At 35.3% G+C, this 72089-nt stretch overlaps 2 protein-coding genes and 2 long non-coding RNA genes across 5 annotated transcripts; 1 reads left to right on the top strand and 3 right to left on the bottom strand.

Annotated features, from left to right (window-relative positions):
• Positions 1–3086: 3086 nt before the first annotated feature.
• Positions 3087–4623, bottom strand: PGK2 (phosphoglycerate kinase 2). Its single transcript, XM_003254176.4, has one exon. It carries the CDS (start codon positions 4621–4623, stop codon positions 3370–3372), a length of 1254 nt encoding a protein of 417 aa, XP_003254224.2. The 3' UTR covers positions 3087–3369.
• A 10358-nt stretch (positions 4624–14981) lies between these two features.
• On the bottom strand, positions 14982–24905 carry LOC105738186. The gene is made up of 5 exons (XR_001113949.2): positions 24749–24905; positions 24060–24165; positions 23836–23954; positions 18567–18606; positions 14982–16293 (listed from the first exon to the last, which is right to left on the bottom strand). It is a non-coding gene; the product is annotated as an uncharacterized LOC105738186 (long non-coding RNA).
• Positions 16870–20665, top strand: LOC105738184. The gene is made up of 3 exons (XR_001113948.2): positions 16870–16976; positions 19315–19485; positions 20490–20665. It is a non-coding gene; the product is annotated as an uncharacterized LOC105738184 (long non-coding RNA).
• A 9588-nt stretch (positions 24906–34493) lies between the features above and the next one.
• Positions 34494–69940, bottom strand: CRISP1 (cysteine rich secretory protein 1). Of its 2 annotated transcripts, XM_003254174.3 has the most exons (8): positions 69834–69940; positions 57767–57834; positions 52157–52285; positions 48640–48730; positions 46940–47088; positions 41364–41461; positions 38926–39014; positions 34494–35659 (listed from the first exon to the last, which is right to left on the bottom strand). In XM_003254174.3, exons 2-8 carry the CDS (start codon positions 57830–57832, stop codon positions 35532–35534), a joined length of 750 nt encoding a protein of 249 aa, XP_003254222.2. In that variant the 5' UTR covers positions 57833–57834; positions 69834–69940; the 3' UTR covers positions 34494–35531. The 2 variants fall into 2 exon arrangements, with proteins under 2 accessions (XP_003254222.2, XP_003254223.2); XM_003254175.3 differs by lacking the exon at positions 38926–39014.
• Positions 69941–72089: the final 2149 nt, after the last annotated feature.

The raw sequence follows: 72089 nt of genomic DNA, 5'->3' as shown, positions 1-72089 counted from the left end.
TGGAGATTAAAGCAGCTAGAGAAGTGCTTAGAAAGGCAGAATGTCAGTATATTTTGATTGCTACATGTAGTTTTTAGTAAAATATTATAACAAAAAATGAGCACAGCTAGGAAAAAATGAACAGTTGAAATTAGAAATAGAGGTGACAGAACTTTTTAGGGAGATAACCTAAAATTGGCTAATAAGCTAGAAAAGTGAGATCTCTCAGAGTTGAAAACACTAACTGCCTCAATACTTCAAACATCAGGAGAAAGAGTGTCACTCATGGCTTTTTTTAGCGACCCCCCCCATTTGGACTTTTCAACCAAAAGTATGAAAAAGCCACACGCAAAGATTAGATTATAAATATTGCCTTCATACCACTACCAACTTTTTCATATGACCATATTAGTCATCTTTAAAATAAAGAAGAGTGGGCCCAGGGCCAGGCTTAAGCCTGTAATCCCAGCACTTTGGGAGGCCGAGGGGGGTGGATAACCTGAGGTCAGGAGTTGGAAACCAGCCTGGCCAACATAGTGAAACCCTGTCTCTACTCAAAGTACAAAATTTAGCCAAGTGTGGTGGCATGTGCCTATAGTTCCAGCTACTTGTGAGGCTGAGACAGGGGAATCGCTTGAACTCGGGAGGTGGAGCTTGCAGTGAGTTGAGATGCACCACTGCACTCCAGCCTGGGTGGCAGAGCGAGACTCTGTCTCAAAAAAACAAAAAAAAAAAGGGCCCAGCAAATAAGTCAATTAATGAAAAACAAAAACCAGAGGGTTAAGAAGTGTAACTAGAAGACATTTTTTGTGAAGTTCTTCCAAATGAAACTAAATACACCAGAAACTTTAATTCTTGAGAAGGTTGAAAAACCACTAACTCAGCATTGAAAGGCTTTTAATTGTGTGATACAAAAAGACATCCTTGGTTTATTAAACCAGAACCAGCAGCTGGGCATGGTGGCTCACACCTGTAATCCCAGTACTTCGGGAGGCTAAGGTGGGAAGATCATTTGAGGCCAGGAGTTTAAGACCAGCCTGGTCAACATAGTGAAACCTGACCTCTACCAAAAATACAAAAATTGGCCAGATGTGGTGGTGCATGCCTGTGATCCCAGCTACCTGGGAGACTGAGTCATGACAGTCACTTGAACCTGGGAGGTAGAGGCTGCAGTGAGCCAAGATCGTGCCACCTCACCCCAGCCTGAGTGACAGAGAAAGATTCGGTCTTGGAAAAAAACAAACAAAACTGTACCAGCAAAAAGAGGCTAGGAGATCTGTGCAGTGGCCTGATATGGCCTGCAGAAGCATACCCTCTGCTTGAGGATATGCCATGGAAGTTAAGGAAACAAACTTTCCCAATTGGTCAAATGATCGGCCAGAAAAGCACAATGGGTGAGTTCCTTCCAGAGACAGAACGAGTCTAACCAAGGAAATCCTGCTGCTGCCAGGTCAGGGAGTCCTGGAAATTCTGATCCAGAGTGATTTATTTCATAATTGTAATCAATCAGTGGCTTTTTCTAGGTGAGTATTTTTGTTGCAGTTGTCCTATTTCTTTTTCACTATTGTATATTGGCTATGTATGGAGTGGGGGGCTGGGAGGTATGAGAAAAATGACTGTGTTTTTGAGTTCATCGCTGTTGCGCCCCCACTGGATCACACAGAAAGAATTGTGCGTAATTCAGAGATACCCAGTTTTTAGTAGGATGCAGTAAATGGACCAGTCATTTGATTGTATCGTATCTCTTGGAGAACAGATATTTTCTTTTTGGAAAGCAAAACAGAACAAAACAAAACATGAATACTTGTACATGGATACTTGGGAGGCCAGCATGGCAGTCTGTCAGAAACCATTAATTTTCTTCAGTGCTTTTCCCCTCCTTACTTCCTTTCAACAATAGAATCTATTGACTTTTAGCTGGGCACAAGGTATGCAGCTGGAGAGAATATATCCCCAATCTTCCCTTGCAAAATAGGCCTTATCTCACAACTAATGCCAATAGGATACATGAAAACAATCTCTAAACTTTTTGAATCGTGCACTGAAAAGAAAACTAATTGCCTTTCAAGAACTTCCCCCTTCAGGTTGGCAATCAAGCAGCAAAAACTTGAACAGTGGCCTCATACCATACAGTGAGACTGAACCCCCTCACTGGGAGTAACAGATCTGTTTCACCAGTTTGGTTCCCTAGATGACCTCATAAAGGAAAGCCCATGTTATTTGCCCTGGATTCTCATGTGAGAGAGTGATATGTTTTAATCTTGTTTCAACTACTCAAGTTTTGGTTCCATTAATCCTAACTCCTACATCTTTCCTGGGATTATTATGATATTAACATTCTGCTTAAAATATGTTGAAGTTTCAGGTGTATTAAGATTCATATTTGAAGCTCAATTATTTAGGATATTGAATATCACAATTGATCTGGGGTTATGGGACATAAGACATTATAGCTGGGAAAGGTTAATCTGCATTTTTACTCTTAATTACTATTCTTGTTAATAGCGTTGCCCTAAACTACCTCTTTGTCTACAGAATAAAGCAAAATATTTTCCAATTAGTGTTTTTGGTTTTTCTACATTTCTTATCATTTTATCTTCTGTTTTCTAATAATTTTTATCTCTATTTTCCCATTATTAAACTAGCTATGTATATATATTTTATTTATCTCAAAAACCAAGTTTTAGAACTTACCAGTTATATTATCTATTTATTAAATAATGCCTGCCTTAAAAATAAAACAATTACTTATTTACAACTTGGGTTTAACTTGTTCTTTTTCTAGCTGGCATTTGTGTGTACTTTTGTGCATGGATATGCACACAAACATAATTCTTACCTTGAGTTTAATTTCTTTTCTTTTCAAAAATTCTTTGGGCTTAATAAATATCTTTCATTTCTCTTTTTTTTTCCTATTTAGTATAACATTTCCTCTTAGCAGAACTTTAATGGTATCCATGAGTTCTTATGTGTAATTATTTTTCTCAGTTTATTTGGGCATATTTATTGTTTGTCAACTTTCATTCCACCCTTTCCCAACAACTTAAGTTTTGTCTTTTGGGTTTCAAATTATGAAACAATAGCAAAGTTGGACTAAAATAAAAAGATTCAGCTTCTTCAGCTCACTTTCTTTAATAGGCAACTTAAGAATATGTCCTCCCTGGAAAGCACAATGGTGAAGTTCAAATGAGAACTTGAATAGGCAAATGCATGACCAAATTAAATGAATTGCTGTGCTGATATTAAGAGTTCCTGATGGCCCATTGCTTGTCCATTACATAGGTCTTGATCTAGGAGTAGATTTTAACAAAAGTCACATCGAGATGTAAAAGCACTAAGCTGACTTAAAGGCTGTGGACAGAAAAGCAGAAGGAAGTAACACTATGTTAACTACATGTTGCTGAGGGCCTCTACTCCAGGAAGGATTTTACCTTCCAGAAGCTCTAGACTGGCACCGCCTCCAGTGCTGACATGGCTGACTTTATCTTCAGTGTTCCATTTGGCACAGCAAGTAGCAGTGTCTCCACCCCCTATAATAGTGATGCAGCCCTTGGAAGTGGCTTTCACAATTTCATCCATGAGGGCTTTGGTTCCCTTAGAAAAGGCATCCCATTCAAATACTCCTAACGGCCCATTCCAAACAATTAGCCTGGCTTGAGCCACAACTTGAGCATGATTCTTGTTGCTCTCAGGACCACAGTCCAAACCCATCCAGCCAGGAGATATGCCAGATGCTACAGTGGCTTTTCCAACCTGAGCATTCTCATCAAACTTGTCACCAGTAACAAAGTCAACAGGAAAAGTGATCCTTACACCATTCTTTTGTGCTTTGGCCATGATATCTTTGACGATCTTGGCTCCCTCTTCATCAAACAGGGAAGCACCAATCTCCATGTTGTTGAGTACCTTAAGGAAGGTATAAGCCATTCCACCACCAATAATCATCTCATTGACTTTGTCCAGCATATTTTTAATAAGTTGGATCTTGTCTGCCACTTTGGCTCCACCAAGTATAGCCAGAAAGGGTCTCAATGGGTTTTCCAAGGCTTTAGCAAAGTAATCTAGTTCCTTCTTCATCAAGAATCCGGATGCTTTATGGGGCAGATTCACTCCCACCATGGAACTATGAGCCCGGTGCGCAGTGCCAAAAGCATCATTGACATAGACGTCCCCTAGCTTGGAAAGCGATGCTCGGAAGGCTTCTATTTTATCTGGCTCAGCTTTAATCTTCTTTCCAGAGGGATCTTGGCCCTTCCCTTCTTCCTCCACATGAAAGCGCAGGTTCTCCAGCAGGATGACTGAACCAGGAGCTGGGTTGGCACAGGCTTTCTCCACTTCTGCGCCTACACAGTCCTTGAGGAACAGAACATCCTTGCCCAGCAAGGATTTGAGCTCAACAGCAACAGGCCCTAAGGAATATTTGTCAGGCATGGGAACACCATCAGGCCGACCTAGATGACTCATAAGAACTACTGCCTTGGCTCCATTGTCCAGGCAGTACTTGATGCTTGGGATGGAAGCCTTGATCCTCTGGTTGTTTGTAATCTGGTTCTTCTTCATGGGAACATTGAAGTCTACTCTCATGATGACTCGCTTCCCTCTAACATCGAGTTTGTCTAAAGTCAACTTCTTAGAAAGAGACATTTTGACCATATAAAGACATAGGCTGACACCTGGATCTTAATGCTGAAGAACCAACTTGCTGTTGGGAGGCTGGGTAGGTGGTGATTTCTAACGCCCTTGCCCTTGCCCCGCCCCTTTCTTCTCCACACTGTCTCCAGGACAACAGCCACTGTGAGACTGGAAAGGAAATCTAGCTTTGTGATTGGCTCAAGGTCCTGTCAATCTCGATCTGAAATGTGTTGCTAGGTGAAGATTCCAACTTCCTGGGCATAGGGCCATGTTGTGGAGTAGAGGTACCTGCCTTCGGATGAGACTTGGGTAGGTGGAGAAACCCCAGAATAAGAATGGTTCTAAAAACCAACAAGAATGGTCCTGAGGTCTGCGCTGCCTTCTGGCTCTTTTTGCCCCCACCCCACAGCTTGGTTAACAGTTGCTCTTATTATTAAAAAAAAACAAAAAGAACTCCACCCCCACCCCCACAAACCTACATACACCTCATTCATGTTAAATCTTAACCATTTTGATATGTAAAAACCTCTGCAGTGCCAAATAAAAGGAATATTTGAAATAATGATTTTCATATGAAACCTTGCTTATTCAAGTCAGGGTAGTATAGTTCTGTTTTTTCCTTGTCTTGATAAATATTTCTGTTGAGGATGTGGCTTGTTGTTAGTCTTCATCTTTAGATATATTCTAGGACAGGGTGGGAATGCTGTCATATTTTCATTACTTTGCTTCTTCCATTTTCAGACTACCATGAAAGAATGTTTGGTCACTTCTGCAGGAGAATCCCATAAGATCATAGCAAAGAGAATATCAGTAACAAGTGCTGAAAGTAATGGTGACATTTATTTCAGACTACAATGTTATGATGAGGCTCCTTATTTTTTCTCTCTTCTCTATTTGCTTTCCTATCTGTACAACTTAGAAATTGAGCTGAAAAAAAATGCATGGTTTTCATGAGGATGAAAACATACATTAGAATTGAAAGTGAGTAAGATATTCTATTTTTGGAGAAAGCAAATGTATGTGGCTAGTTGGTTTAGTAATGAAAATTGGCTTTACATTTTTTTTTTTCATTCGACTCCATAAGTTGAGTGAACTGAATATGTAAGATGAAGGCTTTGACAGAAATATATTTGAGGCATCACCTATTAAGATGGCTAAAATAAAAAATAAAAACAAGTGTTGAGAAAGACGTGGACAAATTGGAATCCTCATTTATTGCTGATAGGAATGTCTAATGGTACAGCCACTTTAGAAAACAAGTTATCGGTTCCTCAATGTTGAACATCGAGTCAACAGCATTTAAAAGCAAACTTAAATGGTGTTAAAATATGTAGTAACAGAAACTCTCATTTATTGCTCCCAGGAGTGAAATATGCTACAGCCATTTCGGGAAACAGCTTGGCAGTTTCTTAGAAATATGCATAGACTTACCATACAAGTCATCAATCCTATTTCTAGATGTTCATCCAAGGACATCAAAAGCCTGTATTCTCTCAAAATTCTGTAAACAAATGTTTAGAGCAGTTTTATTAATAATTACCAAAATTATATATTCTTCAAGTAATACATAAATAAACTGTGATATATCCATGCAATGGAATATTATTTTTTTTAAAAAAGAAAAGAAACAAGCTATTCACTTACACAAAAGCCCTGGATAAAATTTAAATGTGTCTTACTAACTGAAAGAAGCCAGGCAAAAAAATTATGTAGCTATTGTGTAATTCCATATGTATGACATTTGAAAAAAAGCAATAGTTTTGGGATGGAAAACATATCAGTGGTGGCTACGTATTAGGAGAAGAGAGGGTAGTCAACTATAATGGGGATACACATGAGGATTTTTAGTGTGGTAAACTTTTCTATGAGGTACTGATGTGGTGGATAGAACATTCTATGCACTTGTCAAAATTCATAGCATTGTACATTGTAGAGAGTGAACTTTAATGAATGCAAATGAAAAAATATGATCCAGAGTGTTAGGGAATCTTATTATGTAATGTAGCCTCTGACAAATAAGCCTAACTGTATTGTAATATACAGGAAATTTTACTACAGGTGATGTGGAAATTTTACTACAGGTGATGTGGTCAAAAAAAGGAGATGACTTAAGTAACTTTGCAAAAGAGGTTTTCAGTTTGTAAAACTAAAGACGAAAACAACTGTCCATAAATATAATACTCTAGTTGGTAAGTTTGAATATCACAAGCTTATAGATGAATAATTCTTAAACTATATGTGTTATTAGAGATAAGCAAATAATGGAAGACAATTAAAAGTTTCTCACTGTCAGGAAAATAAGTTACAAATATGCAAGAGCACAATGAACTCTGTGGTGCTGGATTAAGAGTCTGAGATATCAGTATGAACTCATATTAAGTTCAATATACACATAGGTTGATATGGAAAATAATTACAGATATGTGTATAAATATGTGTTAATTTTCTATTGCTACTGTAGCAACTTGTCACAAATTTAGCTACTTGAAATAACACAATTTTGTGTTCAAAAACAATTCTGTAGGTCAGAAATTCAGGTTGGCTCTGCTGGTTTCTTGCTCTGGATTTCATAAAGTTTTGCTGGCCGGGTTTTCATTTCAAGGCTCTAGGAAGAATTTACCTCTAAGCTCATTTAGGCTTTTGGCAGGATTCAGTTCCTCACAATTATAGGACTGAGCTACCTGCTTTTGGCTGGCTGTTAATAAACCCCTAAAGGCCCTCTCAAGTTTGTAGGTTCCTATATCTGAGAGCCAGCAATGATGCATTGCATTCTTCTTACAATTGGAATCTCTCTGATTTTCATTTCTACTCCATCTGTTTTCCACTTTCAGCCAGAGAAAATTCTCTGCTGTTAAGGACTCATTTGCTTAAGTTGGGCCAAACTAGATAATACAGGATAAACTCCCTAATTAAATACTGTGATATAATTATATCTGCAAAGTCTCTTTTGTCATGTAGCATCAGTATTTAAAAGTTCTGGGGAATAGGACATGGATGTCTTTGGTGGGCCATGATTCTGCCTACTCAAACAGGATTTTGATAAACACAAATATTTTCAAGCTCTGTTCATAAGAGGGCAGAGAAGCAGTGACTTATAAGTAAATAAGTGGGGGTGGGGGAAAGGACAAAACTTCTCTATAGAGGAATTCCAAATAATGTGTGTAGATACATATCTCTACTAGAGGTGGAGCTTAATGGACTGCTTGAATGTAGTGATAAATAGATTCTGAGTATTTAAATTATTATTCACCATGATTTACAAATACTAGATTTGAAAGACCCAAAAGGAAAATATACTCTTCTCTTTTGGCACCTTTCTGTAAAGAAGATTTGCAGTGTGCTCTGCACTGAGCTAAACCACAAGGGCGTTTTTTCACCACTTCCCCAAGATCTGTCTTCATGTAACAGCATCAAGCTCTGAGGACCTTGTCTTTCAAAATTAAAATCCTGTTACCAGGTATCATCCCACATAGAGGCTGAAATGTCTTCTTGACTAAATCCAGTTTTCATCTATGTTCACAGTATCAATGTCTCTATGTTCTGCTGTTCTTGGACAGGTTTTCTTTAGGCAAATATCCTCTGTTTCTCTCCAGGTCTTTTAAGGGCTGCTCACTTAGCTACTAGTATTTGCTCATGGTGGTGACTGATTAAAGTCTATGGTGGAAAGATTTCATTATAGGTTATCAATTTTCTTTGAAAATTGAAACATGTTATGGATATAATCTATTGTTCTTTCTATTAGGAAGCCTTTGAAATATTTGGGGCAGTTTAGCTTCAATTCACCTTTCCATTGGCAATGATCGTAAAATATGCCAATATATATTCCATACGTTATGCAGAGTTCTGGGTGCTGAAATGACTAGTAATCTATAGTTATGTATATTCTCATGTACATATTGTGTCATTTTAGTCACTAATTTTTAATATTTCAAAATACACCAATCCTTTTCTTTTAACAATTTAAAAACAATTTTTAAATTGCTTATGAATTTGTAAATGTCCCTGTTAATAATAGCAGCAAACGTCAATTTATGCATTTGAAAATGTTTCCATGAGTTTTGGGGATCATTGTAAAAGATACACTAAGGTGGCCGTATGGTGCTATCTCTCCCTTTCAATGGCGAAAACCGCTACTCTTGCATCAACCTAATATATAACTTTTTACACGGTGCAGAATTAGTTTGAAAACAACATTATAATTCACACGATAACATTATGTATGAATTAGCCAATGCATTTGTTTTAAAGTATACTTTTTTGCATTTGTTCCTTCATCTACTTATCCTAACGTAGTTCTGTTGCATAAATTTTAAGCAAATTTTACTCCCTTTATATTTTGTTTTTATAATCTAATTTTTTAGAAGATAAAAAGGCACATGGAAATATGGCTAAAATTAAATAGCTAAGTTACCCAATCACAAATAGGTAAGTTTTAGAACTTTTGTGTATTGAATTCCTACAGATCTCTGTTATTGATTATTAACTGATGTAGGCACTGATTAGGACAAACTCAATGTGAAGTCTAAAATAAGAATTTTAATGATATTACAATAAAGTTAATGAGACATAAGTTCTAAAAATATATGCAATAATGTATATAATAATACAAATCATTACCAGTTCAAACTAATCCTAGGGGAGGATTGATGTATTGCTAAGATTAGGTTTTATTTTCCTTAAGGAGTCCAAATTAGATCAGTAGATGCAGTCATCCTGAACAAGAAAATTGTGTTATAAAAGTTATAATTTAAAAGGGTGTTTCAAGAGGGAACATTTTAATAAAATTTTAATAAAAGAGATTGGAAGCTAGAGAGTTTAATTCACACTGATAAGTTACAGTTATTTTTAACTAATGAATAACCTGTGATTATTTTTCTAAAGACCTTCCAAAAACTTTTTTTTCAATTTAGCTTTAAATATATTTTATTATTCTAAAATAAAATAATGAATTACTTCGTTAAAACCAAAACAATTTTAAGTATCAGCTTGTCTTCTAATACTGAAACTCAGGACATTCACATTACTATATGTTTTTTCTATTACCGCTAGCTCAAAAATTTCTATAGAAAATGGAAGCATGGGATACCTCTTGAGAAACGAATGGTCCACTGAATTTTAATAAAATATATCTTTTTATTTATTAAGGCTACTACTTAATCACAGTTATGACCTATATAATTGTGGCTTGCATTATGCAAAGCATATTTATAATTTAAATAATTATATTAGTTGGTTAACTTTTGATACAGTCAAAATATTTGCCTGATACTATTTATTGGAGTTTCATCTATTATAACATATTGAGGATAACACTGTGATCGAGAAAGGGTATAGGTGGGAAAGGAGACAGCTGTAGTTTGCATAAGCTCTAAGCTAAAAGAAAGACAAATGATAAAAATGTGTCTTTGTATCTCCAACATTAACTAGGGGAATTGGGACAGTTACTGGATAAATTCAGTACAGGCGACAAGAATAATTGACAAACTAGCTTAATGGAAATATTTGGAAGAATATATACATTCTAAAAATATGGCCAGACATCACTGACTTCTATATAAGATGAAGACCTGTAAAATAGATTCTAGTTCTCAGTCTCTTATACCTAGTTTTGGAGATTCCAATGTGAGACAGAGAATTATATGGAAATCCTTTTATCAACCACCAAAACCTATGGGAGGCCCATGGGAGCCTAAGGTTTTTGAATTCTTGCATTTCCTGGGAGGCAGAAAGTGGCCTTCAGTGGAAGTACACAAACCAAGAAGAGAGATTGAGTTGCTGTAGAGGATATTTGTTGCACTGTTTCTCCCTCCATTGTATGCACTTGAATCAAGCCTATCCATGAGTGTGATCAGGATGGACTTAATTGGAGCAGCAGTTGGAAAGGGTATGTCTTGTGAACTCTGATGGGCTAAGTCCTGGGAAGTCTTGAAATGTCGATGTTATAATTCAGTAAAATAAAGTGTCAAGAAAAAAGAAAAAAAGAAAAAAGTGAAAAGACAAATAAAAGAGAAGAAAGAGAAAGAAACTAAAAAAGTGAAAAGACAAAAGAGAGGAAAGAGAAAGAATCTTGGATAAAAAGCATGAAACCAGTGCTTTGGGGACCAGTTTGAAATCTCTTTCTTTTATTGTTCCAATTGTAGAGTTCTATAGAGCGATACTGGAGCCAGGCTGGGGTGAAGCCCCAAGAACAATAATTATCTCAGGTCTGGCAGGCTCTAGCTCTCAGCTGATAATCTAGGAAAGAAGCTGTTGAAGTAGATATACTGTAATATTTCCTGGAGGACAGACAATATCTATGCTGGAAGTGGGAATAGGGAGCAGGAAATCATGCACTGTATTGTAACAGCCTCTTTCAATGTCTATTTTCCTCCAATTTCAATACACACACATAAATTTAGTTAGTACTTGAGGCTTGGCTTACCCTGCAGATTGGTAATAAAGACAATAAAGGTATTTATAAGGAGAAAAATTCAACAAGTCTGAGGAGCTTCAGCATTATGAGTGAAAGCTAACAGATAACAAAATATATCTAAGGAAGCAAAATTTATAGCTTAATACAAGATTGAAATAAAAGAAAAAAGTCTTAGATAGATAATTACAATGGAAATATGAAGGACAATGAAGCTGAGAGAGAGGAGGAAGTTGCAGAAGAAAAGTTTGAAGCTAGCAGAAGTTGCTCCAGAAGGTTTAAGGAAAGAAGCCATCTTCATAAAACAAAAGTACAAAGTGAAAGAGCAAATGTTGATGGAGAAGCTGCAGCAAGTTATCCAGATCTAACTAAGATAATTAATGCTGGCAGGCTGTGGTGGCTCACGGGTTAGGGCCATGCTCTGGATTAGGCTTTGCTTAAGGAAATGGAAATGTGACTGGTTTGATCTATCCAGACTACTAAAACTTTTTCCATATTAGCTATAGGCTGTTTTGCTTTTTTATTATTCATGTGTTCATTAGAGTAGCACTTTTAATTTCCTTCAAGAACTTTTCGTTTGCATTCACAACTTACTAACTGGCACAAGAGGCCTAACTTTTGACCTATCTCACCTGTCAACCTGCCTTCCTCACTAAGCTTACTCATTTTAGCCTTTTGATATAAAGTGAGAGACTTGTAACTCTTCCTTGTATTTGAATACTTAGAGAATATTGTAATGTTATGACTTGGCCTAATTTCAATATTGTTCTGTGGAAATAGGGAGGCCCAAGGAGAGGAAGATATATGGGAACTGCCTATTGTTGGAGCAGTCAGAACACACACAACATATATTAATTAAGTTTGCCATCTTATATGGGTGTGGTCCATGGCACCCCAAAACTATTACAATAGTGACATCAGGGATCACTGGTTACTGTAACAAGTATAATAATAATGAAAAAATTGAAAATATTTTGAGAATTACAGCATTGTGAGAATGTGGCACAGAGACGTGAAGGGAGCACATACTGTTTGGAAATGGTCCTAAGAGACTTATTTGATGCAGGGCTACCAAAATCTTTAATTTGTTAAAAAAAAAAAAGCAGTATCTGTATAACACAATAAAGTGAAGTGCAGTAAAACAAGGCATGCTTGTATTTGTACACTTATGTTCATAGCAGCATAATTTGCAATAGCCAAAGGTGAAAACAACCCAAATGTTCATTGACAGCTGAATGTATAAACAAAACGTGCTATATACACACAATGGAATATTATTCAGCCTTCAGAATAAATGACGTTCCAACGCATTAAAAAATGGATGAACACGGATTGAAGATATTATGCTGAGGGAAATAAGTCAGTTACAAAAGGACAAGCACTATATCAGTACACTTATATGAGGTACGTAGAGTAGTCAAATTGTTAAAAACAAAAAGTGAAATAGAACAAAAAACAAATTGATAGAAACAAAAAGGTCTCCAGGAGCTGAGGAAAGGGAAAATGAGCAGTTATTGTTTAATGTGCACAGTTCCAGTTTAGGAAGATGAAAAAGCTCTGTAGATAGTGAGATGGTTGCAAAGTAATATCAATGTACTTTGTGTTCCTGATCTCTAATGCTACATAACTAAAAAATGATAAAATGGTAAATTTTATATGAATTCCTCTATTGGAAAAGAGGCAGAAGCTGTTGTTTTTATTATTTACATACATTACAAATGTAACTTAAAAATGAGATTGATTTTGTGGCTTCTTGAGAAACCAAATGAATAAAAATGGAACTAAGGGGTGTCAGTGATAAACACAGCCAAACATTAGTTAAATTGTTGAGAAAAATACTTTAGTTGGTAATGACTATTGCAGTAGGGAAAAGAATCCAGTGTGAACTTAAGTCAACTTAGATTCATACAGAATGACTGGGCACTTTAAACAGAGGATGAGGAAATAGGGAGAGGGTGAGTGGAAGCTCAATAGTGCCAAGAAAAGAAAAAAAATTTAAAAGTGAGGAGTTTGTCCATGGAAAACACACCTGGGTTTGCTAACTGGCACTAACTGGCACTTGTGGGAATTAGGCTACTCTTTTCCCACAGACACTGTGAGACAGGGGCCCTAATCGTCAGGTGTTGGCTGAAACAAACTTTTGATAATCTTGAGTTCTTTCAGGAAGGCACTTTAAGAAAGGCTAGTGTCATCCTCCAGATGCAGCCTTGAACTGTTTGAAATGATCGAAGTGTTTGTTCAAGTCTTTATAGGCCAAAATTAGCAGGTATATTCAAGAAATAGGCTCCTCTGAGACAGGCTAGAGTTTGGTAAAAGAGAATCATTTTTAGAGGTTAAGCATCTTCTATAAGTCTCATATATTAAGGAAATTACACTTCCTTGGGATCTGAATTATAAGAGGAACTCAGTAGGTCAAGTGTAAGTTTGTAATAAGCCAGTAGAATGATTACAGTTTTTCTCATTTTTCTGGTCCCACATGCTTACAGTCACTTAAAAATACAAGTATTTGCCAACACACGGGCTTACCTTTTATAACGCTTAGCTGCTATATCTTTATCCGAGAATGTCCATTCCCTACTCTGAAAATTTTTAGACTCATTGTACCAGCCTTCAATTATATTTGATCATGAGACAGGATAAGATGACAATTGTATATTTCCTTGACATTTACTATCTGAAAAAAGGAAATAGGGCTGCGCCATACCCTACAAGAATATTTTTCTCATTTTTGTTTTACAAACACTTCACTGATCATCTAGGCAATATCTAGAGGGGGTAAACTCAGTTATATCCCTGTTGGCAATCTTCTTTCTTTCTTATTGATAAATAAGTATGTGGTGCCCAGGTTCAGTGATAAGTTGATAGCAGGAGATGATAAACAAGCTTTGAAATCAGATCAACCAACCTTTCAGTCTCTGTCTCTTTCAAACTAAGGCAGATGAGTGAATTCAAATCAGAGAAGCTTAAGAATTGTAACAGGGTCCATGGCTACTCTGAAGCCATTCTATTCATTATGTAAGGACCATGTAATAAGCATCTGTTCTATTTAACCATCCACCTATGGTGTGGGCTTTTCATCCAGCGTGGTATTTAGGAATGATGTTCCTTTCTCTGGGCCAGGGAAGATGCAAATTGTCAACTTATTGAACCCAGTCCCACATTGTTTCCCAGGGCCACAGTTTTTCAGTCAAGTACTCACCCACCACTCCACCTCCACCTCCTCCCACATCTCAAGTACTTTTTGGTAGAGTGGCCGTGTCTTCCAGTTCAGAGTGTCCCAAGGTATGTGAAAACTAAATCCAGGAAGTCTACCTAATGATGGACTTGCCTTTCTCTACACAGTATCTGAGTTCCTTCTCTGAAAAACACCCTGCTACCTACACAAGGAAATTAATATGGCTAAGGAAAACACCTGACAGTGTATTCATCTCTTGCCTTTACAACAACCACCAACAGTAGCCAACTCAGCTTATAGTGTTGCTTCTCTGTGATAGGCAATATAAGTCTTCAAAAGGCCATTCAGATTTCTGCCCCATTTTAAGAGAATATGAATTTAAGTAATTCAAAAGCCAGACATTCTGTCACAAGGGATTGTGAGAAGACAAGAAAGAGAAAGAAAGTTAAAAAAAAGAACTATTATTTCCTGCCCTACCTGTTCATCCCCATCTCTGGTAGTTTCCATCCTCAATGGGGTAGTGAGCTTTAGAAATATCTAGATAGATATGGGAGCAGCTAGAAAATTGGGAGTATTTGTATACTTTCCTCAGAGAATAAGAAAGAGTAAGCAAACTTTGAGGGAAGACTTGAGTTAATGTTTTACAATGTGTCCTTGGTAAAGAAATAAATCAAACTGCTAGATTGTCTTTTAATATGGCTTGGGTTAATAACTTTTCAGATACCATAGAAATGGCACACAAAATTGCTAAGGGTGCTCAAGAGTAAACAAGAGGTAGAGAAAATCCAAGATAACAGTATTTTATTTTAATTTGCAAAGACAAATTTTAAAAAGTATTGTACTGCATTAGGCTGAATTTGCTACATTGAATTCAAATTTATTTTATTTCTTTTCAAATTTTTTTCTCCACTATTTAACAATAAGACTAATGAGGAAAGTTAGCTCAATTCATAGAAAATAAACAAATCAATATTTTCCCTACACTTTTCAGTATAATGTTAGCCATTTGGTGGTCTGCAGAGTCAGGTTGGTAGGGCTGTGTTGGGCTGTGCCCACAGTGGAAACCTTAGCCACCACCACCTACTGATGAAATGCACCAGCCAGTCCTCTTAGTTCCTGCACCCGATGTTGCTTTCTAAAGAGGTACTTTTAAGAGCTACTTTCTTTAAGAGCTACTTTTAATTGCTATGTATTTTTAAGGTGGATGTGTGATAAAATAAGGTCATATATTTTTCTATATACAAGTAGTACACTTGAAAAATAAAAAAAAATTCTGACGAGTTACAAATGCTAAAACGTACAATATGGTGGAATCCTTTTGTTATAAGAGTTTTGGAGAATAGCTAAAAGAGCTTAGTTTTATTCAGTTTTGCTACTGAAAATTAATTTGTCAATGATATTGCTCAAAAATTACCAATAATTTGTAGATACAGAAGTTCCATTAGTACTTTTTATTATTTTATAATAAAATATTATTGTAGACATTTTTAATATCCACTTGTGTAGAAAGTACTAATGGCTTTTCTGAAAACTAGCAGTGAACCTAATTTACATGGTTATCGTATTGCCATGAGATGGGCTCACCTTTGATCCCTTAAAAATATTCTTATGGGCAGATCAGAAGAATTGCATATCGACAATTCCTAAAGCTAAAGAAATCCTAGTGGTAATATATTGTGGGTAGCTGAGATAACTGCATTGAGTGGGAATCTTCTAAGCATCTAGCTGCCTGTCCAGTTGTTATTGCATTGCTCAAATATTCTATAACTTTTAGAGCTTTGATTCCCTTATCCTTGGTGACCTGAATTTGGAACCTATAAATGTGAATATTCAAATTAAATAATAATAATAATAAAACCTGTGTATTAGACCATATTTCACTGTCAAGTATGGGTACAAAGGCAAATACAGACTGTATGATGTAACTTTGTCTTGCCAGGAAATTAACAACCTCTGGAGAGTTTTGAGCACAAAGATGGGCCGTATAGAGCCACTGCATATCCCTGCTTGCAATTTTCCACTCCTGTTCTTTGATCTGTATCAGTTTACACTGCTTTGACATCATTTTGGCCTTTTGTGCAGCATCTTTACTCCAGTTCTATAGAGGAAGAGTAAATATCAAACACATGATCTTATTAAAATTTCTATGATGAGTCTAGATTATTTTTTAAAATCACATCTAGCAATATCTTCAACTTATAAGCTAAAAATTTGAATAATGAAATTACTCTTTAATATTATGGCAGAAAAATAAAACATAGTTCCTTAAATTCACAAATTCAAAATCTTATAATAACAATCAGATTAGCCTGTCTCTCTGATGTAGTAAAGACTTAAGGAACTGCTTTCAGTAGATCTACCAAGATAGAAATCCATTACGTCACTTATATTAGTTTTACCTCTGACACATTATTTTATCTCGGTATCTCAGTTTCTTTGACTCATAATTCATATTAAAACATTTGTTCCAAAGGCTTAATGTGATAATCATTTCCATATAATTATTATATGACAAATCCTGTACTATGTGCTGAATTAATAAATGATAACTATGATTGGAAAGAAGCATAGTATTGGGCATCTATATTTAAAATTGTGAGTAATAAAATTAATAGGTAACAGAACACACTAGAATCCGTTTTTAAGTCTGCAAATATTTTTTCTTCCTTTTTCCTCACAGCAACTCCAAAATGGAGGTACTATTGTTATCTCCGTTTACAAATTAGGAAACTGAGGCACAGATATGCTCTTGGGTACTTGTCAGCAGTAGTTGTTCTACAAGTAAGGTGAAAAGTAGGACCTCTTTATCACTAGGTATTGGATAAATAATCTCCCTAAGATTGTTTCATCCTCTCATTCTCTACATCGATTTAAAGGACTGCCACTATATTCACATGCAAAACATTACCAAAAAAAAGTGTGAACATTGTTTTTTCAATACGCTTTTATGTAAGTTATTTAGCTACACATTAGAATAATTTTAGAATGACAACCTAACTTAGAATTTCAGTATTTTCTCTTTTAGTGGAAGAAGTCTTTACTATGATATGTGTGTGCTGCCATCTGATGATAACTTTCTAGGACTACATTTCATGTTAATGAAGTTACTAAACTACAAGATGAATGAAATAATTCATTAGCCTGACACTGTGTAAAGACATGCTTGTCAGCTTTTAATTTTTTCATGCAAGAAAAGACACATTTGTTACAGCCTCTGTCTAAGGAACAGAGATACAAGACCATATTCAGTTCTCCCAGGAGAGGGAATATTGTCGTACTTGTGAATAAAGATAACTTGCCTGTTATGACCAGGTTACCATATACTTACAACAGGAACTTACCCAGTTAAATCCCAACTGACTACTTGTTATGGATGCAGTGCATCATCATTCTGAAGGGCATATTCGCCCAGCAGCTGGGACTTCTGCCCAGAAGCAGCTCTACTGTCTGCCCTTTCTGAAAATTGCCATAATCCGCTTGCTGGGCAAGCCCACTTCGAGAGCTGGTAGATGTACATTTCAGGCTACCTTTCTCCAGTTCAGGACAACTCAGAAGAGCTTTCCTAGTTTTATAGCTTCCCGTGGGATTAGCTAAGGCTTGTGTTGTGACTATATCACAAACCAGTTTCTTCTTGTGCTTAATCTTGCTCCTTGACAGGTAAATTATAAAAATAAATCTGTAGATTGTTCCCTAATAAACATTCTGCATGTTAATTTCCATCTCAGAGTATGCTTATTATATCCAAGGAAACCTTCCTGTAACATTAATTATATCCAGTTTGTACTTCAGACCACTTTGAGAAAACTATCTAGGATATTACTTCTGATTACTGCTGGTAAAATACTTCTGTTTTATGATACTTCCAGGAATAAAGTCACAAATGGGTATTCATCATTGCTGCACGAAAGCTATGAATTCTAGCTTTAACAAGTGATTTTATTTAATCGAGTTATCACTTTAGGTAATGACTTCTTTTTCTGTTTTTGAAAATCTCTGCAGGCAGTTATGTTTGGCCCTTCACTCCAACTGTAATTATATCAGATTCGCCCCACACATCCCATGCATTGCTCATAAAACAGCTTATTCTATATTCTCATATTTCCTTTGAAATGTCACTCAGTTCTGGTGATAAACTTAATTTATAATCTTGTTACTATTTCATAATTTTGTACCTTGGTACTTGAACACATGCATTCTTATAATATTTTCTAATGTCTCCTTTGTACTCATCTTAACTTCCCAGTAATAAGGTTTCTAAAACCTTATTTTTAAATAAAAAAAAATGAGAAAACTTATTTTTAAATGAGCTCATATAAGGCTACATTTTTTATTTATTCTTCAATCTTTTTAGTACTAACTAGGCACACTTACTTGCTCATCTGGCAACCAAGGAATTTGGACCCCATTTGTCCTAAGGAAGAAAAGTGGTTAAGAGCAGAATACCTGGAGTTGGCCCACTTCCATTGGAATATGGGCTCCAGTGCTTATAACTTTGGATAGGGTGCTTAATTTTTCTGAATGTCAGTGTCATTATCTGTAAAATGGAGATGGTAGTATCATCTACCTCACAGGATTATTGGAAGAATTAAATGAGTCAATGTAAGAAGGTACTAGAAAATTGCCTGTCAATAATAAGCACCATATGCATGTTAGCTAAAACCTTTCCAACAGGGGAATGCTTATGATAGCTATTGATTTGTATTGTTTTGTTCAAATGACATTTTGAATTCTAAGATGACCGAGATTAAAACTTTGAAATTCTTGTTTATTCTTTTGTTTCCTTCTTTATATGATTTGTGTGAAGAAGTTGTTCATTAGAATCACCCTCCAGGGCCTGCGCTATTTCTAGCTCTTGTTCTTTAGGCCAGTCCAGGGTTCAAGAAGCAGGCTGAGGGTGCTCATAAACCTGAGTGATACTGCTGGCCAATGACTGTGAGGCTAATTACCTCATGCGCCTGCGACTTTCCTAAATTGGTCTTGTGGACGAACATAGGTTTAGAGTGGAAAGACAGTTTCTCTAAGCGCTTATGAAATGCAGTGAAACTAGAGAGTAGATTCACCTACACTTGTTTATCTGACAACATCAACAGGCTAAATATCTGGATATCTTAAATCTCAGATGAGTGTCTCAGCCTCTGAATTACTGCTCAGTGAGGAAAGCTATGAAATGCATGGATAACTTGTTAATCAATATTTTCCATATGTGCTTGCAGCATCAGCATCACTTGGGAGATTATGGTGGCCTCCACGTCAGACCTCCTGAATCAGAATATCAGAGAAGGGGACCCAGGTAAGTGTGCTTTACTAAGTTCTTCAGAAGATTCTTAAAGACGATGAAGTTTGAGAAGCACTGTCTTAGGGTACATAAGCATGAAGATAGACTGGCGGAGCTCTGTCATTGACTAACTCTATGATGGTGAGAAAGTTGCTTACCTCCTCTGAGCTTCTATTTCTTCTTCTGTGTCATACGTTTGTTGTGAAGATCAAACTTTTAGTATACTGCAAGTGCATGGAACTTAACAAAAACTCAGTAGACATTATTACTATTATTGCCAATATTGATGTTGCTGTTTTTTAGGTCTTACCATCTGCAGCATGTTGCTGGCTGGTGAAATGACTCCTGTCCTAAGGGTGTTATATGCGTTAACAATTTCTTCTTGTAAAGCTGGTGATTCAATGTTTGTTATTTAAGTGGCAAAATTATTCACTACATTTATTAAACATTTAAATGGTAAATAATATAAATGCAAATAAACAATGGATAAAACCTAAAAATGCTACATAACAAGGCACCAGTTGGGATTGCTTTTAACAATTTTAGAATCCATAGTAGTAAATATACAGTAAATGTATGTGCAGGTATATAGTTTTCCATATCTATACCTTATCTAAGTTATAAACATGTATATTTTGCATAAATTCCTTATATATGGTTTTTAAAAACAAATTGATGAGAGGGCACAGAGTTGGTGCTCATTATATCTGACCTCAGAAGCAGGAGACAGATTAGTTTACTTAGTTTGTTCCATTTTTAGAAGCAATGATTTTTTTTGAAAAGGTTTAAATCATCAAGCTTCAGCTAAATTTTTAGTGATTCAGATAAAGGGAGACAAAGGAGGATGAAGACTCATGCAAGCAGCTGACATTTTTCTTAGGCTGATTTATTTAACATGTAGTTCAGCCTCCACAGTATTCTATTTCTTTCAAGGTGATTTACAGAAAAATTGTGTGTTTTACAATTAATGGCATCTTCTATTAGATGAAATACTTCAATATATTGGTATTCATTCCTAGGTTACCATGCTTCATCTGCCAATACATTGAAAACTTGAGCTGTAAATTAATTCAACCATTGTGGAAGATGGTGTAGTGATTCCTTAAAGAGCTAGAAGCAGAAGTACCTTTTGATCCAGAAATCCCATTACTGTGTATGCACCCAAAGGAATATAAACCATTCTATTACAAAGATACATGTGTATGTAGGTTCATTGCAGCATTATCCACAATAGTAAAGACATAGAGTCAACCCAAATGCCAATCAATGACAAAGAATATGTGGTACATATACACCATGGAATACCATGCACCCATAAAAAGGAACAAGATCACGTTTTTTGCAGGGACATGGATGGAGCTGGAAGGCATTGTCCTCAGCAAAATAACATAGGAACAGAAAACCAAACACCCCATGTCTTCACTTATAAGTGGGAGCTAAACAATAAGAACACATGGACACAGGGAGAGGAACAACACACATTGGGGCCTGTTGCGGGGTTGGGTAGGGGAAGAGAGAGCATTAGGAAAAGTAGCTAATGCATGCTGGGCTCAATGCATAGATGATGGGTTGATAGGTGCAGCAAACCACCATGGCACATGGTTACCTATGTAACAAGCCTGCACATCCTGCACATGTACCCCAGAACTTAAAATAAAAATAAAAATTTAAAAAAACTCAAGAAAAAGAAAATTTGATTTCTCATTGTAATATTGGAAATATAAGTTAATAGGTGGTAAATTGCAGGATGTTTACATCATTAGAAGCAAGTTCCATGACCAGTAAATGTTTGTATGGGACAAAATTCTAACCAGCCTATGGAGGTTGAGGAGACTTGCCTGCTATTTTCACAAATTTTACCCAGCTTGTCTTTCACAAGTATGAATTTTGATGACACCATATAACCCCACATCTAGGTCAACCTGAAATGTGTGTTTTATTGAAGCAAGTTTTTGCCTATGTTTACTGTAGAGATAATTTTATAGCCTCCTGTATCCTGCTGTTGCTCTTGGGCAGGTTTCCCAGGTTTTGTGGGTGAAGACGTCCTCTGACTGACTCTCTAGCAATCCTCTGATGGCTGCTAGCTTAGGCCAACTTTCCTAGAGTGATGATTAAACTAAAGGTAAGAAGATATCAATACAGACTGTTAAATTCAAGAGAGTGCATTTTGAAATCAACTTTGAAATATGACACAACCAATAATCTATTATTTATTCTATTAATAAGATGTTGAGAATTTAATGAAATTCAATTCGCCTTTCTCTTGAAAATATACGTAAAATATACATTTTACTAGGCTTGCGCAGAGACAAGATGCAAAGATACGCAATCATTTATATTTCTATAAGCAAATTTAATCACCTGTTTCGTGAACAAAATGATGAATTATTCACTCATTTGATATTAACGTATACATTTTATGAAGCAATGTTCTTCATTTTGAAACTACCCATGAACTACAAAGTTTGTATTGTGAAAAATTTCCATGAACTTTTAGGATTGTTCTTAAAGGTAAAAAAGTGTCAGTGCAATTCTATTTACTCATTATTCAATGCAGAACAACTTTTTTTAAAATTAAGAGATTCTTATTCTATCACATTGTGGAAAGATAAGTAATGCATACATTTTAACATACCTTCTTTATCTATTATTATATTGGTTTCTACATCTATTTAGCTATTCTTTTCTCTAACATATTACTATTACATAAATATTAAGATAATTTAGTTTTGTTGAATTTTCATTTCTCCAATATGGACATTTGTTGTTTCCTAAGTGAATGCAAAGTGCATTAGATAATCATAGGGACAAAGTAAAATGGCTAAACCACTCAAATCGCAAAGACATATTTTCTGTAGGTACTATGCATACTGAATACCTCTTTATCTCTGTTATTAGTTATTATTTCAGGTAAGCACAGAATAGGACAAACTCGTGATGTGAGGTCCTACATGGAAATTTTAATTTTATTAAATTGAAGTAAATAAGAATCGTTACAAAATAAACAAGGCAAATCATCTCTATCTCAAACTAATCCTAGAAGAGGACTGATATGTTGCTGAGATTCAATTGTGTTTCATATTCTCTTAGAATCCAAATTGTAGCTGCAATTACCTTGCATAACAAAAAATTATGTTCTAAATTTTTTTTTGTTTTTCATAAAGTGCTTCAAAAATGATCTTTCAATAGAATTTTAAAATAACAATTAGGTGCTAGAGACTTCAATCCATAATAACAAAGTTAATTTTCTAATGATACTTCATCACTAAGATTTTCTAAATTTTAGTGTTAGGGAGATTTTTTAAAATCATTAAAGTAATGAATTTGTTAATAAAAACTGGAATACAACTTCTACATGCCTGCATAATTATCTTCTAATACACACACGCAGGAGCCTCATTTTCCTTTATGAATTTTGATCACTACAGAATTTATACCTTCCAAAAGGAAATAGAAGAATGTGACTAAAACAAATACAATTTTCATAAAACACACCTTTCTTTATTTATCACAGTTATGCTATATCCTCTAGAGGTCTGCATAATGTAAAATAGATTTTCTCATTAAATAACTGCACATGATTGAATAATTTTTAATGTCTTTAAAATGTACCCTCTGTAATACATCATGCGATATCTTTTACTGCCATACAGGATACAGGCGGGGGAGGAGAGACTTGTAGTCTGTATAGGGTCTAGCTCTAGCAAAGAAAAGGAAATATAGTATGTGTTTTTAGTTCCAGCATTAAGTAGGGGAACTGAGGAGAGTTAGATAGAACTAAGGAAGATAGAACTGAGGACAGTTAGATAGAGATTAGATAGAACTGTGTAAAGGGACATGGATCATTGATTCTCATAACCTTAATAGAAATATCCCTTAAGAATATACACATTCCAGAAAAAGGCCAGACATCACTAATTTCCTTATAAGGTGGAAATTTAAGTAAGACATACTAATTTTCTTAACTTCCTCTACCCCTAGAGATGACAGAAATTAGACCTGAATTTTAATACAGCCTTTTTTTCAATTATAAAAATTGATGTGCCCAAGGATGGTTAATTATTTTGTTTTCTTGAGGGACACAAATAAATAGCCTCATTAGGAGATGTCCAAAGTTCATGGGGAAAAGATAGGCTGCTGTACAGGATTTTTGTTGAACTATCTATCTTGCACTCATCCCTGTTGAGATCAAGCCATTGATTGAGATTAGGATGGATGTAACTGGGGTAGCAGTGGGGAAGGGAATGGATTTTGATGAAATGAGTGCTGGCCAGGTCTGGAATTTAGGTCTAAGAAGTCCAAAAAATAAAATGTCAAACAAAAGGAAACATCAAAAAAATTAAAGGAGGCCAAAGAAATTTGTACCTTGATCATGAGACAGGTATCCTGGAAATAGATTTAGGGCATCTGCTGCTCTTACTTTGGCAGTTGTAGAGTAATTTTAGAACACTGCTGGAGGCATGCTGAAGTGGGAAGCCAAAAACCTAGAACAACAAATATATTTAAGTCTGGCAGCCTCTGTCCCTTGACAATTAAAATAGATGTAGCAGAGAAGGAAGAAATTATGAGTAAAGCAGCAGAGAGGTTACCTTGAGAGAAGGAATTGTCCATTTGTGGGAACAGAGGATAGGGAGGAAGAGACCATTAACTGCAACATAAAGCATCTCAACGTCTTGTGACTTTCTTCAACTCAACCTAAAGCAGAAATAAATAAATAAATAAATAAATAAATAAATAAATAAATAAATCGAGAAGTCTTGTCTGATGTCTTCAGATACACTAACAAAGCCAACAAATATATTGATTCAGAAATATTTGATCTTATGAGAGGAAGATAACAGTGGAACATCATATACTAAAAGAAACTGAACTACTTAAAAATCAATACAAATTGCAAAAAGCACAAAAGTTTTCAAAGAAATAAACATAATGGAACTCTAAATGGTGATCAAGCTACTATAGAACATAACTGCTTAGCGATATTGGAAATGAAATAAAGTAGTTAAAATAAAAACTCAAAAGGATAGGTTGCATAGTTCATCAGTTATATAAATAGGTAAAGAAAGAATGAGTGAGTTGAAGCAAGGGGATGAAATGCTTTCAGAATGCATTGAAAAGGGACAAAGAGACAGAATAATAACAAAGTCAAGATATGTGAAAACTAAAAGAAATTATCAAGATCCACCAGTGATGGTCATAAAAAGAGAGAAACTATAAATAAATGTGACAAAATATTTGAAAAATGATTATGTATCATGAAAATAACAAAAGATCTCACATAAAAAGAGGATTATGCCAACAATGATGGCACACTCCTGTAGTCCCAGCTACTCAGGAGGCTGAGGCAGGAGTAATACTGGAGCCCAGGAGTTCAAGGCTCTAGTGCACTATGATTGTGCCTGCAAGTAGTCACTGCAGTCCGGCCTGGGTAACACTGCAAGACCCTCACCTCTCAAAAATAGAGAAGGAGAGAGAAAGAGAAAGAGAGAGAGGGAGAGAGAGGATCATGCATTATGCAAAACAGCTAAGATTTAAGACACTTACCTAGAAACAGCACAATGAATTTAAACAATACAGCAAGAAGGAAAATTGTTTAACATTTTCAGAAAGGAAAAATAAATCACATATAAGAGAAAAGACCTAGATGGATGTCTAGTTTTCAAAATACTCCTGGGTATTTTAAACAACTTTGTTAAGTAATTGCAGCTACATTTTATATTTTGAACAATTGTAGTCATGACAGGCATGTTATAACGGCTTCTTTGTACATAATATATGTTACTTTTTATATTAGTTTAGCAGCTCTTTTTATCAGGTTTAATAATTTCACTTTCATTCTTAATATATTATGAAATACCAATAGATTAGTCCAATTAAAATTTATTAGCCACTATGAATGAAGAACATGTTAAAACTCTATTAAACAGATTTTTTAAAAAATCTGGAAAAATGACATACATGTTCATGGGTGAGATGGTTTGGCAATGAAAGAAGCAAATTTTTCTCAAACAACCTATAAATTAATACAAAGACAATCGTAATCCATAGGATTTTTAGAGGGTGGATAGATGAACATATTGTACGTTTTAAATGGGAAAATAAGAACTTTTTAATAGGGAAATTTAAGAAAGATAATAATGGAGCCCCTCTCGCCATCAGATATTAAGACAAATATGAAGCTTAAGTATTGGAATCACCGAGAAAAAGGCGTAGAATGATTTAAATAGATCAATAGGATAAAAAAGAAAGTTTAGGAATAGACCCTGTACATTCAGACACTAGGTTCAATAGATGATTGGATAAAGAAAATGTGGTACATAAATACAATGGAGTACTATTCAGTCATAAAAAAGAATGAGATTCAGTCATTTGCAAAAACATGAATGGAACTAGAGATTATTATGTTAAGTGAAATAATCCAGGCACAGAAAGACAAACATGACATGTTCTCACATTTGTGGGATCTAAAAATCATAGCAATTGAACTCATGGACATAGAGAATAGAAGGATGGTTACCAGAGGCTGCGTAGGGTAGTGGGGCATTGGGGAGGAGGTGGGGGTGGTTAATGGGTACAAAGTTAGTTAGAAAGAATGAATAAGTCCTACTATTTGATAGCACAATAGAGTGACTATAGTCAATAATAATTGTACATTTTAAAATAATTTAGAAGAGTGTAATTGGATTGGTTGTACCTCAAAGGATAAATGCTTGAGGAGATGGCTACCCCGTTCTCCATGATGAGCTTATTTGATATTGCATGTCTGTATCAAAACATCTTATGTACCCCATAAATATAGACACCTACTATGTATACACAAAACATACAAATCAAATAAATAAATAAATGAAAAGAAAATAGTTTATAAGGTAAGTAATATTTGATAAATTGTCTTACTGTAAGGGGAAAAGTAGAAAAGTAGATCCTCAGCTAATCTAAGTTATTTTTAAAAATATTATAATACATGAAATATGTTGTAGGAAAGAATTCAGGAACAAATAAAACTGCAGGTCCAGGAGTTTCTATGAGTACATAGTCATGTAAAGGGGTTTATGGAAGAAAAGTTAAAACATTTTTCACAAATGGATGAAAACTACTAAAGGAAGTGAAAACCTGAAAGATGAATATTAATATACAATTAATAGCAAATGGGTAACTTATGACCGTATTTTTAAAAAACTCCAATTACTTATATTTGTTCAAAACAAAATGGTTTGTGCATTAAACAGATATTATTAGATATTGCTTGTTGAAAATATTACCATGGTTCAGATTATACTGGAGAAATCCTTTGTTGTTTCTTTGTGGCATCCTTTTATCTTTTAAGTTATCTTTTCCAATAGACTATGTCCATATTTATATTAGTGGTACCATCAATAAATTCACTACCTTCAGCGTTTTAGAATTTTCAGAAGGCAATTGAAAAGCAGGAGCTTGACTTGCCAATGATCACATACTGTAGTAGCTTCTTCTCGTATATTTGCAATTTTTATACAGTATTGATGCTGAGCTGTAACATTCCATATAAGTAGTTTGCAAATGGGCTTGACAGAATAACAATGTTTTAAAGAAAATAGCAAAGATTCATAATAAGTAGAAATAGACAATAGTAATAAAAGGATGCTTCAGACATTTAGTTCTTTATTGCTCAGTTGAGAGCAACTTCTTGCCAGAATGTTTTCTAGCGAGAGGGTTTACACATACCATATGCCATAATGATTTGTCACTTTACAAATGTGTTTCATACTCCTGAACCACAGTGAAGAACTTTTTACCCAGATTTTAAAGTCCCACCAATTAGAAGAACTGCTTGATATATATATAGCAGATCAGGAAACCTCTGTTTTCTTGCATCTGTAGATAATTGACCTGCTACACGGCGGACTTAGGCAAAATCGTCATTCATTCATGCAAAAAAATGCAGGTTCACTTAGTGGTAGGGTAATGGCCAAGATAGAGGAGCCACATTCTCTCAGGTCCTCCTTCTTAAAACTGAAAAACTTGAGCATACATAACAAACAAGCATAGGAAGACCCTAGAAGTGAAACTAAGGAAGCAGACTGCATAAGGACCTTGGACTTAAGTATCAGCATGAAAATGACTTCTCTGAGTTTCCTTTTTGCTTCCCATATATACTAGACAGAGCACTGCAGAAGTCTCAACCCCAGAATCACAAACAGGATCAGACAAAAATTAAAACAAACAAACCAAAACAGAACAAGGAAAGCCTGCTCAACTCAGCCAAAGGGTTAAGAAGGGTGAAATAATAAAAAAGAAAAAATTTTTTGGCAATAACTGTCTGACTCCAGACAGACAATGAAAAGACTGTCCACCAAATGCTTGGAATGGCTTCAGTAGAACTCAGCACAGGGGCCATAACACCTTACAAACTTCTGAAAAATTAAAGCCAATGAAAAAAATTAATAGGCAGAGAGAAACAATATATACCTATGGAAGAATAACAATTTTAGTGACAGTAGATTTCTCTTCTGAAACCACAGAGTTCAGAAGAGAATGGCATGCCTTACAAGTGCTTAAAAAAATAATGATTAATCTTGAATCCTATATCTGGTGAAAGTATACTTCAGGAATAAAGGGAAAATAAAGACATTCTCACATAAAGAAGAGTCAGGTAATTCATTTGTAAGCCTACTCTTAAAGAATGGCTAAAGGATGTTCTCTAGAGAAAAATTAAAAGAGATGATAAGAGAAGTTTTAAAAATTCAGAAAAGAAAGAATATCAGAATGGATAAAAATGATAGTTAAATACAAGAGACTTTTCACGATTTTCTTAAAATATTTGTTGGTTGAAGCAAAAATTGTTACACCACACATGACGATGTTTAGTATATGTAAAGTTAGTACTTAGTATAAATATATTATTAAAGTGGGAAGGAAAGGTACCTAAATAAAGGTGAGGTTTCCACTCTTCACTCTAAGTGACAAAATATCAATACAAGTAGACTGATAATTTAAGTATATATATAGTACATATATATATATATATGTAGAGTAACCACTAGAAGAAACTACACAAAGTGATACACACATTAAAATTAAAACACATTAAAAATGTGCAAATAACTCACAGGAAGGCAAGAAAAGAGAAACAGAGGAACAACAAACAGAGAAACAAATGAAAATAAATAATATAAGGCCAACTTGAGCCTAAATATACTAATAATTTTAAAAAGCACAAACAGAGAAAATGGTAGAGAGAGTATCAAGATGGATCATGATATAGTTCAGTAAAAAATTGAATTCAAAGCTTGGCCAAAGTGAGAATTCTGCTATGACAACATAATTTAATACATTATATTTAGATATGCACGTGGATACATTTTTCATTGATAGTCATCACAAGAACATCGGGCAAGAGAAATTTCAATGATACTTGAATACCTCTGTGAGGCATGATGGAGCAGTGGGAATGGTATTAGACTCAGTCCAAAGACAAGGTTAAAATGCGATAAGAACCCCATCGAAGCTCTCACATAATTTCAGACACAAAGAGAGGTATCGGGGCTAGGACTCCATACCAGGCTTGTTCTCTAAATTGAAACATGTCTCACTTAGAAGCTCATTATCATGGTTCTAACATTCTATTTATTATTTGACAGCCCTATGCAATGCTTAGTTTAACAAGTATTTAAAAATCCTGTTCATAAAATGGTTGGAATGGATGAGAAAGAAAAGAACATTTTGAAAAACCTACATTTCATGTGTACATTTTCCACATTAATCTTCTAATAACTTCCTGTTATAGCTCTATATAGTGATATACTATTTTATGGCATCTAAATTTTGGAAGGAGCTATTCTTTGTGTAGGATCTCTCTGTTACTTTCAAGCTATTTAACCATGAAGAAGTCATGTAAAATTTTGGAGCCTTAGTGTCTAAATACGTAAAATTGTAATAATAAATCCCACCACAAAAGGTTATATGTAGTTGAAGTGATACCATATAAATAATATAATGCATTATTAACATTCAACATAATTCTAAACACCTGAGTATAGTTACTATTTGAAAAAATGATTTGACATTTACAACCTCAAGCTAGAAACCTAAATGCAGTTGAGATTTGCAGAAACGAAATAATTATCATGCCTCTTCAGAGATAATTTAGCTTTATTTAAAGAACATATATTTTTGATGTATTTTACTAAATAATATTCTCAAGTTTTTTGTAATATAATTCATTTATATGCTTAAAGAAGCTCCAATACTCACAAAATTTTACCAACAAATGACACTCCTCCCCCGAAGTTTTTCATACACTAGAGGTATTTACATAAATAATTCATCAAGAGTGTTATAGGGTGTTGTACAAATTAAGTAAAAGACCAGACATGGTATTTATGGTCATTTTGTGCCTAAATGCTTCATTCCAAAAGGGTTACTAAATGCAGTGTGTATTGCTGTCAATGCCATAAATACCACCTCATGGTCTTGTTTTGGAAATACTTTTCTGGAAGGTTTTTGCATTTAAGTGGTAATGAATTCTGAACTTCAAGTTCTGTGAAGCTGGATAAAAACATTTCTATTCCATTTTTTCATGAGGCCATTGGTTTCACAGTATGAAAATTTCTATATTGCTTTATGATTTTTCTTCCCATAAAAACATTCGGTAACTACAGGCTAATATAAGTATAAGGAACGTACCACATCCCTACTATGATACAATGGTTTGCTGTATATGATCCCAGAACTGTTCTGGTATCACCATTCCTTTAGCAGTGTCCTTCCTTGTTCAGGAAAACATAGTATTTACCATGGTGTCCCAACTATTTAGGCTTTGAGCACATTTCAAAAGTCCACTATTACCTTGCATGGCAATTATCAGTCTGGACAATTTGAAAGATTTTATTTTCTTTGAAAGATTTTATTTTTATTTTTGTCTCCATATAAATCTATATAGAATATAGCATATATTGTAGTGTTCTTATAATGGAGAGTCAAGAATGTGCTACCTTTGTTTGGGGCCTCATTTAGGCTTTCTTTTCAAGTTACCCAGTAATCTAGATCTATTTTGTGCCGCCCTGCCCTCCACTGCCACCTGACAACCAAATCAGATTTTTGTTCTGAATGGTGACCTTTTCTACCTTTGCTTCACAGATCATCCTGACTTTCATTCCTACATGTAAACACACACACACACACCCACACACACAGACAGAGAGAGAAACACATATCTGTTTTGGGCACCTGAGTCTGTGACACTCCTCCCCAGACAGTGACCTGGAAATATACCGTGAGTTTTCATACTATGAGTAAGTGTGCTACTCTGTCCATAAACACTGTTGATAAGCTATGGACATGAGGGTGGTGTTGAAGACTACTCCGAAAGATTACACGGTTGTTTGCCACACATTTTCGTGGAGATAGCCTATGAAGCTATTTAAGTCACTTAACCAATATTCATCTTTGAAGTAAACATGGTTTCTTCTCCCTCCTGCAAGTGATGTGACACAGGTGGAAACCTAGGGAACTTTCTTTTATATCAACTTTCAGGAGAAAAGAGTGGATTTTGGGGAAAATAAGACACACTGAAACTAAAAACAAATACCAGGTATCGTGCTTTGTTTGTAGCTACATTATTGGCCATATTTCTTTTTTTTTTTCTTTTCTTTTGTTTTTTTTTTGAGATGGAGTCTCGCTCTGTCGCTCAGGCTGGAGTGCAGTGGCTTGATCTAGGCTCACTGCAAGTTCCGCCTCCCGGGTTCACGCCATTCTCCTGCCTCAGCCTCCTGAGTAGCTGCGACTTAAGGCACCCGCCACCGCGCCCGGCTAATTTTTTGTATCTTTAGTAGAGACGGGGTTTCACTGTGTTAGCCAGGATGGTCTCGATCTCCTGAACCTCATGATCCGCCCGCCTCGGCCTCCCAAAGTGCTGGGATTACAGGCGGGAGCCACCGCGCCTGGCCCCATATTTCTTTAATGTTCAAATTTACTAATGCTTATGTCCTTATTTGAAACAGGCAAAGATTTGTGCTTCTTGATCACTGAATATATTAATATTATACAACACTACGGACTCATTGTTTAATATTTTGTTTTCACTTTCATTCCTCTACTTACTTAAAACGTGTGTTTAAAATGGTTTATCTGCATTTTTTTAAAATTATGTAATTAAATAAAATGAAATCAAAGGATTAGATATTTCAAATAACTCACAGTGGCATAAAGTGTTTCCAGTTATGATGTTAGAAATGTAAAAAATCAGAAAATGCTTGAGTGAAAGGAGGAATGAGGGCAACAGAAGTGGATGGGGGAGGGAAGGACTAGATCATGTCATGTGTATTAGATTCTATAATTTTGACTTTTAGAAAACTGCATCTCTCATCAAAAGAATATAAAAACTTTAATCGTTTTTCTAGCCACCTGCATAGTATTTCATATCATGGATCATTCCTAATTTACTTAACCATTTATTGCACTTAGGTGTATTTTTATAGCATTTGGTTTTTCTTTATTATAAATAATGCTTAAGTAAAAATCTTTTTATAGAGACACATTTTTGCATGTGAATATTTCAGTATAATACATTCCTTCATGAGAAACCAACAAACCAAAAACCATGTTATTTTTAATATCACTTGGTATCTTTAAATAGGGATCTTTCTACAAACTTTTAGTTCCCACTAATGATGTATTGAAATGGCTGGCTCTTCCCACTTCTCTGATGGGTAGATTTTAGCATATAATGAATTTATTCTTAGCTGGACAGAAAGATAATCCTAACTATATTTGCAATACACTTTTTTGCATTATGAAACAGGTAACGTTTCTGTTTAATGGCATGTGCATTTCTGTATCTAGTTAGTGGTTTTTCTCTCCTTTCTTTTCATTATTATCAATCTATAGATTCATTTTCTATATTTATGTAAACATACATAAGTCACATAGATCAACTATGTATTGACCTTTTAAAATAAAATATTTAAAAATTAATCTTAACCTTTCACTTGCTCTACTTCTGCCTTTATACACGTTTTTTTTAAAGTTTTCCAGTGAAATTACCATCTTCAAATAAACACTTTCAAGATTTCATGTCATGATTTTGTTCAAATTTCCTGCCCTAGTATTTTAATACTGTTTTCCAAAAATTATCTTTCTCATACGTAAATATCTATCAAAACACACATCTTTAATTTTAATTTTGGTGGTCTTTATTGAATAATTATTTTCCAAATGAATTTAGGATAAACATGTCAATTCTATAAAAGCTCTTCTTGATATTTCCATTCTGATTGCATTGAATTACTAAACAGTGTGGTGAAATCAGATATTTCTACTAAATTGAATGCCTTCTTTAATCAAAGGTAGTTTTATACTATAGATTTCTGTGAAAGCTCCTTTATTGTATTAATAAATTATTCCATACTTGTTATGTTATTTGGGTTGGGGCAGAGACTGTTCATTTATCACCATAACACGTGTTCACTGCTGAGTTCACAAAAGGGAAGAGTTCAGAGTGTGCTGCTCAACTATGTCTGAAAGGCAGAGCTCAGAGACTGGAGTTTGAAGAGAATCAATAATAATGCCAGCTAATAGTTATCAAGCACACTTTAAGCACAAGATACCTTTCTAAGGATTTTACAGACGAACTCATTCAATCCTTAAAACAAACTTATGAAGTAGGTTCTATCTCTTACTATAACTTATGGATGAGGATGAAGAAAAAGAATCTTTTTCAAAGTCACAGAGCAAGCACATGTTGTGTCCTGAATTCAAACCAGCTGGCTGACACCTCTGCTCATGCTCTTAATCTTTGTATTACACACTTAGAACTATTTTTTTTTTTTTACTACTGTGAAAGTACAGACTGCCACTGGATATTGTTTCTGCTTCAAAATTATTTGTTATTATTTATTCTATATTCAATAACATTTGGAAAGAGGTGTAAGACTGTTTCCATTTTTTAGAAAGGTGTTGCATGGTAAATAAGAGTTCTTTCTCTGTCATCTAAAATAGCTTTTTTAATGATTTTCCAAACAATATGTGATTCTGAAAGCTTTTGAGATAATAGAATGGTGTACATGAGGTCATCCGCCGCCCCCAGCCTTCTTCATTGCAGGGTACTTTTCACACAGTCAGTGTGCTCTGAGATATTTTGGGGAAGAATACTTTTTATATTTAACAAATGCAATTGATTGTGAAATAAGCCAACATATTATTTAAATTTGGGTAATGTAGACAAATGACGTCAAAGTTTTGTTACTTGCTTATTTGATTTTCCTTAGACATAGACATACCCTTCCTCCTCCTTCCCCAACCCTTAAGAAGTATTTGAATATGCTTACCTTATGCAAAGTGGGAAGAGATGTAATTGGAATGCAAATTTTGAGAAGTATCATGTTAATTTCTAGAAAGAGCATATTGTAGTGTAAGAACACAGTAACACTGCCTGCCAATATGTTACAGTAGACTGCAGGATTAGTTGGTTATCTAGCATGCAAAATTCAGAACTCGGGGTTCTAATTTAATCACTCTAAAATCTAATGCTACCTTGGTGAGGTAAGAGAAATCATAATACCTGGTAATGCAAAAATGAGTAAAGATTTTCTACAGCACACACATTTAATTTTCTTAGGGTAAATTATTATTACTTTGATTTTTGTAATGAGTTCCATTTATTAAATATTTCAGCTATAAAGTACCATCCTACTTACTGTGTCCCCGGATGAGTCACTGTTCTCCTGATGTTAATATGTCCATGATTGTGCTAATGACAATTACTCAAAAGATGGATACAATCAAGTGGATAGATCTAAGATATGTAGTTTAAATAAAAAGTGAGAAAGGGTCTGAAGGATTTACATGGGAGAAATGCCCATAGATCTAGATGGAAAGACATGGGTCATGTCAAGAGGGCATCATTCTCAATTTGTCCTCTTTTCTTGGAGCCACACAGAATTTTTGTACCTGTGACGGGAACCTCTGTATGATGCAGAATGGGTTTGAGGCATGGCTTACTTTTTTACTTTTGGAAGGTGGGTGATGTCTTTTTTTTTTTTTCCCAAACACTTTATTGAAATGAGTAAAGAAATATACAAGTAGGTAGAACTGGGTATAACTTTGGTATAATGTTAAAATTTGACTAAATATTTCTAGCCTTCCCTTTCCCCATGTCAGGCCCTTCAATATTCCCTAAGGCTTCAGTGCATTTTATGTTAGTTGGCCTTAACTGTGCTCTTCCATTATGTTGAAATAATCATAACCTTTGCAACCCTGTTTACTGTTCCTCATTCCACCCTAAGGCTTTCTTGAATCTCCAAACAGAAGCTATTTATGCTCATCTGGCAATAATAATATGTGACCCACATGTCTTTAGGGACTTAATTTCTCATATTACGCTATTTTATATATCTTTTATACTGCCTTTGCAATGAAATGAAACTATATTCTTTCTATGTATATAAACATGCATCTTGTATTCAATCAGTACTGAATACATATTTTGTTGAATTAATGGCACACGAAGCTTTTTTGTTGTTTCTTGCTTCACAAATATATATATAGATGTGTCAATAAAACAATGAGACGTTTAAACTACTTCCAGTTAAGTGATATTTACCTTGCAAGATGAGACTGAACTCTGTTTGCTTTGTGGATTCCTTTAATGATTGATTTAAAGTAGAAGTAAAATTTTAAAAGTGAAGAATTATTACTGGATGTTAGTTGTGCAGGGAAGATAATCAGAGTGGCTGAAAATATGGGGAAGGCGGGGGTGGGAGTTCAACCACGTAAGACCTACTTTAGCCCAGGTTACTGTTGAGGGACCCAGTTATACCATAAGTTGAATTATGCCAACTTAAGAACTGTAAATCACATGATTTAAATTTAAGGCAGATGTTGGACTTGACCTTTTACTCCAGCACTAAGAAAGTTTAAAACAGTGTTACTTCCGGATGTATCAGGGCAGGAGTTAAGGTCTCCAGCATGATTAAAATCAAATGAAATTTAGCAGAAGCTACTGAACTATAGCAAAAGACATGAATCCAACAGACATCTCCTCCTCATTGTCACAGCACAGAACAGTTGAAAATAACAAAGACCTATTTTATCTCAGTGTCACACAGACAAGTGGCTTTACAGAATAGGATAGTTGTTGAGTGGTTGCATCCAAGATAATGGACTTGTATGTCACAGTCGAAGTATTCATCATAGTAGACGCAGGGGTTAGCTGAAAAAAAATAGTATGGTTTTACAACACAGTCTTTTAAAAATCTCATTTGCTGAGGAAAGAGACCATCTTATTAAAGACAAAAAGAGAAATTTTTATTAACAATAGCTAACTAAATTTAATTAGCATAAGCTAACTAAATCTGAATGCAAAACAGGCGATAAGATCATGTATGAAAAGAAAATGGTAAAATTTTTGTCTTTGTGTAAAACAGGTTTTTACCACAATTTTTTAAATCCAATATAAACAGATTGGAGAGGAATCATCTTTTTAATTACACTGTCATTTTGAAAGTATTAACTATGCCATTGCAATATAAAATACTCATAATTTTTTGTCTAATTATCTAATGCTGCATTATTTAATGGTTAAAGATTTGCTTTGGTTTATTAAAAGTAATGTATAGCCAATGGAAAATGGAATTAAAAAGCACATATAGGATGGCATATATAATCTCTCCATCCACCCAGAGGTTATCTCAGTTAACATTCTAGTGATTTTTCTCACCTTGCTCTATCTCATGGATGTGCACGCACCTACATCCTGGTACATACAGAGGCAGAAATGCACACAAAATTCTCCAATCAGTATGAAGATACCCAAAATTTTAAATTTGTGGCAATAGCACCAAAAAGCTTACCAAAATATTTTTTAACCTGAATTCTCTATCACAACTAACAAATGGAACTATTTGTCTCTATATAACGGCAAGAATAACAATAATTTAATTCCCTCTCTCTTTTAAGATTTTCTGACCTTTATGCAGTCTTGAATTTGAATCTTGATAATGGAAAACTTTAAATTTTTCCATTATATCTCTTCTCCTTCAATTATAAAATTTGATCATTGCATGAAATTTATAACAGTCTTATAAATTTTAAATTTACATTTGTCTTACTGTTTATTATTTTAGTGAATATCCTTCTATGCTATATACATTTTCCTCTTCCTAAATTATTAAACTGATTCGCCTTCCAGGAACTTGGAGAATAACTACAGTAGATTTATCAAGGTGCAACAAGGAGATGAAATGTGGATGTCATATTACTGCCTGAGCAATTGTATATTTGATAATGTATCTCTGCTTCTTTTTCCTACAATCAGTAATTTGCCAAAGTCATTACTCATTTTTTTTTAATCAATTACCTATCTTTATCCTACTTTATTCTTTTATGTAGTATTCTGGTGAAATATGATTATCAGTGGATTTTTTTTCTTTAGAGGTAACATATTTTTTTCTTTGAATCTGTGAAGTATTGTAATCCACTGTTTTCTTTTATCTGTTGTTCTTAATTTATATGCTTTCCTAATATTATAAGTAATAATTATTTTTATAAATTTTATTTGAATTACATTAAATGGATTATATCTGCATATCTGGGTCTTACATCTTTAGCATTGTTTGTGCCCAATATGTTCAATTCTTAAGTTCATATATTTCTTTAATAGCTCTCACTTTCTCAAACACTTACAGGTGAAGAAAGGGCTTATGATATACATCATTTATGTGATAGAATCAATCTTCTTGAGTAACATTTCTCTTTCCTACTCTTCTTTTTTTTTTTTTTTTTGAGACGGAGTCTCGCTCTGTTGCCCAGGCTGGAGTGCAGTGGCTCAATCTCGGCTCACTGCAAGCTCCGCCTCCCGGGTTCGCGCCATTCTCCTGCCTCAGCCTCTCCGAGTAGCTGGGACTACAGGCGCCCGCCACCACGCCCGGCTAATTTTTTGTATTTTTAGTAGAGACGGGGTTTCACCATGGTCTCGATCTCCTGACCTCGTGATCCGCCCGCCTCAGCCTCCCAAAGTGCTGGGATTACAAGCGTGAGCCACCGCGCCCGGCCTCCTACTCTTCTTTTACTTCTATTCAATTGTTATACCACCACAGACATTGCTTTTCTCACCTAGATTCTACAAATCTACTCAATTGCCATCCCTTCTCCCCCTAAGGCATAGATAACTGGTTGATTTTTTTTTAATTCCGGTGGGGAGGAATTTCTCTCCAACTACATTTTTTTCCAGAAAGGGGGTATAAAAAGTGAAGTGGATACAGAGAAAGAGAGAGGGAGAGAGATTGAGAAGTAAATTAAAAAAGAGTAAAAGAGAAGAGAAACGAGAGAAAGGTAAAAGGAGGAAGAAGAATCCATTTTCTTTCTTACTTTAAAAGCAAATAGAGTAAGCTGGTTAGGTGAAGAAAAATAAGTGGCCTTTCAAGTCGGAGGTCACAGGATATTTTTCTTAGGTTTATTTTTTCCTCCACAGACTTACTACTAGTTTAATTTATCTTAATCAAGATTATTCCTAGAAATTAAGAAATTATGTTTGCAGGTAGGCTTCAAAAAGTGAAATTCGGCTGTCTAAGGGAATAAACAGAAATGGCACCCATTTGGCTAAAACTTCACCTTAGGTAAGATTTACTCAAGAAATTAAAAAAAAAAAAGAGGCTGTAAGGAATAATGTGAGCATCAGCTAACTTTTTAGATGGTTCACAGGAACCAAAGAAGAATAAGGATCACTCAGTAAAAATTGCATGCCACAGTAAGTGGTCAGACAACCTGGGTAGTCATGGAGGGGCAAGCAATTGGAGAACACCGGTAAACTGAAAGCAACGGGTCTAAATTATGGGCTGCAGTAAGGGGGCCCAAGAACTTTTTAGAGAGCAGAGAAAAAAATCTATACTTACCTCAATATTTTATCTAGGTTGATCCTAATTAAGTATTTTAATCTATTGGGTGGGAACTCGAGTTCTCAGGCCTAGACTTTGCAATTTCCTTTGCCATAGGTTAAATCAATGGTCTTCAGTCACTCTGGCAATTGGGGAGGGGTAAGCAGAAATAATTTGTATATTTTCTTTGGTATGAATGAGATGAAAGCTGTACAAAAGTGCAATGTTTTGGCCGGGCGCGGTGGCTCACGCTTGTAATCCCAGCACTTCGGGAGGCCGAGCTGGGCGGATCACGAGGTCAGGAGATCGAGACCACGGTGAAACCCCGTCTCTACTAAAAATACAAAAAATTAGCCGGGCGTGGTGGCGGGTGCCTGTAGTCCCAGCTACTCGGAGAGGCTGAGACAGGAGAATGGCGTGAACCCGGGAGGCGGAGCTTGCAGTGAGCCGAGATCGCGCCACTGTACTCCTGCCTGGGCGGCAGAGTGAGACTCCCTCTCAAAAAAAAAAAAAAAGTGCAATGTTTTTCAATGCTTAATTTAAAGGATGTATGGTTCCCGGATCAATGGGTTAACTGTAAACAAACAGAATGTATAAAACTTACTGCAAAGTTTGTCTTCACAGTTACTTGGGCAGGCTTCACATGGGACGCCCGTCTTATAAGGTTCATTCTTTGTTTCAGGATCATTTCCCCTTGAATAAAAAAAAGTGATTTCATAAAACCCATCTTTGAAAAATGCACATAAAATTTTACTCACAGTGTACAACAATTTTAAAAACAAATTGTGTAAACATTCTTGTAAAGAACAATGATAATTTTTAAGATGGGTGTGAGATTTCCAGTCTTACAGCTATAATATTTTTTAGCACATAGAACCAATAAATGTGAGTGACATGAAAATACTTTTCAGGCAATGTGCGCATCTCGGACAGTCAAGTCCTAACAGTACTTGGGAACTTTGGGTACTCCCGAGTACAAGCAAGGGGACTCACAAGCAAAAGGGCTTTAGAGCCAATTACAATAGAACATTCTTCATTAATACCTATAAGGACTTGGTAAACCATCATTTAAAAGGGCATGATTCTTACCAATGTTAAGAAGAAAATCTCAAGTGAGGCAAGGTAGAGAGGTTCTAACTCCATCTTGCGCTATGTTATAAGAAACTTTTTACATGTTAATGTCTTTTGTTGAAAGAGATGGTGTATATAAAAGATGAAAGTACATCAGCATGAATAAAACTAAAGTGCTGGGGTGTGGGAAAGAAAGTAGATGAGAAGTTCTAGTTCTGGACTAATTTGAAGCTTTAGAAAAGACAGGCAGGGCTCAATGACTTATCCCTGTAATCCCAGCACTTTGGGAGGGCAAAGTGGAAGGATTGCTTGAGCCCAAAAGTTTGAGATAAGCCTGGGCAAAAAAAAAAGCAGCTTCATATCTACAAAAAAAAAAAAAAAAAAAATGGTTAGGCCTGGTGGCATATGCCTGTAGTTCCAGATACTTGTAAGGCTGAGGTGGGAGGATAGCTGGAGCCCAGAAGGTCAGTACTGCAGTGAGCTATGCTGACACCTCTGCACTCCAGCCTGGGTGACAGAACAAGGCCCTATCTCAAAAGGACAAACAAAAAAGAAAAGACAATTCTTACCCGTTATGTCTAAAAACATAATGTAGATAATATCTGCTTCTAAATACAACTTAAAAAAGTAAATGTTCTGGTTTTAAAAAGCCTTTTTAAATATGATATTTGTTTATCCGAGCTGCTAAAATTTCACTTTGAAAAGAAGATTATTACTAAATTCAGTAAGAGATTTAATCAGAGACTTGGACTAATCTTCAGCCAAAAAAATTCTCCATCATAGATCTCCATGTTTTGTACTTTTCTTTTTTGGATCTGTTGAAGTTCACTGCAGACCACCAACCTTGAAAATATGTATCGCAAATATGTGTCATAGGAGCAAAGAGATTTTATTGTCTTCAGCACAATTTATATATAACTCATATAGAGTTATTATATGGCGATATTACACTCTGAATCAATAGTGATAGTGGAGACGCCACTGAAAATGTGAAGTATGGCAGTGTGTTTTCAAATAAATCATGTTCATTGATTTACTCTGAACATCTTGTATTGTGCTACATACATGGGAGGCAGTGGTTAAGCACCATGCATTGAGCTCACGTTATGGAGGAAAGACTTATGTGTTAATCTAAGAAATACATGTAGCTGAAGGAGATATATAATGGCATCACTGACTTTTATCAGCAGAAGTGCAGAAGCGATATTGAACTGGCATTTGTAGTCAAATATCAGGCAGTTCTATCCAGCTCTGAACAATCTCCCCTTTTCTGATAACCATCACTGGAGCCACACAGATGGGCCCTACAGTCATCCTTGTCTTACTTGATCTTGCTTCATAATCACAGTTGATAGAAGAAGGTGCAGCAGACCCTTACTGAAACAATCAGATTAAATTTTCTAGGAATTGTGACTAGTATCTGTGACAGAATCTGTAACATGTAAATTTAATTTTTAAAGAGAAGACATACAACAACTTTTTGACTACATAGCTAAGTACAGAGAAAGACACTTGGCTCTTTCTGTTTCCTTGTTAAGACTCCACTGCATGTCTGTCCTTTTGGTCTAACAATACTCTTGTTTTGTTGAAGTAAATGTCCTTGTTTCTTTGCTTAACCAAATTTGTTTCTCTTATATAATAATTACCTGAAGAATCAATGACACATAGGAAGACTGCTGGTAAATTGCTCTGAAAATACATTGGAGTTTTTTTTTAATAAGAGAAAATACAGTCAAAGGAATAAAATAATATATAACTAAATATGTGTTTTCACATAACTAGGAAGTAGCCAAGACTCAAACTACAGATTGTGTAACCAGTCATCTCTGAAGGACATCTGGGTTATTTCCAGCTCTTGTCGATTATGAATAAAGTTGCTATAAACATTTGTGCACACAAAAAAACAATGTTTGAAAAACTAGATTAGGTTACTTTAGGGGGATATATATTTTAAAAACTAATAATACATACTCATGACAATAGTGACAAACGTAGAGATATCGAGGTGATCCTTGCTGGCGGCATGATGCAATGGCACAGCCAATCAGGTAAGATGTGGCCCAAACAATCTGCAATGATAAAGAGTTGTTTTATTACAGATTAAATATTTTACTAAGTGACTAAAATATCAATATTGTCATCCATGATTTAAAGTAAACATGTTGCTTTTAGGTTTACTTTGAGCATGGCCTAACAAGAAGTCATAGAAACAAAAGGACTCCCATGTGTCTAGATACCACACATGCATGTACACACACATAGCTGCACACAATGGAAACCGGGTGGAGAAAATCAGCTGATGGGGAGGATGACTTGATGATTGACATTGTCTCTATTTATTGTCAGTTTTTCTTTTTGAAAATAAGTTGGGCTTCTAGATGTAATTTCTAATTTTAAAAAATCCCAATGTTCATTTTCTCTGGGATAGAAGAGATGGGTAGAGAGAGGGTAAAGGTACAAAAGGTAGCATTGATCATTTTGCTATGAACAGGCTGATGTTCAAAGAGGACTTGAGTGTTGCCTTTCTGTACATGGGCCGTACATGACTGTGCATGGGATTCGTTTCTCCGATCATATCCAGTATACTCAGGGATGATCAAAACTCTGTGTCAACTCTCCATGACTCATTGGAACGAAACATGAGTGGCTGTCATCAACGCTGGCTCATTCTCCCCTTCTCATCAAACTTATGTGGACAAGATAACTTATCAGTTTACATAATGAAGGCTGCTTCGCGGTTATATAAAAATCAAAGCTTGGAAGAAACTTTTCTTATCAGTCAGTGAGCAGGCATACTATAGAGTACTGAGCTGGTTTTTGAGGAATAGTGAGCCAGGTTTAAATTCCATCATTTACTTCTTAGGTAGGGTGTACTTAGAAGTTTGCTTTATGCCTCTGAGTTTCATTTTCTCAGCTGTAAATTGGGATACAACAATGCTGTCCTCTACATCATAAGTGAATGGTAGGACTAAACATTCAAATATTTAAGTGATTCAAAAGGAGATGTTTTCAGTAAGTGTGATTGTTCCCACTCGCCCTCCCTGCCTCATGTGAGCCTGGGTAGTTTTCTCACAGTCCTAGAGACTTTCCTCACATTTCTGTTCATGTTCTTAATTAGAGAACATGTTTGCTATGACTCTTTTAGATAAAATATTGTTTTCTCTTTACAAAGAGAGTCATGCTTGGGTGCCAATCTCTCCACACCATATGGCTTTTAGTTATCTGCTGCTAACCTAGGCTTTTACTAAAACTATTGCTCTACCTGGGCATAAACATTTTATAATGTAGATTCTTTCTTTGCAGGTTCTTTCTAACATTTTCTAACAATGAGTATTTTCCGTAAGAGACCCTGTTGAACTCAGAATCTAATGAAGCACATAACTTGAAACGTGATTTTAATAAAAATGCAGCTGAACATCTATTTTGTTCTCTCTATATGTTAATTGGTAATAAGATTATTGAACTTAATTTATTCATTTGTTCTTTTAACTCATAGCAAAGAAAAATTGAAAATGAAACTTTTCATTAGGTCTTAAGACACAAATGATTGTAGAAAAAGAGCTTTTATTTTACAAAATTTTTCTATGAGCATAGTAATGTATTGATACAAGGCTACAGAAAATGTCGGAAAATGTCTGGAAAAGCTTTGTGGTATATTCCCCCACTGGGCCTGCTGTCATGGGCTTACTCACCTTCACATTAATGTTCTTGCTGTTCAGTTCATTCTGCTTGGAACCCTGTATTCTGCTACTTGCCCTTCCCTGCGCTCAGCTGCTTCTGATTTTTAGAACATTAGGTGAAACGAAGTTTCCATCTCTCAAGTGCATATGAAAGATTAAGAGCTGTGTAAAGACCACTGAACTAGGATTCAGATCTGGGTTCTAGTCCTAGCGCCTCCATTTGCTAGTCATGAAAGGAATCCATAACTGGTGGAATGTAAAATGTTTCTATATTCTACTGTGTTAAATTTTAAGCAGATGAAAGCAAATTTCTCTAATTTCATTGTCTTCATTCCTGGAAACAGGAATCGTTTTGATAAAACGTGTTCTATTTTGAAAATGACACCGATTCACTTTGAAGGAAACAAATCAAGATTATCTGAAGGTGATGGAATTCAGTTAATATACCATAGTGATGAGATAATGCCTTTGTGATAAAATTAGTGTGTTAGTTGACTTATATAGAAAATAGAAGGTTTGAATCCAGGCCACAAATCTGTTAGATTTTTAGATTTCTAGATATTCATTGTATTTTTATTCTCGAATCCTTTGATAAGGTAAATTATATGATTAGCTTAATGTTAAGATACTCCTGGATTCCTGCCACATGCCCTTTGTGTCTAAGTGTATCAATCTTAAAAGAAAATGCTATTTACTTGTGCTTTATTTAGGATTTCTGCATTAATTTCTGTGATTATGCCTCTATTTTTTATATGCTTTATCTTCATTGGCTTTTAACATCAAATTTAAGTAGGCTTTATTTCAAGTGGATTTTATTTTAGATTTTATGTAACTTACCAATGGGCACATGTGAGAACATAGTGAAAGGAAGCAGTCTTTAAGCCAGAAGGAGAATCCTCTCAAGAAACTAACTATGCTGGCACTCTGATCTTGGACTTCTAGCCTTTGTGAATTCAAAAAAATAAATTTCTGTGGTTTAAGTCATTCAGGAATGTGATATTTTGTTATGGTAGACTGAGCACACTAAAACAGATTTTGCTATCAAGAACTGAGATGCTGCTTCAACAAATACCTAAAAATGTGGAAGCAGCCTTGGAATTGGATAATGGGTAGAGACTGGAAGTTTTTAAGTGCATGGTATTAAAAGTGTAGATTGCCTTGAAGGGAGTGTTGATAGAAATAAGGGCATTACAGTCTATTTTGTTGTGGTCTCAGATATAAATGAGGTACATGTTCTTGGAAATTGGAAGAAAGGTAATCTTTGTTACAAAGTAGCAAACAAAATGGCTGCTGCCTTGTCTTCTAGTGTATTGTGGAAGGCAGAAGTTGTGAATAACAAACATGGAAATTTAGCTGAGGAGATTTCAGAGCAAAGGGTTGAAGGAGTGGTTTGGTTTCTCCTCACCACTTATAGTAAATTACAAGAGGAGAGAAAGAAATTGAAGAAATCTTTATGCAAGGAAGAACCAGAAATTGAAGATTTACACAATCATTAGCCCATCTATATTGCAGAAAATGAGAAGGTATTTTCAAAAAAGAACCCTAAGGATGTCATGAACAACCATTAGATAAAGACACCATGGATGTGACTTATGGATTTAACCATACATCTCAGCAGAAATAGAGGTGTGATTATGCAGTGGAGGTACTGCCAGTTTGAACTAAAGTGGACAGAGAAAACAGACCCAAGTGAAGGAAGGCTGTCAGACTTCTTAGACTCTTCAGAATGACATGATAGAGATATTTCATTGCAAACATGCTTTATCTTTCAAGAAAAGGGAAGAATGACTCCCCAAATGTTTCAGAGATCATGAGGGCTCCCATGCCCACTACAGGTCCGGGGGCAAGGCTGCTTCCTGCTTAGCTTCAAACAGTGTTGTCTCTTCAGGTGACCTCTGAAAACAGCCATGTTAGCAGGGCCTCTTCAGAGAGTCATTTGATGAGGCTGCCTCACTGAGCTAAAGGGAAAAGGCTGCCTACAGAGCCATGGGTGATGCTGCCTCCAAGTTGGCCAAGAGTGTAGAGCATCAAACCAAAGAGAATTATTCTCAAGCCTTACTATCACATGAAATTTCTTTTGCTAAGTTTTGGATTTGCCTGGTACCCCTTACTGCTTCCTTTTCTATTTCTCTCTTTCAAAATGAGAATGTCTATCCTATGCCTGTCTTTCTGTTGTACTATGGAAGCATGTAACTTTTTTTGTTTCATAGGTTCACTCACGGTGAGAAATTTTACCTCTGGATGAATCACATCTTGAATCTCATGCATTTAGATAATATTTAGATAAGACTTTGGGCCTTAGACTTTAGAGTTGATGCTGGAATAAATTAAGAATTTGAGGGCTCTTGGGATGGAACAAATCTATTTTGCATGTGAGGAGAAAATAAATTTGTTGGGGAGGGGCAATGGTACAATGTTATGAGCTGAATTGGTCCCCCAAAATTCGTATTCTGTACCCCTAACTTCCATCCAGTGTAGCTGTATTTGAAAATAGAATTTCTAAGGAAATAATTAAGATTAAATAAAGTCATATGACTTGGGCTCTGTTCCAGTAGGATTTGTGTCTTTATACAAACAGATGCTAGACAGCTTGCTCTTATGGTCTCTCTTGTCTCTGTCTCTATCCTTGACTCTCTCTGGCTCCTCTTTTGCACTGGGGAGAAGCCATGTTAGGACATTGTGAGAAGGTGTCAGGCAGAAAGCTTTCACTAGAAACTATGCTCTATTAAGATCATAGACTTCTAGGATCCAGAATGTGGGAAAATAAATTTCTGTTGTTTAATCTACCCAGCTGTGGTGTTTTGTTATGGCATCCTAAGCAGACTAATAGAGCAAAGATGTGAAGAAATTGCAAATTTTGTAAATTGCTGGTGGGAATGTAAAATGGTGCAGCTGCAACAGAAAATACAATAGTACTCCAGTTTTTCAAATAATAAACACAGTCTTCACCTATGATCCAGTAATTCCACTCCTTGGCATATGCGCAAAACAATTGAAAGCAAGCACTCAAACAGATATTTTCACACCAATATTTAAAGCAGTATTATTCACAATAGCCAAAAAAAAAAATGGAAACAGCTCAAATGCCCATCAGAACAGACAAGCAAAAGGTGATATACACATACAGTGAAATATTATTTAGTCTTAAAAAAAAGACTACAATTCTGACACAGGCTACAACACGGATGAACATGGATTTAATATATTTGCTGGGTGAAATAAAGCAGACACAAAAGGACAAATATTGTATGTTTCTAAATTTATGAGGTACTTTGGGCAGTGAAATTCACAGAGACAGAAAGTAGAGTGGTAGTTGCCAGAGGTTTGGGGAAGTAGGGAGAGGAATGGAAGGTATTTTTAATGAGTATGGAGTTTCAGTTTGGGAAAATGAAAATATTCTGGCAATGGCGTTGCACAACGATTTGAGTGGACGTATTGCCACTGAACATTCATGTCACATTAATGCTGAACATGAAACCATTTAAAACAGTTAAAATGGTAATTTTTTAAAGTATATTTTACCACAATAAAACTAAAGTTAGAAATCAGGAGTTTCTCTGTATTGCAAGGTACCATTATTTTCACTTTTACAGATACTACCAATATCAAATGAGATTGATGTCTTACGATTTTGTGGGTTCCTGAAATATCTAGTGAGTAAAGAAGGAAACTAAGAGGTTAGGCATCTTCTCTAAGCCATATTTTGAACAGAACACTTCCTTCTATTTCAGATCATAAGAGGAACTCGGTAAATTGAGTAAAGATTGCCATAAGAAGGTAGAATGGTTTTCAGTTGTTTCTTACTTACATTTCCACACACATGCTTATCTCTTAAACAATGTGTGTATTTGCCAGCACACAGGTTACCTGAGTGTAGTGGTCAGTAGTTATGTCATCATCTGTTGTTGTCCATTCTCCATGTTTGAAACTTGTAGACTCACTGTACCAGACTCCAATTACACTTGACCATGATACAGGATAAGATGTCATATGCATATTTTCTCCACAAAAGGTATCTGAAATGAGAAAACGGGCTGGGTCATTCTCTGAACAAATGGGAAATAGTATGCAAGGAGACTTTCTTCATTTTTATTTTATGAATGGTTCACTGATCATCTTGACAACATCTTCTGAGAGGGAGTAAAATCAGTCATATTCCTGCTGAAAATCTTCTTTCTCGTTGATGAAGGAGCATGTGGTACTCAAGTTTGGTGAAAAGTTGATAGTAGGTGATGAACAAGTTTTGAAATCAAATCATCAACATTTCAGTCTCTGCTGCTTCCAAGCTGCTTTAGACAGGTGAAACCAAATCAGAGAAGCCTAAGAGTGTTAACAGGGTCTATGGCTTAAAGGAAGCTACACACAGGTGTTCATAATACAAAGATGTTGAATAGACATTTGTGTATTTAGCCATTCATGTATGGTGTGGGCTTTTGGTTGAACATGGTATTCAGGAGTATCTGCCTTTTCTTAAGGCAGGCAGGAACCACTTTGCTAATTCACTGCTAAAAAGCATTGGACTAAGATTCCAAATAATCTGTAGATATAAATGTGAATTAGCCTTTTTAAAACATCCTAATTAAAAAAAGATTCTCATGTTAAAATATAATGTTTATTCCTGAGTGAAGGTGATATAGTTTGGATGTCCCCTCCAAATCTCATGTTGAGGTGTAATCCCGGTGTTGAAAGTGGGGCCTGGCTGGAGACGTTTACCTCACGGTAGTGGATTCCTCAAATAACTTGGTGCTGTCTTCATAATGGTGAGTGAGTTCTCATGAGATCTGGTTGTTTAAAAGTGTGTGGCACTCCCCAACTCTCTCTCTCTTGCTCCCTCTCTCACCATGTGAGACACTTGCTCCCCCTTCGCCTTCTGCCATGATTGTAAGCTTCCTAAGGTCTCACCAAAAGCCAAGTAGATGTGGGTGCCATGCTTCCTGTACAGCCCACAGGGTCATGAGCTAACTAAATCTCTTCTTAATAAATTACCCAGGCTCAGGTATTTCTTTATAGCAACACAAAAACAACGTAACACAGAAGTAATAATTTTTTTTTATTATTTTCTGGAAACTAGCAGTAAGTTACCTAATTTATATGCTTTAAGACGGGCTCATTTTTGAGCACCTAAAATTGTCTTATGGGCAGCTGAGCACAGCTGCATATAACTTATTTCTCAACTGCATTATCGTTCCAAAGCTAAGCAGATCCCCATGGTGCTATTGTTAAGTAGCTGAAGTAACTACACAGAATGGAGACCTAGGTTTCTAGCTGCTCACTCCACTCTTCTGCAATACTGACTGAGAGTTTTTATTCATTTCTCCTGACAGTCAGAACTTGGAATCTGAAACCTCCGGAACTTGGAATCTGAAAACTTAAAGATATAAACCTTAAAAATTAATGAGTTAAAACAGTGTAATAGTACACAATTCACTGCCATGTATGACCCAGTGCAAATGAGGAAATCTAGATGACTTAATTTACTTTGATCAGGGTACATAACAATCCCTGTTTTACTATTTTTTTTTTTTTTTTTTTTAGTCCAAAGGCAGGTCATATAGATACACACTTACTTGGAAGTCTCCTTTCAAGGGGGTTGCTGTCTGTCATATCACAATACTTTGAAAAAATTCTGGCGTTTTGTGCAGCCTCTTCACTCCAACTCTGTAGTGGAAAGAAAAAAAAAAAGCACATGTTCCAATTAATATTTTCATAAGATTCTAATTTATTGTTTCTAATAATCCATGAGATATAATATCTTCAATTGTATCAACTAGAAATTTAAATAAGGAAATTACTATTAAACATTCTAGTAGAAAGAGAAAGACAACAATTTCAATTTATTCTGTTGGCCCTTGAATTCACAAATTCAAACCTTGGTAATTACATTCAGAGATAGATTCTCTCTCAGATGTAGTAGAGAATTTAAGTAAATGCTTCCGGGGAAACAGACCAGAGTTACTTAGTAATTTATTTGTAGTTTAGACTCAGACATGTTATTTTATCTCTTTGAATCTCAGTTTACCCATCTGCAAACTGTTACCTGTAATTTATGCCCAAAGGTTTGTTCAAATGTGATAATCCAAGGAATACAACTGAGATGTGATAAATCTTATGTATTGAATAAATGATGGCTGTGATTAGAAGCAAGTATACAGTCACATTTCTACCTAAAATTATGAATAACAAATATAAAAGCTAACTCCACATGCCAGAATCTGTCACCAATTCTGTGTGTATCTTCTCTCACTTTAACCTCATAGCAACTCTACAAAAAAAAATATTATGTCCATTTGTAACTAAGGGAAATAAGGCACAGAGATGTTAAGTAACTTTTAGGGGTCACACTATAAATAATTGAGAAAATAAGAATTTGAATCCACTTAGGATGGCTTCAGAGTATATGTTCTTGACTCTCAGTGCGCATCAGCTGTACTGAGTTGAAGCATTTGGTCAGGTATGACTAAGTAACAGCTGTTCTCCCAATGCACAAAGGGAGAAATTCTGAATCTGTACGTATGACACTCTGTGATAAATGATCTCCCTAACATTCTCCTATCGTTGTGGTGTATATGAAACTGCCCAATTTTTACAAAGAACTGAGCTTATGAACATTTGTCTTATCTGGGTTCCTTTGTCAGGAAACCAACCATCAGGCCCCCCAGGTGGTAGCAGGAAACTGAGGCTTTCCAGATTACCACACCTGGACAAGGAGACACAGATGCTGCCTGTTGACCAACTCCTCTTCCTTGTCCCTCCTGTTTTCCGTTCTTCCTATATAAACTTTTAACTTTGATTGGTTAGGGAGAGGGAGCGATTTGACAGTTAGGCTGACATCACCCGCAACATTCTTCCCAGGCAATGGGCAATACTCATTTCTGTACTGCAAGCAACTAGGTCTTGGCTGAACCCCTGGTGTTCAGCAGCATATGCATCCATTTAAAATAATACTCTTATATGTGCACATAACAGATTGCCAGCAGAAGTCGTAGAGTTTGTTTTTACTATAAGTTTTTATGTAAATCATTCAGCTTCTCTTTGGACTGTTTGGAAGACACTCATTTTCAGTATCTTCCTGAGCATGTAGTTTAATTATTACGTGTATTTGCTGCCATCTTGTGGTCAATGTTTAGAATTACCCTTGGGGTTGGTGAATTTACTAAACCATGAGATGAATTAAATAACTCATTAGCCTAGCACCGGGTAAAATCAGTTTTGCAGGTTTTGATAGTTTCAAACAAACAAAAAAAAAGTTTTATTTTAGTCATGGCTATGTCTAACTGATGAGCAGAGATGACACAACACTTCTACCAGTGTATAGCCTCTCTGGGCTGGGGGAATACCACGGCATTCACTAGTAAAGAAAACCTGCCGGAACTGGAACTTACCTGGTTAAAATATAGCAGGATGTTTGCACTTTGAAGAAGATGTATAGGACATTACATCTGATTAATGTTGGTGAGATACTCTTTTTTGCGACATATTCAAAATTAAAATTAAAGTTTCTATTTATGATCGTACCAAATCTCTGAATTCCAGCTTTAACAAGTGACTCTACTTAGGTTCTGATATTGTGTTTAGAAACTTTTTTTTTTAAGAAAATCTCTGCCTGGTAATTGTGGTTAACTGTTCAGTCCTATTGTTCCTTAAATTTGCTGTTGCTACTTCTAATCTTATACATGTCCTATGCATTGTTTGTGGAGCAGCTGAACTCTCATATTTCCTTTGAAATATTTCTGTTTTGCTGGTACACTTTTTTCATCTTGTTGATGTTTCATGCCTTTTTACCTTAGTACTTGAATATATGTATTCTTATATTATTTCCAGTGTTTCTTCTCCGTTTGCCTTTCATCTCCAATCTCAAATCAGAGGCTATATTTTTCACTTTTCTTTAACTCTGTTTGTACCTCTTAGGTAAACTTATTTGCTCATCTGGCAACCAAGGAATTTGGACTCAACTTCTCCAGCTCCTTGGATCTGGCCCACTTGCGTTTTAATCTGGGCCCCAGTCCTTAAGATTTTGAATAAGCTACTGAATTTTCCTTAGGTTCAGTGTCATAATATGTAAAATGAAAACAATTTTATTGGGAGAATGAAGTGAGTTAACGTAACAAGTTATTAGAAAAATGCCTGTAAATAATAAACACAACATGTATGTTTGCTACAACACCATGCAGGCATGCCTATGAAAGCTATTGGTTTTTATTTTTAGTTCAAATACCCCTTTGGATTTTAAAGTGATTAAGAGATAAATCTCAGAATCATTTATCTATTTCCTTGTTTCATCCTCTTCATCATTTGCAAGAGAAAGGTGCTGCTTAGAATCACCCTCCAGAGCCTGCACTATTTCTAACCCTTGTTGCTATAGGCCGGTCCAGGGTTCAAGGAAGCAGGCTGAGGGTGCTCATGAAACTGAGTGATGCTGCTGGATAACAAATGTGAGGGTAATCATCTAAACACCTGAGACTTCTCTAAATTTGTCTTGTAGCAGAACATAGCAGGTTTATAATGAAAGAATTTCTCTTCCTATTTATGGGATGCAATGAAACTGGGGGGATAGATTTGCCAATATTTATTTACCTGGCCACATCCACTAACTAGATATCTGGACATTTTAATTCTAGGAAGAGTGTCTTAGCCTCTGGACTACTGCCTATGAAGACAGCTATGAAATGCATGGATAACTTGTTAATCAATATTTGTCGTGTGTACTGGCAGCATCAGTGTCAGCTGGGAGCTTGTGGGGCTCTCCAGGTCAGACCTCATGAATCAGGATATCAGAGAGGGAGGCCCAGGGAAGTGTGCTTTACTAAGTTCTTCAGGTGATTCTTGAGTGCATGAAAGGTTGAGAAGCACTTGTCTTAGGGTTTGGAGGAATGAAGCTAGACTGGCTGGGCTCTGTCATTGACTAACCGTATAATCATCAGAAAGTTACTTACCTTCTCTGAGCCTCTGTTTCTTCTGCTATGTAAAAGATTTGTTGTGAAGATAAAACTTTGAGCACTTTGAAAGTGCATAGGACTTAATACAAACTCAGTAAACACCATTACTCTTATTGCCATCGTGGTTGTTGCTATTTTTTGATCTTACCATCTTCAGCATGTTGCTGGCTGGTGGAACTGCTCTTCTCCTCAGGGCGTTGTGTATATTAACGATCTCTTCTTGTACATTTGGCAAGTCAGTGACGAGCTTATTAAATTGGTCTCTAGCTGATTTCTTCTGTTACCAGAAAAATATTAATTAGTGTTACTTCTTTCAAGTGGAATTTGTCACATATATTTTGCAGACCTATAGGTAATGCTAATTTATAGTTTAAACAGTGATTTATAGCATTTTTGAATTTATAATGTCTCATTATATTGGATTCCATTTCTCCAGTACTAATTTTGAGGATTTCTGAAAGTCAGGCTGACATTACACTAGTCTTCAGAATAATGCACTTGTTATCCTGTGATTAGGGTTTTTCCAGGTTCGTACTTTGGACCATGTTGAAGCACTTTTTATTGGGCAATAAGATCTACAAAGGGAGATATCTTAAAATCACATCTGTTACTTACTTCTCTGGCTTATTCTCCACACCTCCCACCCTGCAACTGTACTCTCTGCTTCCCAAATAAACTACTTCCACTTGAACCCTTGTCTAGTGGTGTGTGTCTGGGAGAACCCAAGCTAAGAGATTGATTATTGAGAACAAAGTTGCAAGTGTTATTAACACAAATTCTGTGTCTTCTTCCTGTTCATATGAGAAAATATCAATGCTCTCAAGTGTATGTGTGAGAGAGTATAACATAGAATTCAAATTCACCCTATAATCTTGAATTTGTGACTGTTCATTTATTTATTTTTTATTCTGAAACTCACTAAGAAGAAAAATACATGACCAAAGTATGTAGGTTAGCATTAATCGCTATAAAGAGAATCTTTGTGTGTGTGTGTGTGTGTGTGTGATATCACATGTACTTCATACCTTTTTTAAAAAATGTGGCAGAACTAATGTACTATAATGTGAGGGGTGTCTGTTGCTTCCTTAACTACCACATGACCATCAGCACAATTTATGAATGAATATGATCTAGCACCATAACTTACAAAATATATAGAAGTATTCACTGTCATTTATATCGACAGTTTAGGGTATGGGGAATAAACTTAAATATGGAATTCAGAAGACTCCTCTAGAGACTGTCTCTGTGGACATACTCACACGTCGTCGCTTTTTCCTCACATTGCAAGTCATGCTGATTTGGACTGGATGAGAGGCTGAGGACTCACGTGATTCCACATACTATTTCCAGATTACAACTCTCCTTGCTCCTCTGAAAACCTCTGCTGCAGGAAAACTCATGACATTTTCCTCTCACACCTCATTCCTGAACATTTATTTAACATCCTGTCGTGGATTTTTTTCTTACTTCCTCTCATTCCTGGAAATTGGGTTTCCTGAAACGAATTCATCTTTTCCACCCAGATATCTGAAGTCAACTCAAAGGACTTTAACATCCACATGGATGAATCTAACCCTTTGATGTCTCAGGCCCTTAAAATCTTCCTCCTCCTGACTTCTCTTTCAATCATCTTTATCCTTACTTTAATGGTCACCTACTATATCTCATGATCATCCCAAAACACCATACCTCCCAAATCACCTGGTCAAGCATTTCCCTGCCTGATTGGAATTTCCTGTTCTTCCAAGTTGCTGCGATCAGCCATTCTGACGGTTCTTCAATATAATCAAGCCTTCTAACTTATTCTTCATTTTCTCTACTAGCCCTCTCTTGTCTTTCCTTTCATCTCTATCTGTATTCTCTAATTTCACAACTCTCCTTTAGCAATATTGAATCTTTTGTCTGCACACCATCATCTAGAAATGCCTACCTAAAACATCCCAACTTTGAATGAAACTGACAATTCTCCTGCCTGTTCTATCAGCTGAGCATTGCCAGAAAAATGTCTCACAAAACAAAACAACACATATCTGCATGACCCCAAATCAGTAAGATTGACCTCAAATAGTTCCTTAATTCTGCTAATCAATTCTAATGAAATGTTTGGTTAACTCTGTCACTCTCCACATTATTGTAGAACTTTTGCAATCTCCCCTATTCACAACCACCTTCTCTCAACAGAATGTGAAATATCCTTCTTCCCTCAGTGAAGAGAAGCCATCAGAGGGCAGCTGCTTCAACTGTCTCACCCAGTCTTTCAATCTACCTGTATCTGTCCCCTTTCTTTCCTCCTCTTCTGTGGTACAAGTGAATGGGTCATTCTTTCTAATCTTTCTAAGGCTCAATTCTCCAACAGTGTTATTTAGTCCATTCTCTTCTACCTTTCCCCCAAATCTTACATTATTTACTTTTCATTTTGTTTGCTGCCAGCCTCTCTTTCTTTTTGGCCCTTCCCAGCGGTGTTTATTTATGATTATGCAGCTTATATCTATTTTTTTGAGAAGAAGTCTCACTCTGCTGCCAGGCTGGAGTGCAGTAGCATGATCTTGGCTTACTGCAGCCTCTACTTCCCAGACTCAAGCGATTCTCCTGCCTCAGGCCCCCAGTAGCTAGGATTACAGGCGTGCACCACCATGACTGGCTACATGCTGCTTATTTCTTAAAACAGATAAACAAGTAACCATCTTTTCATTTACATCACTTTCCCATTCAACTATTGTTCTCTGTCTCTACTCTCTTTCCCTATCAATATTCTGGAAAATACTGCCAACTCTGGCTGTCTACAGTTGCCCAAGTAATAGAGCCTCGCATTTACCTCCCCCCAATTTTTTCAATAATATGTTCTCTATCCTAGGTGATCCACCTGCCCGGCTGCTTAGGCATTAGGCAATGTCTGGAGAAATTTGAGGTTGTCATGATGGGCATGTTAGAGGGAGAGTGCTCCTGCCATTTTGTGAATAGAGGGCAAGGAAGCTGCTGCCAAATTCCTGCAAGGCCCAGGACAGCCCTCACTACAACAAATAATTATCCCATACAAAATGGCAATAAAGTTGAAGTTGGGAAACCCTACATTAAAAATACTCCTATTAAAATCTCTGACAAGCTCAATTTGCATATGCAATATTGTTTTAATGACTTTATTCTACTTGGTTTATTGGCAGCTGACTCCTTTGACTAAACTTTCAGTGTAGAAATACTCTTTCTTTTGGTGTAAGGAACAAAACACTCTACTTTTCTCTTTCCTTTCAGACTTCTTTGCTTCTTTCACCTGGACTGATTGTGGCTACTGTCTAGCTTTTGACTGGCCTCCCAGAATCCACTAATGCTTTACTATGTCTATAGTCTCTCTCCCACTCCTTGATCCATTCTTTCATAATGCATTCTCCAGTCATCATTCAGAGTAAAAATTTTAAAACACAGACACAATGGAGTCACTTCACTGTACGAAGTCTTCAACAGTTTACCAGTCATAAAAAGAGGAACTAAAATCTTTAACAAGGCCTTTGAATACTCTGTTTATTCTCAGCCTCTATTTAGGATATGTGCCCTTATCTCTGATTTTTTTTTTTTTTTTTTTTTTTTTTTAGTTATCTGAATGTGCCAGTTTCCTTCCTGCCATAGAATATTTGCCCATGCCTGTACCTTTGATAGTACAACTTGCTAGCTTGCAAGGCCAACTTATTCTTCAGATTGCAGGGATACCGTGTGCTGAGATAAGCCTAACTCAGAGAAGATTCAGCCCGCCTGTTACCTGATCACAACTCTCTATAGTTTTCCTTAAAAAAACTTTTTGTGTAACATCTACCAGATTGTCATGGAAAACTACCTATATAAAAAGTAAAAACAATTTCTGTTACATTAGATACTTAATATCCCAACAAACACTGCCACTGGTGGAAGTTTAAAATACGATTCAGGGGGCCAGGCGCGGTGGCTCACGCCTGTAATCCCAGCACTTTGGGAGGCCGAGGCAGGTGGATCACGAGGTCAGGAGATCAAGACCATGGTGAAACCCCATCTCTACTAAAAATACAAAAAATTAGCCGGGCGTGGTGGTGGGCGCCTGTAGTCAGCTACTTGGGAGGCTGAGGCAGGAGAATAGCGTGAACCCGGGAGGCGGAGCTTGCAGTGAGCCAAGATTGCGCCACTGCACTCCAGCCTGGGCGACAGCGAAACTCTGTATCAAAAAAAAAAAAAAAAAAATACGATTCAGGTCTTGTGGTTAATCTATTTGCTTTCTACCTGGAGTCTGAAAAAAGAAAGCATAATACTATTTTTGTTGGCAAATTGGAACATATTATTTACTTTAACTCGGACTCATGTTTAAAGTTTATGTAATAAATTTGTGTTGGGGGCTTAATTTATCTTCTTGTTTAAATTTAAAATTCTTAAGCCTTTATTTTATGACCAAACTATCTATAAAATGTATGAAAATATTCTAATAATTCTCTGTTATAGAGCATAAACATATTGTTTTATCAATGCCTTCTACTTTTTCTTTTGTATTCTTGGTCAAAAGCAGATTAGGTATGGTTTCCCTTGGATGGTTAGGGTTCTACTTATCTGCTCTTTGCTCTGGACTTTTAACTAGTGATATTAATTTCTTCTTTCACATGACAATCTGGGCCAGGCTGTTTCCCAGAACTTGGCCTAAGTGGTCTAAATAGCCTAGTACTAGGTCTTGATGGCAAATATAGGTTTCTAACTGTTTGCCCTTTTCCCATTCCTCTGGAATGGTGGCTACACTTCAGGTTAGCTTTTTCCTTATTATGAAGCATGAAGGTCACCTTTCCATACAGGGGAAGTAAAATGGTCAGAGAATCAGAGGGAAGGAAGAAGTCTTATTCAGGACTCTAATTCAGGATGCTAATTCCAGCTTACTGGAGGATTACTGGGCATTAAACAGGAGCTCCACCTAGTCTCTCTTTGGGGAAGAAGAGTGAGTAATAGGAACCAAATACCAAACCAACACCCTAAAAGCCTAATGCATATGGATTTTCTTTCCACAATAAAACTAAGTGCCTTTTATTTCTTACTTCTCTACCTGGGCCTATGAAAATATAAAAGCCACTCATTTTCTATACCAAAGTTATTTACTTCAGTTTGTCATAAAATTTTGGGTGAATTAAAATATATATTATTTTCTTTATATCATTGAAGTTATTTAAAGGTGAATATTATTGGCTGATCATAAAATATTATATCATTGAGTGTTCTACTTCTCTTTTGTGACTGTTAAAGTTATTGTTTTTAATTATTAGTGAGATTATTATTTTTAATTATTAGTGAGATTAAGGTACCCAGTGGAATTCAAACTGCTAATCAGCTCCTCACGTCGCTCTTTGTGCTGTTGGCACCTTTCCACTTTATATTTAATTTTGATGCTTTAAATTTTTGTCATAGTAAAAAATTACATAGCTAATCTGCATTCTCAGTTTTTTTCCTGTGTTATCCAGGGAGGCCACAGTGAAATAGATACGGACCCACAGAGCTAACTGATTAGGTATAATTTCAGGCCCTGCCATGTCCTAGTCCTCAGATATTGGCCATATTACTCAACTTTCCTATTCTTTGGTTCTCTCCTTTATAAAATGATATTAAGATGAGTACGTGACTAACCGGGCTATTGTGAAAACAAAGTGAGTAATGGCTGTAGTGGCCTCACAACAGTGCCTCTAACGTGGTGAATTCTATTAAAGTGTTAGCTCTTATCTTTATTTAGAAAGTAATTATGAAACATCCAACCCTCACATACTTTCATGGACAACATAGGCAGTAAGCAAGCAGCAGCAACCAAAAACAAGAGGTGTTTAATTTCCATCCCTGAAAGAAAAATAACACAATTTTAGATCATTCTCAATTCATGGGACAACATCTTGTAATAAACTTTATTTAAACCACTTTTACATGTGTTTGCATTTTTTTTTCTAAAAGAAACCTTTAGGATCCGAACAAGGTTTAATGTGTTAGTCATTGGGACCCAGATAGAAAGGCAGGACTGTTGTTTGAAGGATCGTATACTCTCAAAAATATAAATTGTTTTAATCCCTGGACCTTTGAATATGTTATATTGTATAACACAAGGGAATTAAGGTAGCAGATGGAATTCAAACTGCTAATCAGCTAACATTAAAGCAGGGAGATTATCCTGGAATACCTAGGTGGACCCAATGTAATCACAAGAGTATTTAATGTTGAAGAGGAAGTCAAAAGAGTCAATGTCAGTGATGAGCATGAGACAGACTTGACCAGTCATGCTGAATTTGAAGATAGAGGAAGATACTCCAAGCTAAGGAATATGGATAGCCTCTGAAAGGAGGATAAGGTAAGGAAACAGATTCTCCCCATAGACTTTCCCTGTTGACATCCTGATTTTAGCCCAGGAAGACCTATTTGAATTTCTGACCTCAAGAACAGTAGGATAATAAACCTATATTTGTTTTAGAACATTCAATTTATGATAACTTGTTATAGTAGCAAGAGGAAACTAATGTAAGAACACAGAAAGATTCAATTTAAACTCTCCATCAGCTACAAAGAAGAGGAGTAATTTGGTACTACTAATTTATGTAAGTGACTTAGTGATATTCCATAATATCTGATCACCTTGCTAAGCATGGTTGTCATTATGAGTCAGACAAATCAGAGCTAATGTACCTTCTCCTTTATTTTTAGTTAATATAGCTAGCGAACTCTAGGATATTAATAAGTATAGATTATTGAATTTGGTTGGCACCTTCTTTTCACCATCTGCCAGGTTTATTTCTGAATTAATCCTGCTGTGTGAGAAGCAAAAAAGGCTAACGGTTTGGTTCTCATTTTATAAAAACAAGCACTTTTAAAGAGCAAGTTAACAAATTTGTGCAGAATAATACAGGGCAGACAATTACTCGTGCTTTTTCACCCAGTGATGTAGTTTACCATTGCTCTCACGCTTCCCCTGCTGACTGCCAGACATGCTCAATATGAGAAGAACTCTCTAAATCAATTCTTTCAGAGAACATACACATGTAAACAATCTCACCTTTATCACTCTTTTTCATCTATTTCCTTTCCTTTCTTTCTCCCTCCAAATGTTCACATAGCCTCACATTTCAAGATTTATCATAATATGGTCACACAGATGATGAAATGTCCCTTTCTCTTACTAATCCTCAAAAAATCTAGTAAAGCAGATAATATTAACCCTGAGGTAACTGAAACAAAAAAAGCAAAATAAAAGAGAGATTCTGAGGGGAGGGGCTTCAAGAAAGATAGCTGACTACGCATCTGGCACTTGCCTTCTCCACAAAGAAGAACCAAAATAAGGAGTAGATAATTAAACGTCAGATAAACCATCTAGTGTTCAACAGATAAGTGACATGAAAACCTAAAACAAGGAAGGAGAGAAAAACAAGGCAGTCTGCTCAGTTGGGACTGGCTGGGAGCCTGGAAAGGCTCCTTAATGCATGGAAAGGGTAAGTGAATGACCCCCACTAATGCACATTTTCATCATGGACTTCTGCTTCCTAGCCATTGGGATGCTTCTAGACCCTCACAGACCCCCCGAGGCTACCAAAGAGTTGCCTGGAGACTGCCCAAAGGCACAGTTCCAGAGGAGAGTTCACGGTGGGTCCCATGGGTTTCACACACCCTTGAGTGCTAGGCAGCTACAGAAGGGTCCTTTACTGAGAGCCTATTTCCAACCAGGCTGCATCCTGCACAGGGCCCCGACAGTCCTTGCATGTCCACATCTCTGGAGTCACATTGACCTTTCCCACCTGAAGTGTCTGCTGCACCTAGCTGCTGCTGCCAGAGATGATATATTTAACAAGTGCTGAAAGAAAAAAAAAAAAGAAACGTCCACCTATGGATACTATAACCAAGAAAGTTATCCTTCATAAATGAAAGATTAAAAAAAAGTTTTTTCCAGACAAGCAAAAGCTAAGGGAGTTTACTACCATTAGACTGGCCCTACCAGTAATGCTTAAAGGAGTCCTACACATGGAAGTGAAAATATATCTACCATCATGAAAACACACAAAAGTATTAAACCCACTGGTAGAGCAAACACAAATAAGGAAGAGCGAAAACTCAAATGTTATCACTACATAAAACTACCTAACCACCGTGATAAACAGTAAGAGAAAAAGGAAACAAAAAATATACAAAACAACCAGAAATCAACTAACAAAATGACTTATCAATAATAACATTGAATGTAAATGGATTAAATTTTCCACTTAAAAAATATAGAGTGGCTGAATGGATTAAAATATGACCCAACTATACTCTATCTATAAGAAACTCATCTCACCTGTAAAGACAAACGTAGACTGAAAGTAAAGGGATATCAAAAGATATTCCATGCAAATGGAAACCAAAACCAAGCAGGAATAGCTATAGTTATATAAGATAAAACAGACTTTAAGTTCAAAACAGCAAAAGCAGACAAAGAAGGTCATTATGTAATGAAAAAGGGATCAATTCAGCAAGAGAATGTAACAATTCTAAATGTATGCACCCAACAATGGAGCACCTAGTTATATAAAGCAAATATTATTATATCTAAAGGGAGAGATAAACTCCAATATTATAATAGTGGGGACTTCAACACCCCACTCTCAGCATTAGACAGATCACCTAGATAGAAATTAACAAAGAAACATTGGATTTAAATTGTACATTAAACCAAAGGAACCTAACAGACATTTATAGAACATTTTATCCAACAGCTACAAAGTGCACATTCCTCTCATCAGCACATGAAACATTCTGTAGGATGGACCATATGTTACAAAACAAAACAAGTCTCAACAAATTTTTAAAAATTGAAATGATGTCAAGTATCTTCTCTAGCTACAATGAAATAAAACTAGACATCAATAACAAGAGGATCTTTGGAAACTGTAAAAAATGTGGAAATTAAACAACAGACTTCTGAATGACCACTAGGTCAAGGAAGAAATTAAGGAGTAAATCAAACAATTTTTTAAACAAATAAAAATTGAAACACAGCATGCCGAAACCTATGGGGATACAGCAAAAGCAGTGCCAAAAGGCAAGTTTATACTGACAAACAACTACCTCAAACAAAAGAAAGATTTTAAATAAACAATCTAATAATGCACCTCAAGAACTAAAAAAATAAGGACAAATCAAACCCAAAACTGGCAGAAGAAATCACAAAGTTCAGAGCAGAACTAGACAAAATAGAGATTTTAAAAAATATACAAAGGATAAAAAAAAAGTTGATTTTTTGAAAATATAAACAAGACTGATAAACCAGTAGGCTGAGTAACCAAGATAAAAAAGAGAAGACCAAAATAAACAAAATCAGAAAAACAGAAGATATTACAATTGTCACTAGAGAAATACAGAAGACCACAAGACCATCATGGATAACTATATACTAACAACTGAGAATTTTAGAGAAAATGAATAAATTCCTTTAGAGAAAATGAATAAATACAACCTACCAAGATTGAATCAGAAAGAAGTAGAAACCAGAGCTGACCAATAATGAAACCAGAGCTGACCAATAGAAACCAGAGCTGACCAATAATGAATAATGACATTGAATTATAATAAAAACTCTACCAATAAGAAAAGTCCAGGATCAGATGATTTCACTGCTGAATTCTACCGAATTTTCAAAGATGAACTAACACCTATTCTTCTCAAACTATTCCAAAAAAATTCAAGGAAAGTAAAGTTGCCCTAATTCATTCTAAGAGGCTGGCATTACTCTGATACCAAAACCAGACAAGGATGCAACAAAGGAGAAATCTATAGGCCAATATCCCTGATGAACATAGATGCAAAGTTCCTTAACAAAATACTAACAAACCAAATCCAACAGCACATGTAAAATATAATGCACCATGATCATTATAGCAGTGGGATTTATAGCAGGGATGCAAGGATGGTTCAACATATGCAAATCAATAAATGTGACACATCACATTAACAAAATAAAGGAAAAGAACCATATGGTAATCTCAATAGACTCCTTAAAAGCATTTGATAAAATTTAACATCTCTTCCTGACAAAAAACTCTCCACAAACTAAGAATTGAAAGAACCTAACTTGGTCAGACATGGTAACTCATGCCTGTAGTTCCAGCACTTTGGGAGGCCAAGGTGGGCAAATCACTTGAGATCATGAGTTCGAGACCAGCCTGTGCAACATGGTGAAACCTCGTCTCTACTAAAAATAAAAAATATTAGCAAAGTGTGGTGGCATGCACCTATAGTCCTAGCTACTCAGGAGGCTGAGGTGGGAGAATCACTTGAACCCAGGAGGTGGAGGTTGCAGTTAGCCAAGATCATGCCATTGCACTCAAGCCTGGGTGACAGAGCAAGACTCCATCAAAAAGAAAAACAAACATAACTCAACATAATAAAGGCCATATATGACAAATCCACATGTAACATCACACTAAATGAAGAAAAGCTGAATGTCTTCTCTCTAAGGCCTAAAACAAGACAACGTTGCCCATGTTCAGCACTCTTATTTAACATAGTGCTAGGAAGTTCTGGCCGGAGAAATCATGCGAGAGAAAGAAATAAAAGGCATTCAAATTGGGAAAGAGAAGGTCAAATTGTCACTCTTTGCAGATGATATGATCTTATATCTAGAAAACCTAAAGAATCCACCAAATTCTTAGATCTGAAAAGTAAGTTAAATAACTTTGCAAGATACAAAATCAACATGCAAAAATCAGTAGTGTTTCAAATAAAATAGCTAAAGATAAATTTTACCAAAGAGGTGAAAAACTTCTACAAGGAAAATTGCAAAATTCTTATGAAAGAAATTGAAAGGGACACAAAAAATTAAAAATAATCCCATGCTCATGAATTAGAAAAATTAATTTTGTTAATATAACCATAATGTCTAAAGTGACCTACAGATTCATACAATTCTCCTCAAAATACCAATATCATTTTCCACAGAAATAGAAAAAAAGTCCTACAATTATATGGAACCAAATATACCTTAATTAGCCAAAGCAATTCTGAGCAAATAGAACAAAACTGGAGTCATCGTATTACCTGAGTTCAAAGTATATTACAAGGCTCTAGTGAATAAAAATCGAGCTATTGCTATAAAAATAGATACATAGAAGAGAGAACCAATAAAATAGAAGAGAGGACCAAGAAATAAACCCACATACATACAGCCAACTGACTTTTGACAAAGACACCAAGAGCATTAATTAGAGAAAGGATATCCTCTTCATTAATGGTGCTAAAAAATTGGATACTCGTACGTATAAGAATGAAAGTGAACCCTTATTTTTCACCATATGCAAAAATAAACTTAAAATAAAGACTTAAACACAAATCCTGGAACTATAAGAGTATTAGAAAAAAATCATAGGAAAACCTTCAGGACATTGATCTAGGCAAAGCTTTTATTACTGAGACCTCAAAAGCACAGACAACAAAAACAAGAATAGGCAAATGGGACTATGTTAAGCAAAACTTCTTCACAGCAAAGAAAACAATCAACAGAGTGAATGGCAATATGTTTAAGGAAGTAAATATTTGCAAATATTCTGGACTAATATTCAGCATATGTAAGAAAAACAACTCAACAGTGAAAAAACAAATAATCCTATTAAAAACTGTGAAAGGACATGAATAGAGATTTCTCAAAAGAAGACATACAAATGGCCAAAGAATATATGAAAAAATGTTCAACATCACTAATCATCAGGGAAATGCAAATTAAAACAACGAGATATTATCCTGCCCCAGTTAGAATGACTATTATTAAAAGACAAACAATTACAGATGCTAGTTACGGATGTTAGTGAAAAGAGAGCTCTTATATGCTGTTGGTGAGAGTATCAATTAGTATAGCCACTATGGAAAACATTATGGAGATTCCTAAAAAAAATGTAAGTAGAGGTACCATGCAATCTAGCAATTCTACTGGGTATTTATCCAAAAGAAAACAAATTAGTATATCACAGGAATACCCATACTCCCATGTTTATTTCAGCACTATTTGCAATAACCAAGATAAGGAGTCAATCTAAGTGTTCATTAATGGATGAGTGGATTAAGAAAATGTGGCATATATGCACAATAGAATGCTATCAGCCATAAAAAATAATGAAATCATGCATTTGCAGCAACATGGATAGAATGGAGTTCCTTAGTGAATAAGCTAGGCACAGGAAGACAACTATTGCATGTTCTCACTCATATATAGAAGCTGAAAAAAAAGTTGATCTCATCGAGATAGATAGAATTATAGATATCAGAGAATGGGAAGGGTGTGTGTGTAGGTTGGGGCACATGGAAGTGGATAAAGAGAGGTTGGTTAATGGGTACAAACATACACCTAGATAGAAGAAATAAATTCCAATGCTCAATAGCAGAGTAGGGTGACTATCGTTAACAACAATGTATTGTATATTTCCAAATAGCTAGAAGAGAGGACTTGAAATGTTCCCAAAACACGGAAATGATACTCCAGGTGAGGGACGCCCCAAATATTCAGACTTGAATATTACACAGTCTTTGGATGTAACAAAATATCACATGTGCACCATTAATAAATACACATACTATGTTTCAATAGAAAAGGAGCTTCTGACACAAAGTAGATTAATGTATAGTCACACATTTACATATATTCCCACATACATACTATATGCACACACACATGCATATATATTCTTACTTTACATATTTATCTCTATCTACCTTATATATGTTGCATATATGTGTAAATACATATATGTATACTCATAATATATATACATATATGCTGACGTATTATTATTTGTATTAGTCCTTATTATGAGGCTGTCTATAACTGCTGTTTTTGCATTTTCTGAGGGACATTTTTTTGGGGGTGATGTGTGCTCATTATCTTGATTGTTATGATGCTTTCATGGTTTTACACTTACATGTACCTCAGTTGTACTTCAAAAAACTGTTATGAAAAGCTCAAGAACTACTCTCCCAAATTTACTTGTTTTCCACCAGCCAAAAATTGATACAGATAATTTAGATTTTGTCTTTCTTCTTTTTTTCTTATATACAAATCCAGTATTTAGTTGAATTTACACCTAAAAACATAATTTATGTAAAATATTATGTTGCTTTTCTCATAATTTCCATTTTATTTTGAAAATATGATTAATTTGTAATTTAATGGTGATTTTGGTTGAAGTTTTATTTTTAAGCTGTTAATATTTGTTTTCTAAGTAATGTTATTGTGGCTATTTTGACACAAATGCCTTTACCATTTTTAGGAGTTTTTTTTCATGAACTATCATAAAGTTGGGCCCCAGGATTGAAAATCAATTACAATCTGTGGATTTAACAAATAATAATATACACCTAATTTTACTTCTAAGCTACCTAATGCATAATAATTGCTTAATAAATATTTAATAAATGAATTTATTCTTTGACAATTGCAAAAATTAGCTATTTCAGATATTAAGAGTCACAGACACAACCTCATACTCCCACCACACACAGAACCTATTAATACAGTGTGCTATAAAAAAAACATACTAATCCTGAAGTTAGACTGTTTTGTCTAGTTTGTACTCTTTTTCTACAATATTGCTAAATCCATTCTCTGAAAATCAACTTTCTTTTGTTTAGAATGAAATCTAACATTTTGGAGATGTAGATGAAATTCACAGGGCTACATGAGACAATTCTTTAGAGTTCACGATATTCTTCTTTTCGGAATGACATGTACTTCAAAATCCAAACCTGAAAGCATACTGTATTTTATAAATGGGCTCTAATTAATTCTAATAGAAGACCTTTGAAAATATATTGTATTACTGATATTATTAGAAAAAAATATATATATACACACAATCTGCATATTTTACATATAGATTTTTTTTGTCAAAAGTGTGTGAAAAAATTCATTGTTTTATGATATAAGATATTTGATATAATGCTAAATCTAGGTAAATTAATCCCAGAACTTATTTTCTGTGCAAGTATTAAAAGCATCCAGAAGAAAACTTACTATGATCTCTTGATAATGATTATGGGATAATCGGTATCACCTGGGATTATGGTTACTTTGCATGTTGGCATATCCAACGAATTCTGGTTGATCAAAGTTTAGGGCAACTATGCTAAGGGAAACTGCTAAGAAAGGACCTTAGATTTTTCAGCCCATGCTTTGGCTTGAGGTCAATGAATAGGTAAAACGCATACACTCAAAGTTATACCTTCTCAGAGAAAATAAGCTAAAAAAAACCCAAAAAAACAGGAGGGTCATTTTTGTTTGCTTGAGGTCTAAAATAGTCACTTGGGGAGACTGAGTCAAAATATGAGGGTAAAAGTTAATAATTCAACATTAGAAGTAAATTAAGCATTTTAGAGTGAGGATTGCATATAGGAAATTATGAAGGTATCTCTGTTGCCCCAGAATTATAATGGTACAGATTTTGGGCCCTGGGATAATTCCTGGACATATGGGTCAAAATCAGGTAACGCTGAAGGGATGGAAAACTGCAGGAAATAGAGCATTTGGCAAATAGCAAATCTTGCTGATGTAAGAAAGATGCAGACCTAAAGATTGGAATTGTAGAGCTTGGCTCAGAGCTGGAACAGAGGTTGTGAGGGTGGAAATATAAACGGGCCCAGGGTAAAAGACCCTGTAGATCCAGACTGAGATACTAAGCCCTAGTCCAACCTCCAGGACTTATCTTATCCCAATGCTCCAATGGGATAAATTATTCTCTACTGCCTGGAAGATTGCAAATCTAGGAACTAAGTAGGCCATTTCAACCAAGGAATTACATAGCTGCTTGAACTCAGGTAAAGGTAGCTCTTCTGAACAGAAGTATTACAGAAGAAGAAGCATTACTTCATTGGCTTTAGCATCAATTCCTTCTTAACACAATTATTTTATACACAAACGGCAGTCTTAAGCCAATACTCTTAAAATATTTTTAGATAATAATACTAGCAACTTGATACATTATTTAAATGTATTTCTTTACCCTTTAGTTTCAGATTGTGTTTCTTTTTGACAAATTTGTAGATCATAAACAACTAAAAGTTAATATTTTGTGAGACGAAAGATCAAAGATGAGAGAAAAGACTGAGGACAACTGGGTACTGCCCTATGGCATGCCCTGGGGAATGCACTCTCATAGATTCAATTGTTAGACCATGACCTTCTCAGAAAGCACTTACGTGAAGAACAGTCCCTTCCTTGCCTTAACCAAAGAATTAAGACATGAACTCTACAAGAAATACATCTTCTTTTTAATTTTCCTCACCTCAGTGAATCTGTTATTTGTTTATAAAAGTTACTGAGTTATAACTTACATATAACACAGCATGCAAGTCTTAAGTGTATAGTTTGATTGATTTACAACTATGTATATGCTAGTGTAACCACTACCAAAAGCAATATATAGATGATTTCCAACACCCAAGAAGGTCCCTTGCACCCCTTTCAGTCTGAAGCCCCCAAGAGTAAAACCTATCTTGATATAACTAGGATTAGTTTTATCAGTTTTTAAACTGTGAATAAGTGAAATATCTATTTTTGATGTCTAACCTCTTTCACTACTCATTATTATACTTATGAGATTCATCCACGTTGCTTATGAAGAAGTTTGTATTTGTTAATAACTGCAGAGTATTCCACTGTATACACACAGTATAATTAATTTAATCATTCTATTATTTATAAGAATTTTGATTATTTTCAGTTTGGAACTATTGTAAATAAAACTATGAACATTTTCTCTGTATCTCTTTTAGTAAACACTGTTGTTATTCACTCTGTGTGTGTGTGTGTTTGTGTGTGTGTGTGTGTGTGTGTGTTTGGATATATACCCCAGAGTGGGATTATTGGGCTGTATGGTATACACATGTTTTCCTTTAGTAGGTATTGTCAAATATTTTTCCAAATGAGTTTTATCAAATCATACTTCCATCAGCTTCATATCCTCGCCTATTATTTGTATTCTCAGCTTTTTTCAATTTTATCTATTATGTTTGTGTAATACTATTTCAGTGCAGTTTTTAATTTGTATTTGTTTAATAACAAGATATTGAGCTTATTTACATGTGTTTATCAGCCACTTGGATCCCATCTTTTGTGTAATCTCTGTTGAATGTTTTTTCCATGGTTGTAATTAGGTTGACTGTCTTTTTCTTATTTGCTTCTATGAATTCTCTACATGTTCTTGATAGGGTAATTGTCAAATGTTTTACAAATATCTTCCCTTAGTCTGTGGCTTATTACTTGAACTATCTTAGTTGTAGCTTTTGTTAAACAAAAGTTTCTAATTCAAATAAATCTAGCTAATCTTTATTTTCTTATGTTAGTGCTTATGCATGTGTTGGCATGTGTGTGTTCTATTTAAGAAATTTTGGTTATCCAAAAGTAATGAGTCATAAAGGCATTTTCTTCTTTAAGATAGATTTAACATTGAAAAAATATTGGAGAACAAAGCTGTAGGATTTACAGCACCAAGTATTAAAACTCACTATAATGCTGAAGTCATTAAGACAGAGTACTAGTAACACAAATACAGATACATGGACCAATGGCATATTATGTAATACAGAAACAAATTCACATACATAGTTATCTGATTTATGACAAAGTCTCAAATGCAATTGAGTGGGGAAAGGATGATCATTTTTATAAAAGAGATGAGGTCAATGGAATATCTAATAGAGAAAAGATAAGGATTCTGATCGCTACCTTCCACCAAAAACAAAAATTATTTTCCCTTGAGTTACAGATTTCAATGTGAGTACCATCTTATTTTTACAAATCTAAATGTGCAAACTATCATATTTGTAAGACATAAATTCCAGCTATTTGATGATTATATGATATTATTTGAAGTGTGCAGTCATATTTCTTCCAAATTCTCTTGTCTAATGATTTTCTGTCATTATAGTCAAATTGATCCATTGCATTATATGTAAAAGGTCTTTGTGAAAACAAAAGGAAGGCGGTTGGTGGTAGCTTTGGTATATATTACTAAAGGTAAGATTTCCATAAGCAGTTTTGGAGAGAATAATTCAGAGAGTACAAAGTGTTAATGGGATTGAGATAGAAACTGGAAAGGGAGTGAGGGAGCAGGAAGGGCCCAAAGGGAAGTTGTTGAGGAAGGCTGAGGTGGGGCACAAAAGTTGTCTAATTTACAAGTCCAAGACCTAGCATGAAGACCCTGGAGACTTGAAGCAAGAGTGGAGACTGGTAGATGGAAAGACTGCAGAAAGAAGTTTGGACAGCTTAAAATCCTGCCTGCTGGGGCCTACCACTGAGCTCTCAATTTCTCCTTCATGCTGTCTTGGTTCTGATAGAGGCTGCCTTACAGTCTTTGTAAAACAAATCTTTTATCGCCATTATCCATTAAATGTCTAGCAACTCCCCAAAACAAAATGACACGTTATAAAAGAGACAGAGGACCACTACCTGTTTGACTATGGCCCCTTATTACTGGCTAATTCTTTTGGCAGCATTTTCAATATTTTGTGAAATAAAAGATGTCTACCTTGTCACTTTCAGATCTATATAACCATATGGTAATTTTCCCTACGTGAAAAAATGTTTCTTCTAAGCCCTCCCCAAGAAGTTCATGAGAATGAACTCAACATGTAATATTACTTTGTATTTGTACAGTATATCTTAGCTTATAAACCCCTTTATTAAAAGCATGGAGATAACTAACATTTACTTTTAGATAACAATAGCATTAGAATAAAACTTTGCATGTAATCTCACTTAACATTATAACAATGCTATTGGGTAGTCACTTATGAATCTTATTTTCAAATAAAGAAACTGACAAAGATATTATACAACTTACCCAAGTCCACACAGCCTTTAAATTTGTGTCCTGATAAGAACCCAGCCTTTCTCTGTGTAGTGTACTCATGCTTTTAAATGACAGTCCACAAGGGAGATTTGTTCAATGAGGCAGTCAGTACAAGGTAAATGCCTATAACAGATCAAGGGATTTATGGTGGACACCAGGCATGAATACATGATAATCAGAACAAATCTAGAGTCTGTGAAGATTACAAATCATGATTGTGGGGACATTTCTAGTTTGTAACCCAGGCAACATCATCAATGGATCTCACCAATTTTAAACTTTTACCTTGGGAACAAACTGCAAAGATTAGTTGCATGATTCAGCAGAGCCACAATCAGATAACAAAGGTCACTGTAAGAGAAAATGACTTGCTGGTCCAGAAAAGGGTAGAAACTTCTCAACTTTATTAAATTCATTCAGTAATTATTTATTAAGGTCTTAAGATGATTTATGCTCTCTTCTAGATGCTGAGGATACATAGAATCACCAAACATATAAACTACCCAATCTTATGGAGTTTGGTAACTGTTCTATAATGTGTCACATACTTGGAGAGGCTCTGGGAATGAAAATATAAATAGTCCATTTACCTAAGAACTTTCTGGTTAAAAGGAAAACTATCTGCAATTTGGGGGAATTCTAATAGAGATTTGTCCAGAAACAATGTGGAAGCAACTAACTACCTTGAGAGGTCTAGAAATACTGAACACTAAATTGTAAAACACTAAAAATTCCAGAAGTCATTTGAGTCACATGATGAGAAATATCACAAGACACTTAGAACAAAGAAAGAAATATCACACAGACAGAAATCACATATAAGAATAGAAAATTTACTCTGAAACTAGGTATAATCAGATGTTTTTGAATTGCCTTATTATTCTGAAAACTTGGGAAATGTTTGTATATGTGAGTGCATGGCCGCTTATATTGAAGTCATAGCTTGCTGGCATCTTTTTAAAATTATGAATTAAGTCTTTGTTCTTTGTAAGAAAGAGACATTATTATTTAATAAAAAGTATTTTTCTTGTATCTTGCTTAAGAAAGGGCAATTGAATATCTAAAAGGAAAGAGTAAAAATAAGGTAAGAATTGTGTAGTCATAAGTTATTTTGTGTTAGTTGTGGGGTGAGGGTTAGGAAATAAAAATTAAAAGAAAGATCAGAGGCTCTTAAGATAGAACTTTCTGGTCTTGCTAAAGTATATAATGAATGTCCAGAAAACCATCTACAGGAAAGGAGAACTAAACATACTAAAAATTGCTCATCTATAGCTAGAAGAATTTTTTTTTTGGTTGAGGGAGATGTGTTAATCTAAAAACATACAAAAGCTTATCTTTAAACTCCTTCATAGATAAGATGAATTATCTTTAGCTTAACTTTAATGGACTTTAAGGAATTTTACATGATCTTGAAATTAACACTTAACAAATTATTGAGCAACTTTCTTCAACAAACTGAATTGTAAAAAGAAAGCTGGAAAAGAATGCTATTACTTCACCAGACCAGCATGGTTTATATATTGGAAATGTGTAATTGTCATTTATTTCTTGCTAAACTGCTGTTTATAAAGGAGAGCGTTGATTCAACATCAAGTCAAGTGTTTATGGAAACTTAATTGCTTTGGTTTTATCTGTTGGTCCTGTCAATTCCTGGCATTGCTCTACCCAACACAATGCTGTCTGTATTTATAACACTGATGTCTTCATATAGAATTGCTATCCAGCTTCAAATATGGTTTTAAAAGAATTTGAGAAGTGTTGGAAAGCAAAGAATAACTTGATTTGCATGTGAGTCCCAAACATGGGTGCCAGTTGGCTGTTTCTGTTCATAAATTTCCTATTTTCATAGATTGTTCTCTTTCTGTTTAAGCTTTTTAGCATAGTAGGAAATTATCTACAATAACTTTTTTTCCCTAAAATAATAATCTGACACATTTACCTAGCATATAACAACATGATAGAATATTTCTAATTGGATTATCCCAGAAAAATCTTGAGAGATAGATAAAGGCTAGTGTGTTTACAATCACATCATGTTTGTCTGAATATATCCATTTTAAAAAGAACCTTTAAATCAATCATTTACTCAGAGATTGGCTAACAAACATTTTAGAAAGCACAAATATATAATACATACTGAAGGAAGCATTCAGGTGTTAAATGTGATTTTAAAATCATATTTGTAAAATAATTTTGCATATATTCTAGCTGTGGCTTTATTCTAATTATCCACTGGACACAGACATC

Source organism: Nomascus leucogenys, chromosome 22a (assembly GCF_006542625.1).
Source record: "Nomascus leucogenys isolate Asia chromosome 22a, Asia_NLE_v1, whole genome shotgun sequence".
NCBI lineage: Eukaryota > Metazoa > Chordata > Mammalia > Primates > Hylobatidae > Nomascus > Nomascus leucogenys.
The sequence above is the reverse complement of the archived record's forward strand: the minus strand, read 5'-3'. Positions and strand labels throughout refer to the sequence as shown.

Excerpts from the sequence above, each read along its gene's own strand:
- PGK2 (XM_003254176.4), bottom strand. The coding sequence starts at position 4,623 with ATGTCTCTTTCTAAGAAGTTGACTTTAGACAAACTCGATGTTAGAGGG.
- CRISP1 (XM_003254174.3), bottom strand. The coding sequence starts at position 57,832 with ATGGAAATTAAACACCTCTTGTTTTTGGTTGCTGCTGCTTGCTTACTG. Across the intron at positions 48,731-52,156 it reads CCAGCAACATGCTGAAGATG|AGTTGGAGTGAAGAGGCTGC; the intron begins GTAAGATCAAAA and ends TTTCCACTACAG. Across the intron at positions 41,462-46,939 it reads CTACTGACCACTACACTCAG|ATTGTTTGGGCCACATCTTA; the intron begins GTAACCTGTGTG and ends TTATCATTGCAG.